At 34.1% G+C, this 60,948-nt stretch overlaps 5 protein-coding genes and 2 pseudogenes across 6 annotated transcripts; 2 read left to right on the top strand and 5 right to left on the bottom strand.

Annotated features, from left to right (window-relative positions):
• Window positions 1–367: 367 nt before the first annotated feature.
• Window positions 368–3,600, bottom strand: LOC120150293 (UDP-D-apiose/UDP-D-xylose synthase 2). Of its 2 annotated transcripts, XM_039162985.1 has the most exons (10): window positions 3,237–3,600; window positions 2,831–2,923; window positions 2,505–2,612; window positions 1,552–1,666; window positions 1,337–1,470; window positions 1,121–1,222; window positions 939–1,031; window positions 709–844; window positions 506–631; window positions 368–468 (listed from the first exon to the last, which is right to left on the bottom strand). In XM_039162985.1, exons 1-9 carry the CDS (start codon window positions 3,504–3,506, stop codon window positions 519–521), a joined length of 1,164 nt encoding a protein of 387 aa, XP_039018916.1. In that variant the 5' UTR covers window positions 3,507–3,600; the 3' UTR covers window positions 368–468; window positions 506–518. The 2 variants fall into 2 exon arrangements, with proteins under 2 accessions (XP_039018916.1, XP_039018915.1); XM_039162984.1 differs by having other exon boundaries at window positions 387–631.
• Window positions 3,601–10,163: 6,563 nt separating this feature from the next.
• LOC120150231 (GDSL esterase/lipase At5g22810-like) lies at window positions 10,164–11,944 on the top strand. Its single transcript, XM_039162919.1, has 5 exons — window positions 10,164–10,452; window positions 10,550–10,680; window positions 10,755–10,988; window positions 11,229–11,484; window positions 11,582–11,944. The coding sequence occupies exons 1-5, from the start codon at window positions 10,167–10,169 to the stop codon at window positions 11,773–11,775; spliced, it is 1,101 nt and encodes a 366-aa protein (XP_039018850.1). The 5' UTR covers window positions 10,164–10,166; the 3' UTR covers window positions 11,776–11,944.
• Window positions 11,945–12,001: 57 nt separating this feature from the next.
• On the bottom strand, window positions 12,002–19,817 carry LOC120150573 (annotated as a pseudogene).
• Window positions 19,818–22,112: 2,295 nt separating this feature from the next.
• On the bottom strand, window positions 22,113–27,290 carry LOC120150493 (annotated as a pseudogene).
• A 13,603-nt stretch (window positions 27,291–40,893) lies between these two features.
• Window positions 40,894–44,265, top strand: LOC120150474 (cyclin-dependent kinases regulatory subunit 1-like). Its single transcript, XM_039163165.1, has 3 exons — window positions 40,894–41,005; window positions 41,149–41,209; window positions 43,942–44,265. Exons 1-3 carry the CDS (start codon window positions 40,953–40,955, stop codon window positions 44,080–44,082), a joined length of 255 nt encoding a protein of 84 aa, XP_039019096.1. The 5' UTR covers window positions 40,894–40,952; the 3' UTR covers window positions 44,083–44,265.
• A 637-nt stretch (window positions 44,266–44,902) lies between these two features.
• Window positions 44,903–45,781, bottom strand: LOC120150473 (probable transcription factor At1g61730). The gene has a single exon (XM_039163164.1). The coding sequence runs from the start codon at window positions 45,621–45,623 to the stop codon at window positions 45,015–45,017; it is 609 nt and encodes a 202-aa protein (XP_039019095.1). The 5' UTR covers window positions 45,624–45,781; the 3' UTR covers window positions 44,903–45,014.
• Window positions 45,782–46,767: 986 nt separating this feature from the next.
• Window positions 46,768–53,255, bottom strand: LOC120150472. The gene is made up of 18 exons (XM_039163163.1): window positions 52,114–53,255; window positions 51,931–52,020; window positions 51,631–51,832; window positions 51,413–51,539; window positions 50,882–50,974; window positions 50,659–50,740; window positions 50,534–50,593; window positions 50,412–50,464; window positions 50,102–50,268; window positions 49,187–49,400; window positions 48,722–48,779; window positions 48,588–48,644; window positions 48,253–48,498; window positions 47,923–47,990; window positions 47,540–47,596; window positions 47,337–47,430; window positions 47,091–47,231; window positions 46,768–46,986 (listed from the first exon to the last, which is right to left on the bottom strand). The coding sequence occupies exons 1-18, from the start codon at window positions 53,047–53,049 to the stop codon at window positions 46,879–46,881; spliced, it is 2,853 nt and encodes a 950-aa protein (XP_039019094.1). The 5' UTR covers window positions 53,050–53,255; the 3' UTR covers window positions 46,768–46,878.
• Window positions 53,256–60,948: the final 7,693 nt, after the last annotated feature.

The raw sequence follows: 60,948 nt of genomic DNA, 5'->3' as shown, positions 1-60,948 counted from the left end.
TTTTTTCTTTTTTATGTTATCGATTTAGTATCTGTTTGGTTGTTGAGAAATTCATTAAAAACCAAAAAAAACATGAAGATTAATAGTTATTTAGGTTGAACTGAATCGAGTGAGTCTACTCAATTCTGTTGTGCTGCATCTAAAGCACGGCTAAAAAATGATATGATCGGTTTTATCAGGTATCGGTCCTATCGGATACCATTATCAATCTAAAATGTTATATACATATGTCATAAAAAAATATCAACAAAATAAATAATGTCGTAAGAACAATTTGAAATTTCAATGACCAAATTAAAAAATGTAACCTTAAGTGATCCATTATAAGAGTGAGAATAAAGTTCAGTGACGAATCTTGTAATTTACCAAAAAAGACAAATATTTGACATATAACAAAAATAGACAATTAAGATATATTTAAAGACTTCCTAAAAGAAAAAGAAACCGAAACATTGGGGAACAAAGAACATTTTATGTGAGTCCTTCGCTTATACATGGGCTTTAAACATCTTGTCTCCTCAGGATGCAGTAGGTTTTACCATGGCTTTCTTAATAGCCTCAGCGTAAGTCCTGTGTTGGTAGGTCAGTGTAGATTCCAGCAAGTCCCAAAGTGATGTCTTGGGGTTCCAACCTAATGCAACGTTAAAATTAGATGGCTCGGAATTCTTCTATTGAGAAACTAAAGATCGTAATCAAGCAAGAAAATACCAAGCTGTTTGTTTATTATGGTCATGTCAGGAATTCTCTTGTCGCTATCATCGTACCCCTCGCCATAAAATTCCTTGGAGCTGACATCAATTGTCGGTGATTCCAGAGCAGGTTCTCCACTAACCTTGGTATAGACCTGAACAGTCCGATGACGTATACAGTTATAAATTATACACAATCAATATATCACCACAAACATCGAAAATGTTAACACCAATTATGTGCTTCACCTTAGTCATCATTTCAGCGAGTTGCCTAACTGTGACTTCATTGTTTGGGTTGCCAACATTGAAAATGTGCCCATTGGCCCTGTCTGGGTTTTCCTGTACAGAAGACAACACTTTGTTTAGCTACTTTCTTTGGTAGAGCTGATGCAGGGACGAGGAAAAGGGAGAGAAGAATTAATACGGACAATCATCAAGACAACAGCTTCAATAGCATCCTTTATGTAAACAAAAGTTCTCTGAGACTGGCCACCATCAACGAGCTTAAGCGGCTCACGTCGAAGGAGATTCTGGCCAGAAAAAAAGGGAGATAGTCATTAGAATTAAGACAAATGATGCCAAAAACAGAAACTGCAGATGCCTTCTAGGATGATTTCTAGAACTGTAAAACAAGTTCAACATACATTACTAAAGCATGCTAAAACTCTAGGAACTCCCTCACTTGGACCGTCAATGCCAGGAATGAAGTCCATCCTAGGTCCAATCCAGTTAAAAGGCCTCACAATGGTGAACTCAAGGCCATTCTCTGCTCCCTCAGCTGGAACAGACAAGGAAACAAGTCGGTAAATCATGTTTGAAGCATCTCAACAGGTTCCCGATTATTACAAATGACACTAACCATAAATGAGCCTCTCAATCAATTGCTTAGCACATGCATATGACCACCTCTGCTTCTCAATAGAACCAAAAATGCAGGGTGAGGTATCTTCCTTAAGAACATAATAGGCAGGATCCTGTAACACGAATCACAAAATGCATCATGGATTCTAAACTTCACAAACAAAAAACATATTAGCTTCAACTCGAAATACGAGAGGGAAAACGGAACAATACACAGAAGGAAAATTCAAAAGCTTAAAGGAGAAGAACAAGTGTAATATATTATTAAACCAATTTCAGCTTCTCCGAAATTAGATTCATTGAATCTGTGCAGCAAGAAAAACAGCTTGCTTAAGAACAAAATTAAATTAAAGAAAAGGACCTACTTTTAACCTTTCTCTCATGAAGTAAATGGATAAAGAAAAGGGTTTATACACGGGCTTGTAAATTTGTCACACCTACAACTACAACTAAACCAACACAAGATGGTAAACACCACAAAAAAAGGGAAAAACAAATGATAATTAAAAAAATTGGAACTAAAACAAGCAAATCAACAATTAGTACAGGAATAAACAATTTGCAAAGTTTGAGGGTTGAGGGTTGAGGCTTTTCTAGCCTATTATTTTTCATTCAACAGGTTCACAGGCAGGGCATTATAGGAAAAACAAAACATCCAAACATCTTAAACAAATGAAATCTAATTTACAAAAATGGCATAACTTGTCATGAACCACTCATTTTAATTCTACAATAATTTGTTATTACATTGAACAAAAACTACGTACCCTCCCTCTTCCAACCCCAAGCCTTTCAATGTTTTCTGACCTAGAAAATTGTAAAAGTTCAAATATGACTATAACACCAGCAGATCCTTACTATACCATACATGTTACCCAGTTAAAAGCAAATTATAGATGTAGCTTCTTTCTTTTAAAGCATACAAGTGATGAAGAGACAGCGAAAGGTTACCTGACGGAGAGGAGAATCTTTGGGAAGAAAGCTTTGAATAGTTTTACCATACACTTCACAAGTAGAGAAATGAATAAGACGCTTGTTGTTCTCCGAGCAGTATTTCACCTACCAAAAGACCACAACATTGTAACTTCGATCTTGAAAATATTAGTAACAATCAAATCAATCCTCACTCACATCAATATCAATTAACTAAAATAGGAAAAGAAAATAATAACTGTTATAAAAAAAATGCTTATCAAATCTATCCTTACACGCATCAATATCGATCAACTAAATTAGAAACAAAAAAAAATGAAACCGTTACAAAAAGAGATGCTTACCACAGGAAGTGCATCAATAAAATTGCTGTAGATCGTGTCAAGCGGGCGTGTATTATAATCTGCCGGAGTACAGATCGCCGCAAGATTTATCGTCTATATTGTAGGAAAAACAGCAACAACTAAATTAATCAACATAAATATAGCAAAAGCTTTTTTGAAATCAACAAAACATAAAATAAATCAGAAAAACCAACTTTTAAACACCAATGAGATAAAATAGCTAACGAAAAAAAATTAAATAACACAGAATTGAACCAGATCTACGAACTTAAATCCAAAGAAAGACTAAGAAGCAGAAAACGAAAACAATTTAGAGAGAAATAAAGATTGAACATTCAAAATATCCTTGAAATCCGGCAATTTTTATCAGCAAATAACAAAAACAGCAAGATATGGGAGAAATTACAAGATCTGCTATCTTGATGAGGCCTTCGAGCCTAGAATCGTGCTTGATGTTAAGTCGGTGAAACTGGATACGGCCAGCCCAGGGAAGAGAATCAGGCTCGAGGAGGTGCTTAATCTTGTCATTGTAAACATCCAGGGCAAGCACCTTGTGCGGCGTTTCCGACATCAATTTCTCGCAGAGGTGAGAGCCAATGAAGCCTCCCGCTCCAATCATGCATATTGTAATTGGCTTTATTGGCCTCCCGTCCAGATCCATTCTCGTCGTCGCCATTTCAAAAGTTTCCGGAGTCTGATCTTCTAATGCCGGCGGTGAGGAAATTATTAGAAGCGAGAGGTAAAATAGAGAGAGATTTGAGGGTGGAGAGAAATAAGGTATCTTTCTGCTGAGTGTTTATTTAGGGAAATTCACTTCGCCAATTATTGACGAAAATGATATTCTTCTGCTGAGTGAGCGTACGTAGAATAAAGACAAAATTAAAGTATTTATTTTTAAAGAAAATACAATTGAAAATATAATGTTCCAGATTTAGTAGTTTGTTATTCAATTAATTTGGTTTGTATGGAAAGACTAAAATGGTTTTTTGTTGTCTTTCCTTTTTCTTTTATTTTCTACTCCAATATATATATATATATATAATTATCGGTATTACTATAAGATGAGTCTGTCATGATCGACAAGTATCGTTGAGTATCATTAACGAGGAGAATCATCAATTCAATTTATAAAAATTTAAAATTCTAAAAGACTCAACGTATAATTATAAATTAGTTAAAAATCTAAGAAAAATTATTTAAAATAAAAATATCAATTACATTATTTTTATTAATTTTTTGGGGTAAAATTATACCACTGACCACCTAACTATTGTCCATTTTCATTTTGACCATAATTTTTAATATTTTGTCAATCAAGACATCCAACTATTTAAATACATTCAATCGAACCACTTGTTTCAATTATATCATTGAATGCATTTAAATAGTTTTGCGGCTCCCCGGCAGTGGGAATAGTGGCTCGTGATAGTGCTGGTTCTGTTGTTGATGGGCGTGCGTTCCCTTGTAAAGGTGGGGCAAACGCTAGTTTTGTTAAAGCACCAGCTATTTGCCATGGGGTTCGGATGGCGGTGGAAATGGAGTTCTTGAATGCGGTGATTGAAAACGATGCTTTCAATGTGGTTAGTCAGCTGTTGAGCCATAATTCTGATCGCTCAGTCCTGAGGTTCTACTTGTCAAAAGCTCGACAGCTCCTTGATGCTCGTCCTCGAATCACACTGTATGTTACACTAGACGGAAGCATAATGGTGCGGCAAATGCATTAGCTCAGTTTGTTTCTATTACTGCCCAACCACTGTACTTTGAACGCAATATTTCATTTTGTCTTACTGCTACTGTAACTGAGGATGGCCTTTTTAGTGAATGAAAGATGGTTTAATTTAAAAAAAAAATAGTCGGATGACCTGATTGATAAAATTTAAAAAATTGATGGTCAAAATGAAAAGGAGCAATACTTAGGTGGTCAGTGGTATAATTTACACAAAAAATTCTGGAAAATAATGTAATTGTTTATTTTAAATAATTTCTCTTTAGATTTTTAACTAATTTATAATTATAAGTTGAGTTCTCTAAAGTTTTAAATTTTTATAAATTAAATTAATTATGTTCATCGTTAGTGATACTCAGCGATACTCATAGAACGTTATAGAATTTTACATTATTGTATGATTATGTTAGAACATTAAGCCTGTTAAAATCAAATTGAACAATATAATTAAAAAAATGCCATTCATTGAATAATATAATTTTTAATCATTTATGTTTTAAAGATTAAATTAAAAATATATAAATATAGAATATTAAATAAGTACTTTACTTGTTATTGTAATTATTTGATCAACAATTAATAATAAAGTTGCATATAAATTAGTCGACGAATCAAAAAATTTAAATGAAAATAATATAAAAAAACTTAATATTATAAAATTAAAATTTTAAATGACAAAATTATAAAAAAATACATGTTTAATCCTTAATTTGTATGCATTTATAAATGTTGATTAAAGATATTAAGTATTGATAGCATTGTTTTTAGAACCGGACCGGTTAGCAAACCAGTCATGCTACTGGTTCACTGGTTCAACCGGTCAAATCGGTCCGATCGGTCTGAAGAACCGGATGACGTCATAATTATTTAAAAAATTAAATAAAAATACCAAAAATATTTAATAAAAAATAATTTTTTATATCACAAGTCATATTCAAAGCAAGTCATAACATATATAAGTTAAAAACCATAAAATCAAGTGAAACAAAATGATTCAAATTAACTACAACATAATATTTAAGGTAAAACATATTAAATAATAAATATAATTATATAACTATAATAAAAAATAAATTTGGAATTAAAAATATCATAACAAAATTATATAACTATAATTATATAACTGTTATTTCACTTCAATCAAGCTCGAATTTTAGGCTTCAATCGAGCTTCTAATTTTTTTAGAGTTCAAGCCTTTTTTAGTTCAAGTTTCAATATTATATTTCGAGTTTGAGTTTAACTTGATAATTTTTAGCTTGTGAGTTTGAGTTGAATTGAACTTACTTTTAAAGTTTTCAAGTTCGAGTCGAGCTCAGCAATACTCGAGTTCGACTTGACTCGTTTAACAAACGACGTTGTTTGGTTTAATTTTTGTTTTAAAAAAAATTAAAAACCCCGGTTTTTTCCAGTTTTCAGCCGGTCCGGTTCGAACGGTTCAGCGATTCTGACCGGTTCACTAATAGCAGTTCAACCGATTTAGATTAAACCGGACTAAACAACGATTCCCGATTGAACCGATTGAACCAACCGATCCGATCGAGTTTTCTAAACAGAGATCGATAGTAAAAAAATTGCCTAATAGATATGTATATGCATATATATATATTATTCGGTGAATAAAATATTATTTTTATTAGAAAAAATTGCTATCGATAATATACCGCAACGTGACGCTATTGGAGTGGGGTAGGCTTAATGAAAAATGAGCTGTCTTTCCCGAGGCTCACATGTCACGTGGGTTAATAATGAAAAATGAAAAATCAATTTGTTTAATAATTTTCTCAAATGAATCTCTATCGTGCCTTCGTTGTCAGTGGGGCAGACTCACCTTGTCTTTTTCTTCTCATATTTTCAACCATTATTCTTTTAATTTTCATTTTGTCAACTACTATTAACATTACAACCTACATTTTCTTTTCCTTATAATATTCATAATAATAATAAAATATTATTAACATCTAAATAAAATAACAATTTTTTAAATAAAATTTTAATTTTTCTTTAAGAATTTTCATTCGTGAATAAAAGTGGTTAGTCAAAATAAGATTATTTTTATCTTAAAATAAAATGACAGAGTCAAAATACTTTTAAAATATCAAGATTTAAGTGATTATTTAATTAAACATTAATAATTTTTTTCCATCTTATAATAAAATATTGATATTAAATTACAAAATAAAAATTAAAATAATTTTTTAATCAAATGTTAGATAATTTTTTAACATTATGCCCTAATAATGCTAATAAACAGCTATCAACAACTTTTGAGGTTTTATACGAAAAAAGTTGTAGGTTGATAAGAAAATTATATTCCATTTCTTTGAATAATTAATTTAATATTACATTAATAAACCATAAAAATGATTAAATTTTTTTAAACACATATTTTTATTATTTTATTAAAAAAACATCTTAAATACAACTAAGAGGGACTAAATATAAACAAATTGAATGTGTGTATGATATGAAGCTTAATTTTGAATTAGAAAAAACAAAGAATGATATATTACTCTATAATTAAATTAAAATTAGAGAATATTAAAAGTTAAAGAAATTTGATAAATTGAATAATGAAATTAAAAAACGAAAGAATAAATATTATGCGATGAATTGGATCAAAAATATAATTTTATTATATAACTATATAAAAAATTAAAATTATAGATATACAATTGTGTCGCATAAGAAAATGATGTATTATATTATATATTAAATTAGATGTTAATATATAAAATTAAGATGTCTCTTATTATATGAAATATAAAAATATTAAATCAATATAATGTTAAATAGATAATTAATTTATTAAACGATATTGATGTTATTTATAATAAGTCACGTCACTTGATAAATAGACTTACTGATAATAAATCATGTCACTTGATGAATAGATTTATTTTTTAATTTATAATTACATCTATTCCTTTTCAACCGTTTTTTCATCAACTGTCAAGACTCTTCATCAAATGGTCTTAACCTTTCAATTTTTTTCCTCTTTAATCTTAACATTTCAATTTATTTCCTCTTTAATCTCCACTATATAAAGACTAGTTGAGATAAAATTTATACTCAATTTTTTTTTAAAAAAAAAGATCTTAGAAAATGAGTCCATGACAAAAAGTACTCTTTAAAGTGAGTGAAAATGTGAGGAAGAGGTAATTAATTATGTAAGCTGGACTGGATAATTAACTTGTAATTATCATTTTGTTAGGAGATAAAGATTAAGAAAAAAATAACTAATTTTAACTTTTGTAACTGTAAATATACAAAAACATATATATATTAAGTCTTAAAGTAAGCAATACAAATATAATGTCTCTTTCTATTTTTATTCAAAATCAATCTTCATGTAATCATTGACAATACATATACAATCTATATCAAATAGGGTATTCAATTTTCATCTAATCTAATAATAAATGGTGTGGTTATATTTTGCATTGATTTTATTTTGATTAGTGTTTAATGTTTCTGAGAATAGTTTCTTTCCCCTCCAACTTCAGGACTAACTCGTTATGGACTTACGGAAAAAATTATACAACTTCTCTCCTCTATGAGAACTGGTTCAATAAATCCTTGTATTGTTAAATGGGTTTTTTTTTTGCTACAACTGAAACAAAACCAGTAGGAACTCGTTAGCAACTGGCAGCCTCCTGAGAAACTAAAGCTGCCACCTCCGCCGGTGGATTGACAAAAAAAAAACATTTATTCGACGTTGTGTCTTCGAGCCATTGCCGAAAGCATATCATCCACCGAATTTACTTCTTTCCTAATTAGATTGATCATGACCTCCTATTCTTGAGCTAGAAGTGTTCCTAGTGAATCAACATGGGTAGTCCTTGTTTCCGCTATCGAAGAGGACATTAGCATGTACATAATCTTAGCATTATTAGTCTCCACTTACACCTTGTGATAACCAAGTCTCCATGCATGTACAAGCACATCATGAACAGCTCATAGTTCTGGAATCAGGACAGAGCAATCCCCGAGACTTTTGAAGAAACCAAATAGTCAATTCCCTTGATCACTACGTAGAACGCCACTCCCAACAACTGTCATATCACTACAGCGAACAACTCCATAAGTGTCCTTGATCCAACCCTCCGGTGGTCACTGCCACTTGGATGCTCTCGAGTCCACTAGTATCTTTTTTTGATCTCTTCATTCGCCGGTTTACCTTGTTTTGTGGATTGGTTTAGTTATTATACCAGTAAAATGAATTAACATGAAGTCAATTTTTTTTTACAGGATAGCATTTACTACTTCTCTAAACAAACATTTACTGATAAAAACATGTCATTGACTGTTTAAAAGAGTAAATATCTTGAAAGATTTTATGATTCTACAAATGAAATCTTTTGTTAGAACTTGAATGATAAATGAAGAAACAATTTAGGTGTCATTTTCTAAACGCTGTTAAGAAATAGTATTATTTGATTATTTTTATTTGTAAAAAGATTTATTTAATAGTAGAGGGAGTAATGTGAATTTGTCCTCATAATAAAGGGACCTAGTAGGTAGTTTCACTCATAAGTAGGGGTGAACAAAACTCGAATTGACTCATAATATCATAAACTTGACTCAACTTGAAAAAATTTCAAATTCTAGTTGAGTTATAAAATAAGACTTGAATAACTCAAATAACTCGAAACTTTTAATAATTAGTGAATTGAATTTTAAATTTGATTCAAGTCTCTCAACTCTGTATGATATATATATATGATTATAAAAAGTTGTTTACATTATAATCAATTAGTACCATAATATTATAAATCTTAACAATTAAATTTAAGGAGAAACTCGAACAACTCGACTCAATTTAACTCAAAAAAATTCAAATGAAATTTGAGCTATAAAATAAAACGTATCAATTTGAATAATTCAATTTTTTTTTCTTGAATCATTTGACCGAATACTCATCACTAATAACAAGGGAAAGATGGGCATTGTGAATGCAGTGGGGGCTGTTCTGCATTTCCTGTAGGCTTAATAAGAGAGTTTGTGTATTTTAAAGTGATTGGGGAACTGCCAGATATGAGTAAATGAGAGGGCACGCACTACAAAACAAGGTAAAAATAAAAGATCGGTGATTGAAGATTTAGGTTTTACACGTTTGTAAATGCAAGGTCCATTATTATTATTATTTATAATCATCGATATTTGATCTATTAATCGACTATCTATAGAGATACAATATGAGGACAACCCACCCAATTCAGTTTGTACCATTCACAAACACCAAGATTCAAGCCATGACACAACATCCATTATTTTAGCTGTGAAATTTGGGCAAAAAAGATGGAAAAGTGTGTAGCAGAAGTTAAGACAGCCTAGAAATGTACCTCCTCAAGACACGCCACATAAATTTAGTTGGAACTAATGCCCATTTCTTTGGTTATTTTGAATGTGAAAACTAACATCTCAGCAAATCCTAGCTCAAATTATTCCAAGACTAGCACATGTTAAACACACCTGCAATAGTAACAAATAAAATAAAATATTTGGGATTAGGATTTAGAGTAACTAAACCTACTTCTTTAATACAAATTCCAATCAAAACATATTGAAGCAACAAAGTGTATATATATTGAACTTCGTCCCGTTTCATAAATGCATAGTTACCATTTCCAAGCCCTCTCAAAACAGACTATGGAAATGAAGGTTTCACGGTCTTTCATGGCTCTATTTATTCTCTTTGCGTTTGTGGTCTCGGTGACTAGTGGACAGCCCCTTGTTCCTGCCATGTTCATATTCGGGGACTCGGTTGTCGACGCCGGAAACAACAACGACCTCAAAACTATAATAAAAGCAGACTTTCCTCCTTATGGGAGGGATTTTGTGAATCACAAACCAACAGGAAGATTCTGCAATGGAAAATTAGCCTCAGATTTTACTGGTTTTTCTATCCCCATAAAACATTTTTGATTTTGTCTCTCATTTTTATTCTCTTTCATTCTCTAAATTGCTTTTGTTTTATTGTTTTTTAAACACAGCTGAGAACATTGGCTTCACCGACTACCCACCAGCTTATCTCAGTGAAGAGGCTAAAGGAAATAACCTGTTGATTGGAGCCAATTTTGCATCAGCTTCTTCTGGTTATTATGAGACTACATCAAAGTTATATGTATGCAAAAATGAAACAAAGATTCATCATAATTTGTTTTGTAGATTTTTTATATTTATCCTTTGTTTTTGCAGCATACACTGTCATTGAGTAAGCAACTAGAGAACTTCAAGGAGTATCAGAATAAACTGGTGGCCATTGCAGGGAAATCTAATGCTTCTTCAATAATATCGGATGGAATCTACCTTATCAGTTCAGGGAGTAGTGATTTTCTTCAGAACTACTACATTAATCCTCTATTATACAAGTTCTATACACCAGACGAATTCTCGGATATTCTCATCGAATCCTACGACAACTTCATACAGGTTTCTCTTACTTTCTCCTCAATCAAAAGCTAAAATCTATTATGTGAAAGTCTTCAAAACATGAAAATCCAAAATAATCTAACCCTGAAGAACACTTCCGTAGTTGCATACATTATACGGATATTGTTTGAAAACACAACCAACACGGAAGATAAGAAAGCTCAAAATTTATGAATCCTCAGGATATGCTTTTATTTGGCAAATATACTACTTGGTTTAATTTCGAAAGTTTTGTGACAGAACCTATATGAGCTAGGAGCAAGTAAAATTGGAGTGTCAACATTGCCACCATTGGGATGCTTGCCAGCAGCCATAACGGTGTTTGGGTCAGATAGCAATGAGTGTGTGGCTAAGTTAAATAGCAATGCAGTTTCGTTCAATAACAAACTCAATGCAACATCTCAAAAGCTACAGAAAAAGCTTTCCAACCTTAAATTGGTTGTCTTTGACATCTACCAACCTCTCTACAACCTTGTCACTAAGCCATCTGACAACGGTGCAACATCATTTCGCTAGTACTTATTTTTTCTGCTTTATTTGAATCTAAAAGTTTTCCAGACAAGGCACTGATGGTCTAAGCAATGATTGAACAGGTTTTGCTGAAGCAAGAAAGGCTTGTTGTGGAACGGGATTACTGGAAACATCAATATTGTGCAATCCCAAATCCATTGGAACCTGTGCAAATGCAACTGAATATGTTTTTTGGGATGGATTTCATCCATCAGAGGCTGCAAACAAGATTTTAGCAGATGACCTGTTGACCAGTGGAATTTCTCTCATTTTTTAATGAGAAAAACAATGTTGCTTATGTAATAAAGGGTTTGGTTCAACTCTAATGTTCCTATGTTGTCATTTGATATGTTTTTATTAGTTTAAGTATGAATGGAAAACGAACAGGCTCTAATTAGAACCTGTGATTTTCCATTTGTCTCGTAAGTTCTAATTAGTATGTAAAAATCCATTTCCTTCACACACAATAAATGAAATCATATTTCTTTTATTTGGCCCAAGTATGACACTCAAATATTAGATTTCCTTCTCAACTATTAATTTTAGAAACATATAGGGTAAATATATTATGAGGTTTAATGGTTATGTACCTCATAAAGCATCAGTTAATTGGTTCGAAAGATAAGAAAGGACAACTCAACTATTCTGTTACAATTCACCTCTTCCTGCACAAGTTGAATGAATGATTCATGGCCTTGTATGTTCAGTTGCCCCAAGAATGATTATTTAGAAATATCGGATCTGCAACATGAAATTATTAAATGCGTGTTCGGTAACATGACATAACAAAGTTTGCGAAAGCAAAAAGAAAGTGCAAGCAGCAATAACAATGTGCCAAATCAGGCGTCAGTGTCTCCTAGGCACAACTACCTGATAATGAAATTGTCTACACTGATAAATGGAATCATATAGGCAGACTTCTACTCAAGCATGGTAACTCAGCATATCGAAATATATGATAAAATCTAGGACCATTATGTGACATATTACTACAAGTAAAAATTGCAGAGAGGATGGGGAGCTTACACTGTTTGTGACAGATACCTAACAATCTACAGATTTTTTCATCAGTCGAGTGTTCCTCAATCATATCCTTCTCGAAAGAATTCCTTAAAGCATTCCACTTGTTTAGGTTATCCTTCTAAGCTGTTGCAAAGGTCAGGGGAACCAAAGATATTGCAAGAATATAAATATAATATATAAGCACAATAACTTGGCAGTTCTCTGATGCTTCTTTCGTGGAATCAACAGCTTTGTTGTTTGAAAGTCAAACCAAAGGATACAGCTAGAGTTCGGGCATCTGATTTGCCGCCAGAGGTGGCCAAGCTCTCAAAATCCTTGTCCTCATCAAATTTGTGATCAAAAAGATCTATCGCATCAGATTTGCTCAATAGAATAAGTACAATTTGGCGTAGACTAGAAGTACTCATTTCATCCTCTCGAACTCGAACTAATAACCTTGCAATAATGCTCCATAGTGCACATCGTGCTTCGGAATCATCAGAAGTAAATGGGAAAATATCAAACAGTCCTTGCAAAAAAGGAAAATCTGGGTAGCCCCAAGGTGTCGATACAAATTTGTTAACAGTCCAGATTAGTGTCATAACTCATAGATAAAGAGAAGCTTCTGTAGATAATAAATATGAACAATATAACCTGTGATATGTTTGAAGCTAGATCAGGTACATCAGACAGAATATTTGCAATTAAAACTCCAGCAGTCACACAAGAGGTGGAGACCTGAAAGACAAATTAAGAGCGAGTATCATCATCCAAGATTTTTTAATGTGTAAAACTCCAGCCAACAAATGATGTTCGTCACATGATACAGAATCTTTCACCACGAAGAAAGACCAAAATTCCTTATACTTGCAAAAGTAAGAATGTTAAATTCAATAATACAAAAAAGCTCACTTGATGCAGGCATTCCATGACAAATTTAAATTCAATAATACAGAAAAGTTCACCTGATGCAGGCTTTCTATTACAGTTTATTTCATGATGCTCAAGCAAAGAGGTCTTTATTGTATTCAGTTGAAACGAACAATAATGAATATAGACTCTACTTTCCAGATGCAATTTAAGAAATTAATCTTCAAGCACCCAGAAAGAGAACAACAAAAACAATAATTTACAAGTCCAAAGTGTAAATCATAAATCAGTTTTTACAGTTCTAGGAGAGCTGCAAATTACCTCAACCTTATCAGGGAATTTAATCAAATCACAGACTAGTTGGAAAAATTCTTTATTTGAGCAGATTTCCAGAGAATATACATCTATAACGCAGAGGGCTTCAAGTGCACGAAGAATAACATCAAGAACAGGGTACCTGATATTGTAAGAAAACCAAACATCAAGGGATTTAGCATTCCATTATCTAAGAAATAGAAAACAGTTTTAGTAGGTAGTCAACTTCTTATCAAATATAACTATCACATCAGAGATTCAGAAGAAAAAAATTTGCTATCCTATTTTAATGCATTTGAAGCCATCAGACTTCTCACCAAAAAAAAAGCCATCAGACAAGAAAGTTTGCCACCAGATAATTCCAGATTCAGTGTTGCCTTACATTCAATAACATTTTCTATGCCATCATAAAGCCACAAGCAAACAAAATGCCAAACGAGGGGAAAAATATTTTCTACAGCTCAATCACATTACTAGAAGAATGACGACTTCAAGCACATAATAAGTTTTTGGCAAATCTCGACCATGTGGTATCTAGGAATTTGTTTATTCTGTTGACTGCTGCACTACTACTAGCCAGAACATTATAGGTATGTCAATTTGACTGTGAGCATGTCATAACTGCTCTTTGATGAGGATTCTGTGACAGTAGAAGTCAAACCAGTGCAAGATCAGCTTGGAGGTGGGGATGGGGGAATATATGCTCATCAAATCAGTCTCCCCAAAAATTTTCAATTGAATGAGTAGTTTTAAAAACTTGAAACATAAAAACACATGGAACATGGGAGAAAAAAGCAGAAATAAGAAACACTCGTAAATAGTCCAAAAACAAGTTTCATTTCAAACTAAATTTCAACCCTTTCGATGCAGATAAGATAGAATTGTACCTGTCAGGTATTCTGTCATTCATCAGTTTGCTCATCTCAAAAGCTAAAAGATTCACCAGTATACTAGCTAAATCAAGTTTCATCAAATGTGAGAGGAGAGTATGCTCAACTTCCTTCTGACTTTCTAACATTGATAATAATAGTCCAACACTCTGTTAGAAAAGCCTTCTTTAGATTCCATCGCCAAAAAAAAACAGAAAAAAGAAGTTACAAAATCCGGAAATGGTATATATATATTTTTTATGATAAAAAATATAAAAAATAAATGGTATATAAATGTGTATCAGTTGATATGCTTAGCAAACTTGACCCTCTTCGTCGTCAACCATAAGGCCATTATTAATGAGTCCATGAGGTGCTAAATTAAGCAGTAACAAAATCCAAAAATGAAATGTTCTTCTTTATGAACATTCAGTATACCCAAATATTCTCTAGCAAGCATGTACTTGAACATCCTCAAGTATCCACCCTTTACTGAATGAAAACTATAAAACGTATAGATTAGTCACTCATGGTCGCTACAGAAAAGAATTCTTCAAATTCTCAAACCAGACATAATATTAACGGTATTGATATGTTCCCTGTACATGTGCAAGTCCCAAAGATTTACTGGAATTCTACATAAGACAAAAATTGTAGATGTTGGTATCACCTTTTCAATAAGCTGTGGATTTAATGTATTTTCCATGATCCATAGTATGCGGCTTAAAATGTGTTCAGGCTGCAATGCCTCTGCCCATTTTATGCATTCAAGACCTTGAAGACCAGAACTTAACAGCCTGCCGCAGAGTATGGTCCATAAGAGAGGCACAGAACCAAAACAGTAATAGCAAAATAACTAGACATGCATGTGATTAAGATGAGCAACTGAAGAACATATTACATGATGTCAATTGGATTCAGGAAGGAGTAATAATTTGACAGGAATGAGGAAACCTATATTACAAAAATTTAAATGAAGAAACATATAAGAAGAAACCATACTATCAAGGCCCCAACTCACAAGAAGGTGAAATTCAGAAGGCATGTAGTTAAATATATTACTTTATCTAAAATCTGAAAGGCATTTTTAGTTCTTGAAGAATCAGTTTCACAAGCATCGTAGTTTCCATTCATTTCAACCATCCATTTTTCGATTGTATACATTCTTAAGTCTCCAAAATCCTTACTCCTGCATGTACTTGCAGGCAGTGTTGTCAAGGCATGCACCTAGGCATTGTGCCTTAGTGCCAACAACAAGAGTGTGCCTTAAGTCCTTGACAATACTGCTTGCAGGCATTGTTGTCAATGCTTTTTCAGCATCTTGCAAGCAATATCCGGGTTCTAGTGCCTAGAGTGTGCCTTAAGTCCTTGACAATACTGCTTGCAGGATGTGGTACTTTCATCTTAGACAAACACTTAAACGTTGTTGTCTCCTTCTCTAGGCATTTAATATGCTAATTACTTTACAGAGAAAAATGACCAGAAAAGGGAAATTTTAATATGTGGAAGAGTAATTTTTTTTTATAGGAATTGAAGGCCTCGTTAAAAACCCCCTTCTTGATTAAAGGAGCTTGAAGAGAAGCTCCTTAATCAGAGGAAGGAGGAAATGAATGCCTTAAGATTTCATTAAACATAAGAAATTACAAAAGATACAATCTTAGAGCCACCCCCAACATAGACAAAACACCAAAAACAACTGAATGCAACCTTCAACCACAACACTAACAGCCTAATCATCTCAGCTACAACAACTTTCAAATGACTAACCAGACTAAAAGCTAAACTTGGCCCGAAATACAACATAACACAATACAACTATAATAAAGGCCAAATATACCAGCTGACACAATCCATAGAAGCCTAATTCAAACTCCGAAGCCATGAGCTTCCACACGATAAGAGTTGAACAAAACAGACTTCGAAAAAACTCTATCCGCCCTTCTGCCACTAATTGCTCGACTTCACATCGAAGACCCTCCGAACCTCCAACTCCATAATCAAAAATCATATTCTAGTCCCCTAAAAACTATTCACTACTTAATGATTCTGTCAATACTTCCACTGCTATAATGTTCCGAAATAAAAAACACTTGTGAGCCTTTAGACTCTAAACCCAAATCATTCCCAATCTGTAAGGAATCTTTCGCTTCCTTCTTTTGAGTCTGCCACCTTGCTCGAAAATCAGAATCATATAGGGATCTACCTTCAAGTTCAGGCCATTCTTCCTCGCGTTGCACCTTGCTCTAGTAAATCTTGCTACGACAGTCTTGGAGAGAGCTGAAATTATTATTTTTCCCCTTCTTAGCTCTCTGGTTCTGCCTGGTCTCACCCTTGGATCTTTTGAATGAACAATAATTTGTAAGGCCCACAATAGTCCCATCCTCCACCACCTTTGACTCTACCCGACCTTCCAACATGAGGAAATCTATTAAATAATCCTTAATTCCCTCATAAGCACGTGCAGTCTCACCACTTTTCCTTATGTCATTTTCTGCCTCTCTCTCCGCGTGGACCAGCACTTCCTCGTGTTCCACCACTTCCTCAAAATTCGTTTGTACCATCCCCTGACTAGCAACCACATTCCTCAGACCCATAATTAATTCTTCCCCTATGTTCCTATCCTCCTCATCCTCACCCGACAAGTTGTTGCCTCTAATTCTGTTCCCCAAACAACATAATAGACTGTCTTCTTCCTCAGAAAACCGCTCGGAATTCTTCTCCACCAATGAGTCCACGCTTCTTCCTGCTTCCTCAGCACACTCCTCCATCGCGGGAGGCTTAACTGGCGAATCACTAACAAGTTCCCCCACCGTGGATAACGGGTAGGCAACTCCCTTATCCTCCAAGGAAGAATCTACCCAGACAGATTCTGGGCTGAAACAAGGTTCAAACTCATAAACATATATTGTATAGATTCGTTCCCCAACTTTCAAATCTAAGTGTTCTTCCACTTGAGCTTGACAGTTTGTAGTAATCTGAAACATAGCCCTATCAAACGAGCCGGGATTTAATGTCCCTTCCTCAATGGAGATAAGAACTCTCTATTTGTCTACAATGTTGTTGAAGGTGGAATGACTCCACACAAACGGTGGGATCCCTTTGCACGAAAGCCATGCCCGACGGCTGCTGCACTGGAAATTTTCCGACCACACTTCCACTTTGTCAAAGCATTTTTCCAACGGCCCAATCTGATTATTAAGAGCATAGTCCCTACTCTCTTCATCTTCGAAAATGATTAAAATTGATAAACCACTTAACCTCATAATTTTCGGGCCTAAAATGCCTTCCTTGTGCATAAGAGCAGCCAACTCTTTCATTTTTGAAAATTTTCTGCACTGACCTACCAAGCTATTTCTGAGAGTGATGAGCTTATCCTCGTCAACAACACCGACAATGGGAGCCTCTAAATGCTTATGAAACTCCACTTTACTCTTGGCCTCAGGTAGTTTTGGGCCAGCAAACTTCTTTCTCCAGAAAGCTTCACGAGGTTGAAATCTGGCCAAGAAAACTCTAACTTCATTACCTTGAATCCTAGATCTTTCGGCACAGATGATAGCCTTCCTTGCATCCTCCAATCCGGTGAAGCGAACAAAGCCAAACCTACTTCCTCCCTTGCTTCTTTTGTTAGGGATGAAAGAATCAACCACCTCGCCATATTTATCGAATATTAGCCAAAGACCTTGATGATGAAGAAGCTCTCGAATATTGAAAATGATCACCGTAAAGCAATTTTCCCAACAGATCTAATCACCTTACTTGCCATCTTAAGACAATAAAGAGAGATCAAAGAAAGAAATTTTTTAAAATCGCCCGTGGAAGAGTAAATTTTAATGTCTTCCAACGTAAATTTTCGTGACTGAGCATATAGTTATATAAAACAAAGAGTGCCATACAACAGTGTTGAATGGCCATGGCCTCCAAAATCTATAAAACATAGGCACAAAGGTCTGGACAGCATATCAAACACAACAAATTTAGAGTAAACAAAAGAAGAGAGATAAATTATATTGTTCGGTATGTAATATATATATATATATATATATATATATATGATTAACAAGATATTTACCGGAAAGCTTCACATAGACATTGGGTGTCATCTAAAAATAACTGATTTACTATCACAGGAATTACTCATCTGTAGAAACTATATGCTTCATGGGAACTTCATGGCAAGCTAAATTTCCCATGATTCCGAGACAAATCTCCTGATACAAAGAAAGAAGGATGTATAACCTCACACATGATGCATCAAAGTCTCTAAGAACCACCTAGTGACCTACTAAATAATCACAATAAGAAATTAAAATAAAAAAAGGAGAGAATCTGTAATCTACAGTCACTCGAACAGACTGGGTAACCATAAGGTTTGCTAAAAGAACGTCAAGTACAAAGTTTTGCACCTGCATAGATATCACTGAGTGAGCCCATAGCATAAAATACAATGAGTAAAACTAAAAACTACTGCATTGCAGTTGAACAACAACATTTTCCCCTATTATTTTTAATAAATCATTTGTTCCTAATCTATGGTTTTCAGCCACCTAATCTTTATACTTCACTTTTATATGACTAATCTCCAGAAATCATCAACAATTAAATAATGTGTACTATTAGTATCACTTATAATGCAATAAAGGCATATCAAACCAAGGGGCAAGTAATAGTACCATGTGCTCGGCATGAGTTTGGTTTGCAGCAAGATCCCACAGAACACAACCACACTCCTCCCAAACATCTTCCCCGGATGATAAATGAGCAGTTCCCCCTTCGCGCAAATCCCCATCGACTTCCCCTCGAAAATCAGATTTAGTACAATCATCAACAACCTCCCTGCTTTTACAACTATCATTTGACGACTTTACAACTTCATCAATACAATTTGATCCCCGAGTTTCAGTATTACCACCGTTTTTCGGTTCAACTGGAAGAAGTTTCCTTATCAATGAAATTACGTAACTCGGATCAACTGTTGTGGAAATATCAAATAACTACCTAAAAGAACAAAAAAATCTTAGCTTCAAAATTACAGGCATATTTTGAAAATTAAATATATATAAGCTAATTCAAAATTACAATAAAACCCTGACTTCTATAATTTAAGGTAGAAGAACACAAAAAAGATGAGCGAAGTGAAATCGTAGCTGTTGATTAGCAGCCTCATCCGGTGGTGCGGAAGGATGATGCGAAGGGATAAAACAGCCTTTTGGAGTTGGTCTTCTTCTTCTTCTTCTCTCGTTGGAACAGAATTTGATGCCGCCATTTTCTTTGGTTCTTTCGAGGAAACAGAGTGTTTGATGGGAAAGTCTCCCCCTTTCGTGTTTGATACTTTGATTTCCCTCTCTTTTGTTCTTTTTATTGGTTACTGAATTCTCCCCCCTTTCGTGAAAAATACATTTTCTTAGGGTAAATTATTTAATTCATCACTCAACTTGATTTGAGCAAAAATAGGAGAGAAAAGAAATTTGAGTGATGGATGAAGTAATTTACCCTTTTTGTTATAAAACAAAGAAATAAAGCAGGTAAAGAAGGATAAACTACACCATTAGTCACCATATCATCTAAATGGTCACTAACGTTTAGAGATGAGTATTCGATCGAGTCAAATTCAGTCAAAAAATTCAAGTTCATCGAGTTAACGAGTCGAATTTTATGGTTCAAACTTTATTTTAAAAAAAACGAGTCAAATCGAATTGTTCGAGTTTCTATACAAATTTAGTTATAACTATTTATAATATTATAGTACATAATGATTTCAACATCTCGACTTTATCTAACCATATAAGAAATACATGTATATCTCTCCACGCTCCTTTTCATATCGTAACGTTATTTAATAAATTAAATACAATCTAAGAATAAAATATATTTATAATATTATTTTTTGAAGAATATTCTTAAGGATAAAGTATTCTTAGAGTACGAAGGAGTGAACGAGTTTGTGGAAAGAAAGAATTTATAAAAAAAATATTACGATCAAAAGACGAAATTAAATAAAATGTAAAATTAAATGATTAAATTAAAAAAAATATTATGGCATTCAACAATGCACGAGGGAAGCTCAGAATGCATGTGATCGATATTATTGACCCATTACATCAAGAAGATAAGTGGTTTACTTTCCTAGAAAAATATGCTTTCTATATTGTATCTTGTACGAAGATAATGCAACATGTAAGATTCAATTAATAGAATGATATAAATATTAAATAAATTCGTTCTAATAATATTTTGGCTAATTTATTTAGGCATGCATTACCAACTGCAACATTCTAATGATTGAGGTGCAAAATTGGATGCAACGATTGTGCACTCTTCTCACTCTACTAAAATTTTATTCCATAAATTTTTTTTCTAGTTAAATAATATTCAAGGAGAGTGTTATAAATCAAATTGTTGACCAAGCTATAAATCGAATTTTGTAATTGTAAAACTACTGAATGTTCTTTACGAGTTGTAATACGTAATTAATTAATACATATAAGCTGTAAAGCTTAAGGGACGTGTGTATATATATGTACATACGCCTACCTTGGAGATGTAATTCAATTTCAATTTGACTTGCTCGTACTTGAATGTCTTTGACATCTATATTTTCTCGAATTTTCTTTTACAAATTTCTAATATCAATATCAAATTATTGGAGATTTGAAATTTTATGATAATTTTTGTTTTATAATTTTAAAAAATATATACTTTTTACAATTTTAAATAATTTTTTATTTTAAAACTGTTTATCATTATAATAAAAGATAAAATAGTATCACACCCGTAGTATGTTTAATGTCACATCACCGTTGTAAAGTTAACTGTCGAAAGGATTTGTTTGAAAAATTTTAAATGATAATGCGGAGATTAGGAAAACTTAGGTAAAATTGAAAACTTAGACACACATTAAGGGTCGATTTTAATATCACGTCAAAAAATACACACTTAGCATATTGGCATATAAAAGAAAAGAAAATGAAAAAACTAAAAAGTTTTTATTTAAAAATTGTCAATCATTTACTGATAAATGTTCATAAATAATATGCTTGAATTTAAGAAATTTTAAGAATATCAATCATTCTTTTAACAATTAAAATTGGATAAATTGTGCCCGCCACTTGTTAGATTAGGGCAAATCATGTAAACATAATTAATAACGTAAATTATTATAAAAAATTCCGAAAGTTATTACAACTTTGTAATAATTTTAGGTGATTATCAATCTTAGTCCATAAATTATTATAAGAGTGACTACTCAACTTTTGTCTTTTTTATTGATATTTCGATTTTGTCAATCAAATCATATAACTATTTAAATGTATTAATTAAGCCACTACACAAAAATTCCGTCACCGTGAGATGTATTTAAAATTAAACTTGAGCTTTTATTTTGATTAGTAATATAATTAATTAACGATTACATGTTTTGTTTCAATCATACACTAAGTTTATGTACAGTACACCATCAAATCACCGCAATTCAAGGTGAAGAGAAAAAAAAGATATACCTGGTGATGGAACGTGCATCCAGGAGCAAATGTCTATAATTGTTAATCCAGATTTCTTTTTCTTATCAAAGGACTGAGTAAGCACGGATGACCTCAACTACTGGTGCACGACACATCGGACACTTCACTCCACCTTGAACCAACTCGTTGGCGCATTTCGAGCATGTGCACATGTGTCCGCATCTATAATTACATGATATAAAAATGTTGAAGGCCTAAAAGATCTATATGCAATTGATGGATGAAATTTGAAGAGAGATCTACCTGTATAGTAATGAATCGATATTGCCTTCATGGCATATACAGCAGATTCCTTTCCGGACATTATCCCAGTTTGATGATGCATCCTTGGGCAAGTCGTCATCCATCATGCCTGCAGGAGAATAAGGCAATGATTAACAAACAGAAACAAACAAGTCCAGAATGAGAAAAAAGCCTCGTTTACGAAACAAAGAAGAATATATTGTTAGAACATCAACAATCAGTGGTTAATTGGAATTTTCTTCCTGTCTAATGTATCGATTCAATAAACAATAAATTGGATTGAGGATTTTGACGGTATCATGGGAAATTGAGCCTCTTGAGCGACATAGAGAAAATGGAGAAATTTACTTTCACTGAATAGCACTGAAGGAACCATTTACCACAAGTGAGAAAATATAAGAGGAAAGAAGAGGCAAACCTTGCGAACCAGATGACCGGTTCAGGGCAGCAGAAACTTCTTGTCTTATCGACCGTTGCAACTCAAGTTGCATATCCATGCAGGCCTCCAGCATCCTCTGCATGTTATTCATTCTTTGCTGCAATCTTGCCATGTCAACCCTTATATCATTGATTATCTCCCACTCCTGCACCAAATTAGCACCGTAAACTCAAGTAAGACCAAAGGATTAGTACTAGAACTGATTAGGCTCGAAGAAGAAGAAGAGTTGGACATACAATGCCAAACTGCTGGTGTACATCATGAGGTTGCCAATTGAAGTGTTGTAAATCCTGGTCCCAGAGTGGCTGCGTAGATTGCATCCTGTACGAAAGAACACTGGCTAGAGGACTCTGACCCTCATTTTGATTCCTGCTTTCCTGTTCTATATCTTGTTCAAGGGATTCAGGAGTAGGAACTGCTTCATTCAGGTCCCAGTCCATAAACCTTGATTTTGCCTTTCCACGTATGATTGTATCAATTGGTCAAGACTCTCACGAAAACCACTACGAAGAAGGGTAGACACACTTCTCCTACAATATTAAAAATAACTCAGAAAAAATACAGAAGCAGAGAAATGCATACATAAACCCAGTCATATAATTCACACCTGCTTAACAGTTCCCTCAGTTCCGTATTGTGTACATTATCATCATCAGGAAAATAAATTGTGTCTGATCTCCCAATACTAGCAGGTTGTAGACTGTAAGAAACTTCAAACCAATTCTGTCTTGTGTCATGTAAGCCAGCATCCTCATGCAGCGTGTCAAGAGCTTCTTGCATATGATCATAACCTCTATTTTCACTCTCACCATCCTCATGATGCAAGTCATAGCCTTCTTCATTACCACCATCCATCAACTCATTATACTCCACAGTTGCTTCCTGCCAGTCTGCATCCTCATTTTCCAGATCCTCTTCCTGCCATTGTTCACCTTGAGAAGCAGGCTCTTGGCCATCAATATACTCAACCGGAATAGTATCCAAATTTTCTACAACATTCGTTAACCCATAGGTCCGACCTCTCTCACCATCTTGGGGAAAATGTTCATAAGATGCTTCACCAGATTCTTGTAGATTACTTTGTTCTCCAGTTTCATTCTGTAAAGTTTCACTGGAAGGGTTAGCCAGATTTTGTTGCCTGTCCCCATCCAAGACTTGTCCAATATCACATCTGCTTTCAATAGGCTCAGCACTGGCCAACCACTGCCGATTACATACCACACTCTCAGAAACTTGTTCCTGCCACTCTTCTACAGCAGCAGAAGTTGCTTGCCAACTTACATCTTCAGGTTCAACCCCTAAATCAGTTGTACTAATCAAAGACCTTTGATTATCAGTTTCCTCATCCTCACACTCAGATCGGTCATTTAATCCATCTATGGCAGAATGTGTATTATTTACTTGGTTTTGTTCATTTCTATTACCATCACTGTCAGCGTTAGAAGATGTGTCTGAATGATTACTGGTTGCAGGACCAGAACCCGAATTATCCAGTCGGGATAAAAAACCTTCCCTGATACATAACCACAGATTGCGAAAATGTTACCACCAAAAGATGAAAATGACAGCATAATAAAATGGAATGATTGTAAAGTTATTATCTAATTCAACCCAGATTATCCTTTGTGAACTTCCAAACAAAAACCTAGCATTGGAAGAACACCCTCATATTAGTAGCAACTGCTGATAATGTTTAGAAGGTCAATACTAAGTCCAACAATCAATAAAATGATTGGCCAAAAGCACCTATATAAAGTGCAATCTACAATTCAACCCTGCCATTTCATAATTTATAAGGGTCCTCCCCCGATAGAGGTAAAATGTGGTGACCTCACTCATCTACTAAGAACAAACTTAAATGGTCAAGCCAAAATAAGTATGTTAATACTTTCTACACCCTGAAGGCAAACAATCAATTACAAAATGAGTGTGTAAAAGGTCCTACAATCAGGTCAGCCAACCAACCAAAATGCCTAAATTTGCAGTTCAGGAAGTGGTCATGCGTTTCAAGGTGTGGTGACTTGAAAGTTGAAACATGATCTCCAGATCATAATCAAGAACATACTATAGCTTCATCTCTTAAGATCCTAAAACTCTTCATCGGGAACCTTAATAACAGCCTGAAATGTAAAGACATGCCCATGTAACCTTTACATTCTCAAACTCTTTCATGGATAGTATTACTAATTTCCACAACTTAAATGTTACCAAAAGGTTCCTTTTCTGCAGGCCAGAATCTTGGTTAGTTATATGAGTTGAATCAATGGAAGGGAGCATTCATTATTTTAAAGCTTCCATTTGAAACATCCAAATTAAATTAAAGATTCCCGTGTTATTAAATTCAAGAATCGACTTCAGCTTTAATTTTTGTGAAGAACGCAATTTACAGAACAGTTCAAGTTCCCCTTTCTTAAACGTTTTCTCAAATTATGTTTTTTCATATAATTAAAGATGCTTACATACGACACAAATAAAAAACAGTAGAATTATCTCAATATAGATGAAATGAACTTTGTAGACTATTTAAAAATATCATTGCTAACATTCAAAAACATGTATATATATCATTGCAATTATATAAAGCAAAGAATGCAGTACCTTAGACCAGATACAGTCTGTTTTTGTCTTAATAAGCCTAATTCACTGGCTGCAACCGAGGTAGATCTGTCACCTTCAATCATTCTGTTATTTCTCAAAAATCTACCTCTTAATAAAGACTGCCAAAATAGGAAGACAATGGAGATAGATTAATGCCAGTAAAATCAGTCCACAAATAGAAATGTAACATCAATATGGTAGGACGCCCTAAAAGTCAAAAATTAAACTAGGAGGCTTTATGCCAGATAAAAAATGCCAAGCTAAGCTAAACTACAGTTGCCTTCAAACAAATGAAACATATAAAGGATTCATGAGCATTTTTATTATTTCTAACAACCTTTTAGCAGCCAATGGCGGCAGTCAATAGTTCTTATCAAAAATAAATAAATGACAACAGTCAATAGTTAGCCTAATTGCCTAATTTCCAGAGCACTACAAGATAAAAAACAGTAACCTCAATATCAATAAGAAGAGGCAAGTAGTTGGGAAAGCGATGCTACCATCTTGTACTTAGACATAAAACCAGAAGTCTATTCTTAGTTCAAGGTAATAGCATTCTTGTTTTTCATTCAACAACTGTCCTGGTTAGTATTATTTATACACTCTTTCTACACGTCATAATAGCACAAATGTTATTTCAAGAATTTTAACAGGAAAGATAATAATCCATAATGACACATCTCATACTGCTTTTATATAGAATGAATCACACTTAAAAGTTGAGTTTTGAGCTACTGGTATAACTGAGTCAACCAACAGACTCATACCAAGAAAAATACATGTAAATTACCAATGAGAAACTATAAAGACACCCACCACTAACAAAAAAATGGCTCAACATTTTATGTATCTATCTACCTGAATTCGGTTGCGATAGGCAAAATTTGATACAGCCCGATGCTCCAACAACCCCTGAAGCTCTGTTTGCCTTTCTCTCTCAGCCTTTTTAAGCATATCAAGAAGGGCCTGTCGACCGCATAATTTTCGAATGCCCCTATGCAAATGCTCAGTTCGGCCTTCAACATGGTTAACCACCAATCCATCAAGAACTCGTTCAATTTGACGACCATCATCAGCAACTTGCTCTTCCCTACTGTCCATACAAGCACCTCTCTGCTGGCTATTCGTTTGCACCCACTCCCTTATTACTCTGACTCTCTCCTGCTCAGTTTCACCAAGCCACTGGGCCCTTGAACTGTTGTGGCTACACGAAACATTAGATGTACATTCGTTGCTACCACTGTTCATCCACTCCTGAAAAATTTGCCTTACCCTTTCCCTTTCAACTTCCCCCAAATCAGATGAATGCTCAAAATTAAAATTACTTGAATCCGCGTTCCCATTCCGTAACCCAAATCGATCTGGTAACCATTGCCCAAACTCATTCTCACTCACAATCACATCCTCTGTAACACCACTATGTTCACTATGTCGGCCATCAGAAATATCAGTCATGGAGAGGTCCTCACTCCTCTGTTGGAGCATTCTTTCATTAGCTCTCTCTTGAGCATGACTCACCACATGATCATCCTCAAGCTCACGCCACATCTGCAGGAGTGAGGATGCCTGGGTGCTACCATTTTCCCGCCTTCTTGATGCCTGAGACTGAGACTCCCTTAGGAAAGAATTTTCAAGCACAGAAACATTGTGTAGACTAGCAATAGCCATATGACTCCAAAATCTAAACTAACAAACCCTTTCAACCCATATGCTTCAAATGCTCAAAAAACTGCATTTTTTCACCCAAAAAAAAAACTATGTAGCAGACAATCCCTCAAAAAAAATTGATCAGCACCTCAAACTAGTAAATCTCTTCATAATCCTCATTTATGAGCATCGGCACAGCTAACACTGACCACCATCATCACGATCAATCTTCAGAGCAAACAAACAGGGGTTGTAATAAAACAAGTATCAAATCTCCAATCCTAAAAAATCCGCAGAAACGACTAAAGAATTTCATTTTTTCCTAATTTGTTTTCATAAATAAATTGTAACACTTGAAATTTAATTTCCTCAAGGTCTTGATTTACATATGACAAGATGAGGAAGAAATTTAGAAGTAAAAACAAATCTGGAAGCAATATAAAACAACTTCCACCAAACATACTTAAAAACAGCTATCCACAAAATTGATTTAACAGAATTATTCCCTTGTTTGGCTGCGAGAAAATATGGAAGAATAAAAGTAGTAATCCAAATCCAAAAAACAAACTTTAATAATTTCTTAAAAATTGAAACTTGATGTTCTTTTCTTCTCCTCACATTTATCAGTAATCAAAAGAGAGAAAGGTCCCCCAACATTACCAAATCCACGTTCAAAAGAAAAGAACATCGAAAGGAATACAAAGCAGAATAAAAATTTAGCGTTTAAAGAGAAACGAATCGAAGGAAAAAATGAAAACGTACCATAGAAGTTTCAACTGTTTGATTTCGAAGTAAAGGAAACAAATCCAGCATTAGAGATAGGGAGAGGGAGAGGGAGAGGAGAAAATGTGAAGAGGAAGAACACAGTAGAGAAATAGAAGACAATGGGAAGAAAAGATTTATGAATAATAAATGCAAAAGAGGTGGGGACACGTCATTTTTATTTTATTTTTATTTATTTAATTAGAGTACACAAAAACCTTCATATAATATGATATTCAATTATTAAACGTTATAGAATAGTTTTATAGTTATAGAATGTTGTTTGTTGAGTCTCGATTATTAAGAGATACAAAAAAAATTAACTCGACTATTCATATAATCCAAACTTTTTTTTTTGTTAAAAATTTGACAGCCGTTTAAGTTAGACGTCGAGCCAATGCTTGAAAAATCTAATCTCATAATCATTTGAGTTATATTTTATGGATCAACTCTCTATTTTAATTATGACTTTAATCCAATACTTGAAACATTATGTCATTGAGTAAATGCTTGAAAACAATTGTTATGCCAGTATACATCATTCAAATATAATTTTATCATATTTCAATCAGTAAGTTAATGTCTAACTCAGACAATCGTTAATATTTTAACAAAAAAATACGAATTTAAAATAATTAAATAGTCAAATAATTATTTTATAATTTTTAATAGTCAAAAAATAAATAAATAAAACTATAATCATAAAATTATTTTATAAATTTTAATAGTTAACAATTTCAATAAAATAAAATCATACAATTAGGTACTATTTGTATGTTTTATCCTATTTGTATGGTTTATCCTATTTATATACTTTACCTATTTATTTCTCTTTATTTGTTTTCAACTTTTTACGGTTGATGTGGGTGCGCTGTCGTAACACTAACGTCTTCAAGTCAGGGCACAACACCCAATAAGAGATGAACTCGTGGATCAGTCGTTTTCTCCCGCGGTTAAATATGAAGTTCCCAAATCTTGGATTTAACGGGAAGCGCACAAACGACTCCACGTGCTTCCTTCCCTTGCCTTTCACTTGTTGGTTTTTGAAAATTCAAAATAAAGAAAGCTGAGGTGCACCCATGGAATTTCGACTACAGTGACCTTGACCTTTAATTCGAAAAACCTACTAATATACCTTTGATTACCGGCTTATTTAATATTATAAGACGTTGCTTTTTTAAAATATTGTTCGATTTTGATTTTGATTTTAAATATTATAAAAATTAAATCAATCAATCTCACAACAGATTTTTATAGTATTTAATTTAAATTAATCAATAGATAATCTAGTATTAATTGTTATAAACTAAAAAAATACTACTATTCATATATATATATACACGCGCGCACACACAATAATATGAGAATTACTTTTTTGTTGATATATTTTTATCAAAATTCATCATAAAATAATTAAAGATACAATTGAAATCTTCATTTACAATTTTCTCTGTCACTTTGTCAAGAACCAATGTAAAGTTTATTTTCCCCTCAAATAAAAATATCATTATGGTATAAAGGTATAAAGGTTATACATAAACGGGCATGAATGACATTTATATGCGAGTCCCTCAAATTTTAGAACCTTGTGACGTGTTAGGTCAAACTTGTCATAAACATACCTAATTATCTAAATTGAGAAGAAAATAAAAACTACAAATACAGATAAGTTGCTCAATATTTCAAATCATGGCATAAATTTTTGCATAAACTTTAGCATGACAAAGCATATAAGAATTTAACCTTAAAAATTTCCCAATAAAAACTAACTTAACCCTAAAGGTTAATATGACGTGCAAAAAAGAAAAGGACATAAAAGTTTTGACCCTTGTTTTATCGACTGCTCAAAGAAAATGGGGTTCATAATGGCACGTGGTAGGTAATAGGGATGGGAGATGAGGTGTTAGCATTAATGAACAATCTTCTTAGCAAGTTGGAGATTTTCCCTCAATTAAAATCAGACCACTAATTCTATTTTCTGAAATATAGTTTTAGTTCTTAATTTTCCCATCTTTCTGGTCTTCAAAATTCTAATATTTTGTTAAATTAAATTTATTGATGGAATAAGTAATAGATTTATTTAGCTGATGTATGTTATTATTTCCTTTTACATAAAACAAAATAATTTCAAAAACATATATTTAAATTGTTGGAAAAAAAATCAAATAACTGAATTCTTTGAATTATATTCCTAACATTCTCTCTTAGAAGTCATGAAAATCACCTTCAAACTTTCTAACTTTGTAAACTTTGATCTTTGCCGTCCACCTTCTGAAGACCTCTATCTCGAAATACATTCTTCGTCTTGTTAACGACAATCTTTTCATCATTTAGATCATCGAGTGGAGCCATCAATCTTTGAGAAGCCCAAAATCCAAAATGAGTTTTCTTTTCCAATTTTCTTTTATGATTAATTTAGTGGCTCATTGTGATTATTATTTTTTAATTGGGTGACCTATTTGTAATCTTACTAATTCCCGGTTTACCCATTTATAATCTAACTAATAATTGGATGGCATATGGTATAAATTATCCAATAAGAAAATCATTGAAAATGTTTCTTAATGTTGTCTTCCAACGTCCATTTCATTTTGATGGCTCGATGACATGTCTGTGATAACCAATTAATTAAGTGATTTGTTTATAACTTTTTGAATTGGGTGACCCATTTGTAATCTTACTAATAATTGAGTGACATGCGTTGCAATTTACAAATCATTAAAAACATTTCATGATGATACCTTCTAACGTTTGTTTTATGTTAATGGTCTTGTTTATTACAATAGATTAATTGATCAATTCATTTGTAAGTTTTTTAAATTAGATGATACATTTGTAACTTTTTGAAACCAGATAATACATTTGTAATCTAACTAATAATTGAGTGACATGTGATTATTTTACTCTTAATTAAACCAATAAAGCTTTTTTTATATAGAAAAGAGGTCACTTTGAAAATCTTGAAGTTTTATGATAAAATCTCATTATATATGGGTTTGCTTTAATAGAAAGTGACCACTTTTAAAATTTTGAAGTTCTATACTTTAAATCTCATTATATGTGGATTTAGTATTTAAGTTGGGAGTTTTTAAGATGTAATTTAGTTATAAATTTGATTCAATATTTTAATAATAAGGACGGAGATAGGATCAAACATTATGAGGGGGAGGAGTCTACTAAATAATTAAATTGAAAAATAAGAGGAACAAAGGACTTATTTAATTAATATTTAAACTATAAAACACTAAAAATGTTATTATACCAAAATTTTTGGGAGTGGAAACGACGCTTCCCATGCAAAGAATGACTTCGTCTCTGTTTAACAATATAAATTTACTTGTTAAGAATACAAAGTTTCGATTCAATCCAACATACTTACTATATCAATTAAGAAACTATTTTTCAATATATATTTAACAATGGGGAATTCTTGTATCAAACAAATAATAAAAAATAAAATTGCATTTGAACATAGATGCAGATATTATAATTTAATATAATATAAAATATTACAGTCATATTAAATAAATATATATCACATAAAATATTAAAAATATTAAAATTAATTAGTTTTACACTATTGTAACTAAATATCTCCCGATTTAGAAGGAAAAAGTAGGTAATACTCACACGAATTAAATAGTTTTGGTGGTCAAAAGATTTATTGTTATCCTTTGAGGTCAATAATAAGAAAAGCAATAAGAAGAGATAGAGAGAAAAACATTATATTATTATCTCAATATAAATTGTGTGTAATATGTTTTCTAAACTTTATATTTATAAACATAAATAATATATATCATATATATAACTTTAATCATAAAAATATTAAAATCATAATAATAAAGTACATCAAAATTATGCAAGCGAGTGATGAGCCTCTATTATGCAAATGCTTTGGGAAGCAATGGCCCTAAAAGTAAGGATCTTTTAGGTAAACCCAACAGCTTGTCTCTTCTTAATGGCACGTTAATGCGACGTACTTTGCAAAGTGCATGCAAGCCGAAGAGTTCATGTTTTCTTGCCCCCTATTCTCTTTCAACCAAAACTCCCCCACCCTACAATCTATGTTCTGTATTTTTTGTTCAATTGTATTTTGATTAAGGACTATCCAAAGTATACAATTTGAATCGATAGCATGTTGGGTAAGACCTAAAAAATTGATACGAGCACGTGATGTTTCTACAATGACAACAAGAATATAGTAAACACAGTGTAACACATTATACGTATATTTAAGATTTTAATACATAAAATAAACTGTATTGTATTTATATTTACACAATGAATAAGAAAAATTGATTGAATTTATTTCGATTGATACTATTATCATGAAGTTATTCTTGTCAACGTTTGCACAAATAATCATTTTGTCTTGTATTCTCTATTTTGGAGCATTTTATTCTCAACGTCTGAATTTTTTGGTTAAAATAGATTATGTTGGATAGAAATCATTGATTGACTGACGTTCAATCTATATTACTAACGTGACATTTTCACACGTATTCATTTGATGTCATAACATGGACCATGTCATCATTTTGAGAACACATGTCATATCATCACTTTAAATAATGTGATATACATAATATCATCATTTTAAATAATGTTATACATACTATATTATTAATTGAACATAGATAAAAATATTAAATTAATCATGTCATCGAATAAGTAGAAAAAATACATATGATATTATTATTTTAAATGACATGACATTTATCACATCATTAAATAATTGATTTAATAAGAGGGGAAAACGAACGAAAGAGTGAAAGGTGTTGGAAAATGTCAAAATTAGTGGGCAATTTTAGTGGATTTTTGGAGGAGCAACTTTCGGTGGCAGCAAAGCTTAAACTTTTGACTATTGGGTAATGGTAAAATCACACATTTAGTCATTATACTTTAGGGTATTTATAAGATTAGTCCTTAAACTTCAACTATAAATACCCTAACACATTTAGCTTCAAAATCATCCCAAATTATTTCTTTCTCCCAATACTAAAGAGTTTTCTTGTGAGTAGTGAGTGTTTTGTAAACACCTAAAATTTTCTCTCTTTAAAAGATCTGCAGCAATCCGGAGACATATGTATAATTGGTTTAACTCCGTTATCAATTTCGGGTATTATCTTTCGCTTTTATTTCACATTTTCACTAATCTGCTTATAAGAAATTATTTGTTCTCGTTTTAAGTCTCAACAACTGGCATCAGAGCTTTTGGTTGTGAATTTTGTCAATTTTTTTGCGATGTTACTATTCATTACTATTTACGTGAATAGTGAATTTTGTGAATAGTAAAATTTTGTCGGTGATACGAATTTGTCAACGGAGGTGTTCTAATACACGGTGGTTTGCAAGAATTGTCAGAAACGATCCAAACGAAGCCAGATTCGAGTGAGAGCGATGGCTATAGACGAATGGAAGGTGAAAATTGAAAAGTTCGATGGTGTGGACTTTGTCTTTTGGAAGATGCATATTGAAGATTTTCTATACCAGAAAATCTATATCAAATCTTTTAGGAAAGCAACCAGATGGCATGAAAAATGAAGACTGAGTTATTCTCGATAGACAAGCCCTCGGAGTTATCCGACTGGCGTTATCCCGCAATGTTGCTTTCAACATAGCAAAGGAAAAGACCACAGCGGGTCTTATGACGGTTATCTCCAGTATGTATGAGAAGCCATCGGCCTCAAACAAAGTTCACTTGATGAAGCGATTATTCAATTTGCGGATGGCGGAAGGGGCATTAGTGGCTCAACACCTAAATGAACTCAACACAATCACAACCCAGTTGAGTTCCGTGGAAATTGAATTCGATGATGAAGTTCGAGCTTTAATTCTCTTATCATCTCTACCAGACAGTTGGAATGCTACTGTTACAGCAGTCAACAGCTCGTCAGGAAATAATAAATTGAAATTCGACAATGTTCGGGATCTGGTATTGAGTGAAGAAATTCGACGGAGAGAATCGGGTGAAGCATCAAACTCCTCAACCTTGCACACGGAGTCTAGAGGGAGAACTTCATAAAGAAATTCAAATCGTGGCAGATCGAAATCTAGAATGGGAAAGAAAGATTTTACCTGTTATAATTGTGGCAATAATGGTCACTTTAAAAGAGATTGTCGAGCACTGAAGAAAGATATCGGCGCACAGGAAACCAACATGACAGAGGAGACAGGTGATGTCGTGATTCTAAGAGTCAACAGTGCGATTGAATCATAGATCTTGGATTCATATGCATCTTTCCACTCCACCTCATGCTAAGAAATCGTGGAGAACAATGTCAGTGGTGATTTTGGGAAGGTTCATCTAGCCGATGATGAAACCTTGAAGATCGTCAAAAAAGGAGACATCCGATTAAAGTTGCCAAACCAGACCACCTGGAAGCTGAAAGAAGTGAAACATATTTCTGGCCTCAAAAGAAATTTTATTTTGTTTAACAACTTGATGGGGAAGGATATAATACAACCTTTTCAGGTTGTGAATGAATATTACCAAAGGAGCAATCGTCATTACTCGTGGTAAGAAGACTGATACTCTCTATGTAACCTCAAATTTAGAGAATATCATTGCAGTAGCAGATGCTGATGAAAAATCAAACCTATGGCACCAAAGGATTGGCCATATGAGCGAGAAAGGGATGAAGACGTTTTTGTCAAAAGGGAAGCTGCCGGATCTAAAGAGTGTAGATATAAGACTATGCAAGGATTGCATCTTTGGCAAACAAAAGAAAGTCAGTTTTGCAAAGATTGGCAAGACACCCAAGGCTGAAAAGTTAGAGTTGGTTCATACTGGTGTATGGAGACCATCTCCAGTTCCATCTCTTGCAGGCTCACTATATTATGTCACCTTCATCGATGATTCTACAAGGAATGCGTGGGTTTATTTTCTGAAGAAGAAATCAGAAGTCTTTGATACCTTCAGAAATTGGAAGGCCATGTGGAAAATGACACTGGTTTGAAAGTCAAGCGGTTGAGGTCTGATAATGGAGGAGAGTACAGAAATAGTAGATTAAGAGATTTCTGCGCAAACAATGGGATAAAGATGGAGACAACAGTTCCCATGACACCGCAGCAGAATGGCGTAGCAGAGTGCATTAACAGAACTCAAAATGAACATGCCAGAAGCATGAGGATACATGTCGGATTGCCCAAATTGCTATGTGTTGAAGCTATCAACACTGCAGCTTACCTGATCAACCGTGAGTTCTCATTTCTTTTTGATGAAAGAATACCAGAGGAAGTTTGGAGTAGAAAAGAAATAAACCTTTCACACTTAAGATTGTTTGGTTGTTTTTCTTATGTACACATAAATTCTACTGAAAGAAGTAAACTTGATGCTAAGTCCAACAAATACATCTTTGTTGGTTATGGTGGTGATGAGTTCAGTTACTGATTTTGAGACTACGAAAATCGAAAGATCATCAAAAACAGAGATGTCATTTTCAATGAGAATGTGATATACAAAGACATGTCAACCATAAAATCAAGTAGCTCCAATACCGAAACTGAAACAAAGGAATTTGCTGAGTTTGAGGAGATTTATGGAAATGATGTTCAGATCAATCCTGAAGCAGTTCAAGAAGAACCAGACACACCAGAACTGAGACGCTCCTCCAAAATTCCTAAACCAACCCAACTTTATTCGCCTTCTTTGCACTACTTGTTGCTGACTGACAATGGTGAACCAGAGTGCTATAATGAAGCAATACAGGTGGAGGATTCAGTCAAGTGGGAGTCTTTCATGAAAGATGAGATGGACTCGCTTATGTCAAATCAGACGTGAGAATTAGTTGAATTACTACCAGGAAAGAAAGCGCTCCATAACAAGTAGATTTACAAGATCAAAGAAGAGCACAATGAGAGCAAACGCTACAAAACAATATTGGTTGTCAAAGGTGTTCAGCAAAAAGAATGTATTGACTACAATGAAAATTTCTCTCCAGTCGTGAAACTGTCTACAATCAGACTAGTGTTGAAAATTGTAGCTGCAGAGAATCTACATCTTGAGCAGTTAGATGAGAAGACAACTTTCCTTCATGGTGATTTGAAGGAATATATCTATATGAGGCAGCCAGAAGGCTTCATAAAGGCAGACAAGAAAAATCTGGTATGCAAGTTGAAAAAGACGTTGTATGGTTTAAAACAAGCTCCTAGACAGTGGTACAAGAAGTTCGATAGTTTCATGAGTAGCAGTGGTTTTACCAGATGCCAAGCAGATCATTGTTGCTACATCAAGAGGTTCGAAAATAACTTCATTATTTTATTATTGTACGTTGATGACATGCTCGTTGCAGGCTCAGACATACAAGAGATTATAAACTTGAAGCAAAAATTATCAAAGCAGTTTGCAATGAAAGATCTAGGCCCTGCAAAGCATATTCTTGGGATGAGGATTAAGAGAAACACAAAGTCGGGGACTTTGATGTTATCACAGGATGAGTACATCAACAAAGTACTCTCCAGGTCCAACATGCAAGATGCTAAACCGGTAAGTACACCTTTAGGTGTTCATTTTAGACTCTCCAAAGAACAGTCACCAAAGACGGAGGAAGAACGTGCACACATGGTGAAGGCACCGTATGCCTCAGTAATTGGAAGTCTGATGTATGTCATGGTTTGTATTAGACCAGATATTGCTCATGCAGTAGGAGCTGTTAGCAGGTACATTAATAATTCGGGCAAGGTACATTGGGAAGCAGTCAAACGGATCATCAGATATCTGCGGGGTACCACAAACAAAACACTTTGTTTTGAAGGTGGAGATACAATACTGACATACTATATAGATGTTGACTTAGCCGGAAATATTGATATTAGAATGAGCACTACATGGTATGTCTATACTCTAGGAGGTACTGCAGTGAGTTGGGTTTCTCAACTACAGAAAATAGTTGCTCTCTCCACAACAGAAGCAGAATATGTCGCTGTTACAGAAGCCAGCAAGGAGATGGTTTGACTCCAAAGTTTCTTGGAATAGTTAGGCAAGAAATAATAAAACAATGTCTTGTATTGAAAAATAGTCAAAGTGTTATCTATCTAGCGAATAATCCGTCTTTTCATTCCAGGACAAAGCACATACAATTGCGATATCATTTTATCCGGTCTCTTCTAGAAGATGGGATTTTGAAACTTTAAAAGATTAGTGGAGCTCAAAATCCGACAGACATGTTGACAAAGATGGTGACCACAGACAAACTGAAGTTGTGTTCAGCTTCAGTTGACATGCTATAATAACAATACTAGAAATGTTGTTGCATTGATCAAGGTGTGAAGACATATTAAACTCAGTCTTCAAGTGAGAGATTGTTGGAAAATGTCAAAATTGATGGGACTTGATATATAAGCTATTATTCATGTCTGTTGCACAAGAAACGAAGAGTTGGGTTATATATGTCTTTCAGTTTTCTCAATGTCCACACACTTCTAGTTTTGCCTAGTGTTCACGTATATTATTGTGTCCTAGTCATGTTTTACAAGTGCATGTGTTAACAATCTATTTATTATATATATAATGGTATTTATGTATTGATATCGTATTTAGTTATATTTTTGGAAATATTCTTCTTTTATTGACAATTTTTTCGATCATTAAGATCTCTTTTGTAGAGATTCTCCCATAAAATAATTTTTTCGTATCGTCATAAACTCTAAACAAGGTTATTAAAGGACATCGAGAGATATATTGATATCAAATCTTTTAGCAATGGGAGGTTATATTTAAATATCATGTCAGTCTACAAATAATAACTACAATTTTAAGTATAAGAGCAACACGTATGAGAGGTCATATTCCTATGTCAGGCAAGCGAGAACATCTTTCTCGTCTCCTTCTTCCTCTTGGCTCCCTCCAGAAACAATAATTTTAAATACTAAATTTTTATTAATGTGAATGATTATAATATAATATTTATTTATAATATTTTTTAATTATTAACAACACATATTATAAATATAATTATTTAAACTTAAGATTTTTAAAAAGAATAATATTTTTTAACTACTAAGATTATTTGATCTAAAACCTTAAATCTTAAATCTTCTAAATTTAAAACATACATAAACCTTAATTTTTAAACGATGAATCTAAAACATAAACCATAAATAAGATCTATAAACTCTAAAATAAATAACAGTGATTAAATTAAAGTTTATTAGATAATTTTAATAAGCATGCGTTTTCTTTTAGTGTACGTTTGATTCACGGAATGTAAGATTACCAGTGGGAATAGGATTACCGGCGGGAATAAGATTATTGAGAATGTTGTATTTTGTGTTTGGTTCGTTTAACAGGAATGTAAGATTACAGTGTTTTGTTAAAGGAATAAAAGATTATTTGAACGTATATTTTACCAAACTGTCATTATTATATATTTATTTTTTTAACAAGTTAAATTCTACTATAATATTACTATAATTAATTTATATATTTTCTTTAAAAATTTTAAATTCATAAAATTTATATAATTTTGTTGAATTATGTTTCGATATAACAAATTTAAAGGCAAAATGTTTTTGGATTTAAATTGAATTTATTCAAAGTTTTAAAAAGGTTTCAAAAATAATTTAAAGTTCATTAAATTCATATTTGAGCAAAAATGCTAAAGGGTGTCAAAGTGCATCCATGCACTCCTGCAGTACATCCATGCACCTGCTACTAGTGCATCGATGCACCATGCGGTGCATCCATGCACTCCATTTCGAATGCACTTAGTGCATCGATGCACCCTGCTGTGCATACATGCACGAAGGCTGCAACATCTAGTTTATTTGAATTTAATGAAGGGGTATCGATGCACCATGATAGTGCACCGATGCACCATGTTATGGGCAACCTTTTTAAGTAGAAAAATTATCCCCAAACGGCTCCGAAACATCCCCAACGGTTATATACGACATCAAACACATTCCAAGCCATAAATACAAGCTAAGGACACTTGAAGAAGTAAGAGAACAACTATCCAAGCAATCAAACACAAGAGAAGAGTTTTTCATTCTTATTTCATCTTTCTCTTGTAAATATTTTGTTATTGTGAGCTCAATTTTGTAAACACCTACCTTAAAGAATTTTTCTTGTTTACTTATTTTATACTTTTGTAAATGGGAAATGTTCTAGCTTATCCCGTGTAAAAGCTAGGGAAATGTTCTAGTTTAGCCCGGAAAAATCGGGGAGTTGTAAGGTTATCTCTTTGTCCTCAAAAGAAAGAACAAATTAGTGAATTTGTTGGAAAATCCTTGGAGAGGAGCTAAGGTAGTGGACATAGACTTTGGTTTAGAAAGTCGAATCACTCTAAATCGTTGTGCAATTTTCTATCTTTCAATCTCCTTACTCCCTAAACTCAAAAACATTCCGACCCCTCTTTACAAACCGTTCCGGTTGTCGAATCGAGCTTCCGAAAATCCCAACAAATATTTTACAAAATTGAAAAGATAAATAGGTTAAATGAAAGGATAAAACTTTTTTTAACTCCTGAACTTCATATAAAATTCTAATTATGGATTTTTTGTTGTAAATCTAAAATAGTTTAAGGATGAATTTGTAATTTAACATTTATATAATTTTTATTATTCAATGACAGAAGAAGGATATTTTTGGAAAAACAATTAAGGGCATTTTAGTCCAAAACGCCAGTAATCCAACAATACCTAAGTGAAGGGGTAATCACATTCTTGGTAATATACCCCCAAAATACCACTGTTGAAAATAAAAGATTACTAAAGAATATGATTACTGACCAACCAAACGGGAGAATGACATTTCATTCCCCTAATAATCTCATATTACGTGAACTAAACACACCCTAATGTTGAGAAGATGCCATGCAGAAATGTTGATATTAGGGGAAGAAAGGGGCAGGCATTAAAGTTGATTAATATCAGAAACTGGCAACTTTAAGGGCACATGTATGATCTTAATAAATTCAAACTTTTTAATGGTAGGACATCTTGCTGTATATATACACATACACCATGGGGCCTCGAGCATAGAACATGGGTTTTGTTTCCCCCCATGTTAAACCTTTGGATATCTCTCTCTCTTACGGCCGAACTCCCACCAAGAACTGAAGAAACTTTGGTCAAAAGAGGGGGCACATCTTGACGACAGTCTAAAATATAAATTGTTTATCAACGTTAAAAAGTTGTAATAGAAAATGTTATCAAAAGCATAGGTTAGATATAATAAAGTTTTAAACTGAATCGATAGAAGGTTACATTTTAAATCAATCAAATGGATTAATAAATGATTAAATTGGTAAATAAATTTCGATAAAATATCATATTAACTAAAAGATGAACGATAATGACATTATTTATATACTTCCAAATAATTTTTGGGTAAACTACACGTTTAATATTTAAATATTTTTTTTCCGTTTCGATACTCAAAACTTTATTTTTTTTCCAAATTTATATATTGTTTAGCTTATATTTCAAATTGGTTATGTGTGGTTAAAAAATTAACAGAACTATTGATTTAACATTTTTTTTATTTTTTTCAATGATGACGTGACATTACCTTATAATACACATTTATATCACCATTAAATTATTAACAACGAGGTACCAAAATGAAACCTAAGCAAAACATTAGATATGATTTAGAAACAAAAAAAATTAGGTATTAAAACAGAAAAAATATTTTATATATTAAACGTGTAGTTTACACATTTATCATTGATAAGTATAAGCTCCCTTGGCGAATGTGAGAAAACTAAATGCACCCTTGTTCACCAACAAAACGTTTTAGAGAAGAAGCGACTTGTCCAAGTTTGAATTTGATTGAACCAAAAGGAAAAGAAAAAGAAAGAAAAAAAGATGAAGCGATTACTTATTATTACTAGTATTGACAACCGAATGATTCGATAAAAAAAGCGGGAAAATTCAAATTTCTCTTTATTCAAATTTCTTCTTCTACTTTCTCTCTTACTTACGTATTTTATATATTTTTTTTCTTTTAATAAGTCACAAATTCCCAATCAAATCACTCTCTTTCAAGGTATGCCGAATTGTTTTTTCTTTTTAGATTTTATTTTTATTATGCAAGATTATATGTATAACCGTCGCATGTTTATCTCTCTTTTTATTTGTTTCCTTTCAATTGTTTCGTTTATGGCAGATCGAGTATTGAAATCGAAGTTTGATCTCTAACAGAGCAAGAACATTAGTTTTTATTTTAGGAAAACCGAAGAAAATGGGTCAAATTCAATATTCTGAGAAATACTTCGATGATACTTATGAATACAGGTAATACTTCATTTCCTTTATTTATTTTTTTACTGCTTCTCAACTCATGTTCTATTTTCAGAACTAGGTTATGGATTTCTTATTCTTTTTGAATTACTTCCGATTTCATTTTTTTCAATTTTCTTGTGTTTTTTATCGTACAGGCATGTTCTTCTTCCTTCCGAAGTGGCCAAACTTCTCCCCAAGAATCGCCTCCTTTCTGAAGTATGTTTGTTTGTTGTTCTTAGGGTTTTACTGAAATGCTCATCTTTTATTCAATTTCGCTTTTGATTAGTTTCAAAAATTGAATGCGGTACTTGTTTAATTTAATAATTCCCATGAATTGTGAAACAAAAATAAATAATTATTAATAATCATAATTATCAGTTCTGATTTGATTGTTCATCAATGATGATAAATGATAATAGCTGGCTCTCTATATAAAAAACAATAATTCATTTTACTACTGTGAGTAATGTTGCGCTGACGGAAAGCATGGTCCTTCCTACACTTGCTCACATGTATTATAAGCTTCAGATTTCTTAGTTTGTGATGCTTGTCGTATGATTTGCAGTATAATTATATCACCTGGCCTAGTTTTGAATTATGGTTTGAATGAGTAAACAATGATGCTATAGTGCATCGATGCACTGCTATAGTAATTTTCGTAAAACGTTCATAAAACTCGTAAAAATTTAACCGTTCATTACTATATATTTACCATGTACATATATACTTAAAAACATTACAAAATTCAATCATATAATTTTACAAAACCGATTAGAGCATATCGGATTCAAATATTTATTTACATGCCAACCACTATCATTATTACAAAATACATACTATTCAATTATTTTATGATCTGATCTTTGGAAAGGAGAACTGACCTTTCTTGCCTAGCTTTTATCATTCTTCCTCTTTTCGGAACCTACATATGAAACAATCACACGCTAAGTCTATGACTTAGTGAGACATATAAACATATAATAAAAACCATAAAACATTTCATATATTAAAATGCATACATGCACATATACCATCATTCTCGAAATCTCTATTTATCATATGATCTTGTATTTATCATTTATGTATATCATATAACACATTTATCATATCGCAAAGAAACACACATAACATCATATAATTATGCAATTACATTTGATAATCTTTTATAAGTCCATGTACATTACTGAGAACTTAAGGTATGTGAGTACATTGAGGTTTTGTACAATTATGTTGTCACCATAACTCGTATAAATGTCCCGAAAGACCAGTCCATAGATTCCGAAGAACCTAAGTAATTAGTCCATATGTCCCGAAGAACATAGGTAAACAATCCATATATCCCGAAGAACATAGGTAAACCCTCGACCCTTGGCATGCCAACTTTACCCCTAGCTCTCATATCACATAACATAGGATTTATCATTTATAACAGTTCATATTACTTAATTATATCCTTTCTCTTATAAGCACATCTTTTCTTTTCAGTCACGTATCACATGTACGTGTAATCATTAATCTTATAATCACATGTTCCTTCTCTTCTGTCACATACCACATGTATGTGTAAACATATATCTAATATCATATAACACGCATCACAAATGCATGTATTCACATAAATCATTTCATATGGCTTTTATTATTTCTCATTTGTTCATGTAACCTTGCATGTCATATCAAGTAACATATATCATATGTTGTATTTTCACGTAAGCATGTAAATCGTGTAACATATAATAACATATATCTATTTCTATGTACTAATGCACACATAGTAATCACATAACATTTTATAAATTACTTCTTACCATAGTAACTCCATCATTGGCTCATCGCAAGCCAATGCTTGATCAATCACATAAGTACAATTTAAATTGCACTCACCTTAGCCTTGCTTTGATTCGATCCTAATTCTTTGATTGTTCCTGAACTTGTTTAGGCTCAATATCTACAAAACATAAATTTCGAGACGATTTTCAGAAGCCTAAACATTATAACTTGGTATTAATAACTTGGGCTAATTTGATAAACCAAAAATTTACTTTTCCTTTAGGAGTGTACTGATGCACTATGTATGCATCGGTACCCAAAATAACTTTGAAATTTCCATGCATCGATGCACATTCAAAAATTGTCTTAGTGTATCGGTACACACTTATAGTGCAACGATGCACCTGCCCATAATAGACTATTTCATCCGAAAATCATTAACACTTCACCTAAATTTTCATGTATAAAATCTTTATTATACTACTAAATTCATCTATAACAATTTTAACCAATTCCTATCATTCCAACATCTTATAATCTTCCATAATTCATCTAAATTCTTAAGGCTAAGAATCATACCAAATTTTTCATGTTATCCAAACTTAATTCTAACACTTATAACTTTTTATTCTCATAGATGACAAGTCAAATTCATCTTTCAAATTCATTTAAACCTTCTTAATCAAAATTTACTTAAAAATCCATTTTCTTTAATCTGTCATAACTCCTTTATCTTTTGATTTTAAGATAACTTAAACTTTTCTTAAGCTTAGTTATCATCTAATGATCAAAACACAACCCTTAAATCAACAAATAATCAACAAATTAGAAAATTTACCTTTGCAAGCTTGGCTCTCTCTTTCTCTCGTATATGAAGAAGAAGAAGATGAAGTGGAGAAAATATCTCCTCGTCCTTATCTCCGCCTACATATATATCATTTTTTTAAAGTCAAATGACACTTTTTCCCTTTCATTCTTTTAATAATTACTAACAATTTCCAGGAAATATCTTCACATAAATCATTGAACTATTCAACTATCCTATCTTTATCACCAAATTCTAAAATTTTACAATTTAGTTACTAACCCGGTATTGAGGATGTTACACCTTGAAGCAAGTTGTATTGATGCTGTTATCTCCAATAGATTTTGGCTATCCCTTTATATTTTTTTTATAGAATGAGTGGCGTGCAATCGGAGTACAGCAGAGTCGTGGATGGGTTCATTATGCTATTCATCGTCCCGAACCACACATCATGCTTTTCAGGAGGCCTCTTAATTATCAGCAGCAGCAAGAGAATCTGACTCTTGCCAAGTAATTACATCAGCTTTTCAGTATTAAAGAAGTTGGTTGAAAATTTCTCCTCTGCTTAAACAGTACGGGTGTTATGGAAATCAAGGATTGTATTTCTATTGTAGTTCACTATTGGGGAGAATTCCGTGTTTAGGCTTTGCTTCTTTCTTTCCTGATGACCTAATCTCATTGGCACTCTACATTAGATATAAAATTAAGATGCTTCAGATGGCATGGATGAAACATTTCCTAGAATTTTGGTTGATTTCTTCAATTCCATCTCTATTGTGGAAATTCCGAGTAGCTTATTAGTTTTTAATAATTTTTTAAGATGTTTGGTATAATCGTGGATTATTACTTTTTTATTTGTAAATTGTTGTTCAGAAATTTAGACTTCAAAATCTCGTAACATATTATTTTGATATATATATTTTTAAATTTATTAATTTATGTATATATATTATGTTATAGGTAAAATTTCTAGTAACCTTAAAGCAAATTATTTTAAGACGCTCGATTCAAGTGAAATTTTATCGAGTATTGAGCTGAGTCAAACACGAGCTAAATAGTTTTTGAGTCAAATCAAACACTGCTTAGCTCGTGATAGACTTGCTTAATAAACACCTCTACTTGTATGTATTATATTGTTTAAAATTCAAAACCAAGGAAGAAATCACAAGCTACAGTACATAAAATTCTCACTTCTGAAAGTTCCTGTGGTTTGCCCTTGGAACAGGCAAAACCTGAATAAGAATTAAAGTATATAATTTTACAAAATTAGGTTAACACAAGTTGAAAGTTTGAAACTTTGGATTGAAAATTGTAAACTTGGACTTATGGGCTACTGCATAATTAATCATTGTAAACATTGCTTGATATTCTATATCTGTTCCTCGTTTTGCAGTTCAAACATCCATGGCCATAAAAAACAATGGATAAAAGAGAGTAAGAAGCTAACTATACCCCATTTGCAGACCCAGTTTCCCCCATTACCTCCATAATCTGCTGCTGTATTAACTCAGCTTTCCTAGCCACCAATTTAGCTTCTTCAACCTTGAGAAAAACCCATTCTTGATCCATCTTCCTCAACTTATCCTCTCCCATTCCCATCATCTTCTCTTTCCAAACCTCATTCCCAGGCAAAACCCTCGAAAACTCAGCCACCAGGTAACGGAAATTCGCCAAATTCTTAACCCCGTCTTCCTTTTCACTTCCCATTTCATTCTTCTTCTTTCTGGGTATTGTCTTCTTGCCCCAGATTCTTTTAGAAAGCTTGAATATCCTTCGGTCGTGGTGGGTTCTTACCAGAGACTTGTTTCTTGCATGCTTGTGGTACTTGTCTCGCAGTCTACGGAGCTTGTCGTTGATTTGGGAAGGGGAGAACTTGTCGTTGAGACGCTTGATGATGCGATTGATTGTTGGGGTGCCCACGGTTGTGATTGGCGGAGAAATGGATTTGGTGGCTCTGACTAAACATTTGAGGATCTGGATTTCGTCGGATTCGCTGAAAACTCGAGAGGATCGGCCGTTTGGAGTGGTGGTGGTGGGAGGAGGGGGAGTTGACATTGATGAGTAACGAGTTCCTTTTCGTTTGTTAAAATCGAAAATAAAAATGGATTAGATGGATGAGAAACTAATTTGTTAAAATGAAAGATTAAAGAGAAAAATCCCTAGAAATTGCAAATCCCTAAATGTTAGACTAAAATCCTTTTCTGATGTTAAGATTGAAAATTGAATTGTAGTTGATCGAAAATTTACTTCTTAAACCGTTGGGTTGCTAGGCCTAGATGGACATTAAGTGTGCGCAAGCACTACATCCATTGGATCAATTACTTAGGAACTTGGGTAGACATGATTCCTTGGTGTATATATATATTGAATAATCTGAATGATTATAATACATTATTTATTTAAAATCTTTTTTAATTATTAATAACACATTATAAATACAATTGTTAGAATAATATATATATATATATATATATTTTAAAACCACTTGATGAATTTTTCTACTGATAATTAATTTATCTATGGATGATTTTAGAAATCATCTTTGAGTAATTGATACTTATAGGTGAACTGTGATTCCAATTGGACTCCGTGAGCGTAACCGGAAATCCGAGACTATTAGTATGCTATTACTAATTTTTCCAAATAACAAGTATTAATTTCATGTTTAATAATTTAGATCAATATCTGACTAGAGCTTTCATTTTGATTTACACACCTTGCAGACACAACTACTTAAAATTAAAATTCCAAATTTCTAACATTTATTACTGAAACCATTTGATGGGTTATGCTAAATTTAATATATTAAATAATAAGATTTGTGTGCATTAATATGTAACGAAAAATATAAAACTAATTAGTATTTCTATTTGATATGGAAAATACTTGGATTTTGAGAAGTTTATTTCGGGTGAATTGAAGGAATAATAATGTGGTTTTGAACACCAAAATATACAATTTAGCCACAACTTTATTTCTCTGTATATATCGATTTCGTGAGTGTAAGTAAATCATAAGTAAAACATAAAATCTATTTAACTCACATTTAAATGAATAAACAAATAAATTGTCAACATAGAAATGGCTGGAATTAGATACTTGACTTGCGCCCCTAATTTTCCTATATCTTGGGCAACTGACTTTCCCTCCCTCATTTCAGTGCTACAAACCCAGAAAAAGAGAGAATGTTTTCTTTTCATCTTTTTCATGTACCAAAGAAACCCTTTACTGTACATTCTTAGGAGGAAACACTTGCTGCTGACTCCCCAGTTTCAGCAACACTCAAATGTAATAACAACACTTAATAGTGTTATTCATCTTGTGATTTACCGATCAATCGTATAGCTGGCACTGGCTTCTGAAGAACTGATGTACCCTGGAAGATCATCATTTGGTAGTCCCTTTTATACTTGTTTAGCTGTTGCAACATTACATAAAACGTTATGTTACGATACATCCGTATAACAGATCTCATTCATTTAGTCTAGCATTCAAGAGACATGGTTAGGAAATGGATATTACCTCTTCCTGGGTTATCTTTCCGAATCTGAATTTCTTTGTCCAAATGGATTCTGCCTCATCAGCTGCCGGAAGCACAAGCATTTTCACTCTTAGGAACCCAAGCAGCTTCTCGATGCAATTGAAAAGGCATTGGAAATAACCCTGCAATGTTCATATCTTTTAGTTGGACTGCATCGTGTCTCCTAATCGAAATGAAGAACGATGAGAGGAAATGTTTTTTTTTTCTTTCAGAAAGTAGCATGTCACCTGTCCTTGACTGTCGGTACTTGTTGCAACCAAGGGAATTTCAGCCAATTCTTGCCCGAAAATCCGGAAGATACCAGCTGACACAACCACTTGACTGCAAGACACGAATAAAGAATCATGTCAATCAGATACACCCAAATTATAGAAGATTACAATGGAAATTGAACTCAACCAGAAAACTAGAAGAAAAAAACAAGTCTCACTTGACAGTTAATATTGCACAGTACATGCCGCCAAAATCTTGTCCCTTGAAAGTTCTCCTGCAAAACCAATTATGCCTCGTTCGGTTACATAAATATTAATGTAAGTTTAATTATAACAGAAGCATAAACAGTTTTTCATAACATAGAGAATAGTTGGTACAATTTAAACTTGAAATTAGAAGGATAAGTATAAACTCAAGAAAAAAATAAAACCTCTTCAAAATAAGCAAAATATTTTCTCATTCTTCGTTCAAATCAAGTCATTAGTGGCTAAAGTGTACTTAACTTATTCAATAACTTATCCAAAGCATTAATGAATATTATTCACACTGCATAATCAGCATGCTAAACAAAGATACGCATAAATGATGAGTATTGCTTACCCATAAACCATTGATGGGATGAGATCCCCTTTACTTGATCCAGAGTCACTTATAGGATCAAAGCGCTCCTAATAAACCACAAAAGTAACATCATAAATCGATTATTATGCTATTCCTACAGCTTTAGGTTCACATCAAAGACCCAAATCAACATGAACTACAAAGAAGAAGCCTTGTGCGTTAAATGCACTGAGGCAACTACAAAACTTAAAGTTTACATGACGGCTAAACAGGCTTTAACAAGCTGGTCATTCATCTAGTTAGATAACGTTACATACTATGAAAGATCAGCAATGAATTTGTTAGAGGTCTAAGCAGGAAACAATATACATGGAATATCGTGACAGCCTTTGAAAGTGTTACTCTAGTGTCATCAGAAGGCATTTTCCCACTGAGAACCCTCCATCTTATATCGAGTTTGGCCTTGCTCTCCAAACTACTTTCTCCATGCTTCTTCCTCACAACATGCAGAGATGAATCAGGAAGCTTCTCTTCTCCACGAACTATCAATTTCTGTAAAGCAGTATGAATTCTATTGCAGTCCACACAACAAAACCAATTTCCTTTCGGCAACTCCTGATAAGATCGTGGTGTCACTACTAATTCATAAACAGAGGGAAATAGAAAAACTATGCGTTATTTATAACAGAAGAAAAAATAGGCACCTTAAGATCATCCATGTTATGCTCCCTCAGACAACCCACATGATACTCTCTCTCACACTGAAAGAAAATGAACACAGATCATTCAGTGTCAATTACAGCAGACAACCTAAGCACAAACAGAACCCAAAAGATACCTGATCACAAAGTATAACAGTGCGAGGACCAAACCCTGACTTGCTAAAAGCATGACCTCTGCAAATATCAACAGTATGTTAACACGAGAAAATAAAGTTCAAAGTAGTGAGAGAGAGAGAGAGTGGCAACAATAATCAAGCCTCAACATGAGTGCAGCACACAGAATGATGGGATCGGACATTTGTCAATTTACAAATAAAGAACAAGTTTTTGGATCATATAGGTAAGAGTTTCTCGCTGCTACAAATTCTGAATAAATCAAATCAGAGATTTCTGTTGTCTAGAATATTTTAAATCTAGATCATAATGTTAGATTTAAAAATGTTCAACACTTTTACCCGGGTAATTGGATATATTTTCAGACATAAATGTTATAATAAGACTTAGCACTATTTAAGGCAAGTGGAAGAGGAGGGAGTTTAGAGGATGAAGATTAATTCAAACCAACATAGAAGTATCCCAACCTGCATAGCACACAGACACTAGGAACTTCTGCCTCTGGAGTTTGAATAATACGAATACATCTCTTGGTTATCTGTTCTATTGGATCAATTCCAGCAACTCTTCCTGCAGCAACAGCATTGGCATTATGCTGCACAAACTTTTCCCTTTCGAAGGTATTCTGGCAATACCTACAGTGCCAAGTACCAGTTGGAATGCGCGGTAGGTATATACACTCTGCAGTCAGCCAGTAAAAAGAGCATGAGCCCAACAGGAATTTGTACTGATAACAAACAAGTGACAGATATTTCCAATCTGTTTGTGTATGGAGAAAACATGAAAACTGCACTTCCAAAATTCCATTGGTTTAAAATATGAAATGTGTAAAGAAATTATGAACAATGCTGTAAAATTCACAAACCACAGTCTGAATGACCCAAGCATAAGGAAAGTATAAACATGTAAAAGTTCCAAAATGGGTACAAGATGGTAACTAACTCTCAACTCTCCTAATTAAGTTCAGTTGCAAGTAAAGGTGATCGGTAAGGGGAAAAAAGTTCTGAAATAAGCAAGTTTTGTTCACACATATATAACTCCCCAGAATTATTGCATCCAAAAATATTCAATTTCACTTTGCAATATCATAAACCACATAGGTGCTTAAACAATTGGGAGATGACATTAGAAAAAACGTTTGCCTTCACTTATGAAATGCATTGCGGCCAACCAAGAGCAAAAGTCGAAGTTCTCAACTTGAGTCAAAAGATTATATATAAGACTAGTTATAATTTCCTGTCGTTTGGAAGTTCATAAGATGAGAGTTACTTTCTTTACTGACATTGCTAAAATGCATCCAGCGTATCAATTTTCATACAAACAAGTGAATCCTGAAAAGTTGCCAATGAAGAGAATACCCAAGAATAAAGTTGAAAACTAACCTATGTGAAAAGCCCTCGGACATGTATCACAACACAATAGACCCCCTCCATCCAAACATATGCTACATAGATCATCATTCTCGTATGTAGAGAACTTCCGATTTTTTGATAGGGATATCGACAATTCATGGAGAGATACCCCATTTGATGTGTAAATGTTTTGAAAACTGTAAACAGATGAAATGTCAAAAGAACACTATGTTTATAGATACATACACCAAGTGCACCAAGTCATTATTATACCAATTACAAGATAAAATATGACCAAAAATAACGAGGCTTTGACAACCAAGTCCAAGCAGAAACTTACGGCTTGCGACGACTTGCAAAACCAGCATGAGCTTCAAACTGTGAGGGGCTTATCTGCTCATTAAAAAAAATCAGAGAATTTAAGAAGCAACACATTCATAGCGGAAAGAGAAAAAAAGGTACCTCTGAATTGCAGCAAGTGCATAATATTCCAAATCCCCTTTTATAACCAACAAGCAATTTCTGCAACACATCAAATAACCACTAAGTAGGCATAGTTGAAATAGATATTTTTACGTTCAACTAACCTTCCCACGAACAAAATACCCTAGTTCAGTTCCATCTGGCAACCCATCTTCCTCAAATACCAATTTATGCATCCTCAGATCCCTTCAAAAGCAGTATCAAAGAGATTAATTTGTTATACAGTATCAACAGAAAGACCATGCCAAAAGTGACTACCTTAAGTATAATAAACACAGTGAATATCAAATGGGTAAACAGAATACATAAACACAAAACTACACCTACTTTCTAGTTACTCTTCCCTGACTCTTAGCTTGTGACGAACTACATTTTGAAGTACTCATAGGAGACTTTGGAACCACAGTTGGCTTGGGTGATCTGAAATAAAGCAAATAGAAACAAAAATAAAATCAATGGGCGAATTAGTAAAACTTTAACAGAAACATCTTAATTCAATCCTGCAGATCAGAGAAGAGTAATAGCAAGCGAGTAAATGCAATGCGGAGACTATCTCTGTGCTTTTACTCTAAAAGTTAGCATACAAATTCGATAAGAAGAAAATATAAGTACTAGTAAACATTCAGACAAAATTGCTACACACACACAACTCTCGCAAATTTGATGAAAATTGAGACCAAATTTTTCATCTGCTGATAGAACTGTCTATGGCTCAGCCAAGGGTTAAAAAGATATTGTCATATGCCACAAAAACTGTACAAGACAAATCCCCAATGGATGATGAAATTGGAAGGTTTATTTTTGTCTCCACTTCCAAACTCAAAGATGAACCAAAAATACACTAGTGTCCAACCGTACCTATCACTAGCATCAGCCACCTTGGTCGCATCAGCCACTACAGTTGAGCTATCTTGAGACTCTTTCATATCCAGACATGAATTACAGAGAACCATAGCTTTACCAGAATCAGCTCTAATAATAGACTCTGAAAAAATAGAAGAAAAAATTTAAATGTCCGGACAAATTCCAGTAAGAAATGAGGAAAAAAAGTACAGATAAAAGGAAAAAAAACCAACCTCTGCAGTTCAAACAAAAGCGGGGTTTCTTCATGGAAGAACCTATCACCATTCTCAGGGTGTTCTCCAACATGCTCAATGAACTCTCCCTGCATGCGTTCATTACATCACGGAGGGTTTTCCCATTCTCCAGGTAAATATACTCTTCTGCAGGCTTGTTCAAGCTACCCGCATGGATCTCATATAAGATAGGGGTAATAACCTAAATCAACAAAAAAGCACACATATAGGTATTTGCAAATTTGCAAAATAGGTTATCATAAAAAGACACAAAACTTTAGTAAAATAATAAGCACTTACTTTAGCCCCCTTGCATGCATTGCAAAAACACAATATCCCAGAGCCTTTGATTATTCCTCGAAGCCCATTACTCCCTGAAGCTCTTGTAATCTGAAAGAATAAAAACATTCAGAAATCAAAATTTTGAATTGGAAGAGCAGGGCATTAAAAAATATCAACTACATTTTTTTTCCGCAGACATACCTTCGAGCTTCGAGCATACCTCACTTTTAGTCCCTTGAGCAAACCTGAATCCAAAAGATCTTTTATCTCTGTCGGGAAATCTCTTACAAGCTTAGTTGAGACAATTGTTTCCTGCGTCATTGGAGAATCCACACCCCCAACTTTGATATCACCATCACCACTTCTGGCATCACTCACATTGACAACAACAGCATCTGTTGCAGCAGTTTCCTTCACTGTCTCCTCCGACGCTTTCAGCAAGGAACGAGTAAACCTCCTTGCAGGCTTCTCGTCCTTCACCACTTCCTCTATCTTACTATCACCCTTGCAATTAACCAAATCCGGCACCCCTAAATTCCCTTTGCATGGTTCACTTTCTATCACCATAACCTCCTTTAACTTTTCTTCTTCAACATTATTGATTGCATTTTCCAGTTCACTTTCTTTCTCTCCAATGTCAGCATCCATCTCTTCCTCCTGTTTCTCTTCTAACAAGTCCATTACAGCCATTTGGGGTTCACTTTTATCTTTAACTTCCTTGAAACCCTCATCTTCGGACATTGGTTCAATAACCCGATCTTTAACTTCCTCATCCTTTTCCAAACCGACCCTCTTCAACTCCTCGTCTTCACAACCAACCACGTCTCTCTTTGGATCTTCCACATCGCTTTTCGCCTCTTCCTCACTCATCAAATCAACAGATTCCTCCAAAACTCTCAAAGGTTTCTCCAAATCAGTCTTCTCTTTTTCATCCTTGACTTCTTTCTTCAATTTCTTGTTGCTCCTGGTACCCGGACTCCACACCTGTCCTCCATTCTGGGCCTTCCCAGAACGAGTACGACCCAAAGACCCACAGATCTCAGCTTGAACCTTCAAAGCAAACTCGAATTCACGCTTCAGACCCGCCCTTACCCGAGATAGAACCAAGAAATCCCCAGTCTCCGTACCGTTTGCCATTCAATTTAAACCAAAAAAAGAACAAAATCCCGGATCAAAACAAGGACCCTAGAGAGACTATGTTCCTGGAAACAAATCAAACCCGATTTTAAAATACATTCATGATCATTTAATGGCTTTCTGGAATACGCAAAGATAAAGTAAAAAGAAGAAGGAAATTAGGGCTTCCGTTTGACCGAATTAAGGAAGAAAGATTCGGTTTTGTTTGACGAGAGGGAAAACAAAACAAAAATAGGAAAATAATGAGCGAAGGGAAAGGAAGAATAAATACACACAACCTTTGTATTACACGAATGACGAAACTAGCCCTCTCTCGTCGACGTCGTTTTATATATTTGTCCAAGTGGTTCGTAACTAATTCTTGTTAATTTCATATGGTCCCCATACTTTTTGGTTTTGCTTTGAAAAACCCTTCTATTTGGACTTTTTCAAAGCCCTTCTATTTGGACTTCTTAAATTTCATCTAAATCAAGTAATCAACCCTAGTATCTTATTTTTTAAAGAGAAAATCGCCTCAGTGACCAAAAATGCCTTATAATATACGATTTTAACCAACTTTTTTTGGATTTGCCAAAATGACCAACAAAATCGCAACGCGAAATAAAAATCGCAACGCGATCCCCAGAATCGCAAATCAGTTTCCAAAATCGCAACGCGATTCTTGACAATCGCAATGCGATAGTACAAATTCGCATTGCGATTTTCCAGAATCGCAACGCGAATATGAAAATCGCAACGCGAACACATAAATCGCAACGCGTATCCGTAAATCGCAACGTGTATCCGTAAATCGCAACGCGTATCCGTAAATCGCAATGCGTATCCGTATATCGCAACGCGTATCCGTAAATCGCAACGACAATACGTAAAATCGCAACGCGTATCCGTAAATCGCAACACGATTTTTAAAGCGCCATTATAATCGCTACGCGTATTTTATTTTCAAATTACAAAAACGAATATTAAGACAAAATCCCGTAATCGCAACTCATAACCTAAAACCTAAAATCACAACTCAGTCCCATCTCCATCTCTCACTCTCTACGGCGAAATCCGTCCCCATCTTCGAAGATTTCCGTCCCCATCTCCGGCGAAATCCCTCACAACCATTCACGGTCAGAAATCCCTCACAATATTCAGAAATGGAAAATCAACCTCCGAGGGTTAGTTTTTTTAATTATTTTTATTTTGAAAATTTTGCATTATTGTAGGTTTTTCATATTGAAACTGATGATAAGTTTACTGGTCATTTCAATAATAGATTAACCATTTCACTTAGATTTCATTTCGCGTTACGATTCTCTCGTTGCGATTTTCATTTCGCGTTGCTATTCTCTCGTTGCGATTTTCAAGTTAGTATTTGTCTTTGTCTTTGTTCTGTCTTTTGGTTGAAGTAATGCAATCCATTCAAGTTTCAATTTACAGAAGAGTCGCAACGAGATAAATGAAAATCGCAACGTGAAAATGACTATCTGCAACGAGAAAAATGAAAATCGCAACGCGAAATGAAAATCGCAACGCGAAACCAAAATCGCATTGCGATTTTCATTTCGCGTTGCGATTCTCTCGTTGCGATTTTCATTTCGCGTTGCGATTCTCTCGTTGCGATTTTCATTTCTCTCGTTGCGACAGTCATTCTCTCGTTGCGATTTTCATTTCAACCAAAAGACAAAACAGTGTTACAAATTTTAGTTTCAAGAATAAACTACTACTTTTTATGTTTATTGTTTTTGGTATATCTTCACAGTGTAGTTTTTGGTATATCTAACTTGGTATGTTTATTGTTTTTGTAGAAATTTTTTTCGGCTTCATTGACATTAAGGAATAAAGTTAGCCTAGCCACTACAATTGCTTCGAAGCTTTCACCTGCATAAAGACAATTGTTTGAGGAAACCTGCTTCGGGCCATGGCTGAGAGTACAGCATCCGGGTGGAGATGCTAATTTGACCCATTTGTGGCTTCAGACCATGATATCAAATCTACCCGACAGTATACAACGTGGTGAGGAAGAGATATGGTTTCATTTTCCACCAGCGTATACTTGTTTTGGGCGGAAGGAGTTCTGCTTAATCACTGGTCTACGATTCGGACATGATGATGTAGGCCGGTACACTCGTCATATCGCCCGCCCATCATGGTTATCCCGGGTTTTTCTGGATGAGTCAATGGAGAAGCCGAACCTACACGTCGACGACCTGAAGAAATTGTTTAATAAGAAAGCTGGTTTCACTCGGATGGATGACGTCGATGTTGTCCGAGTATGCCTTCTACTACTTGTGTATGCCGGCTTTTTAGGCAGAGAGGCCAGACAACCTATTCCTCGGGAGCTAATAATATTGGTAGAGGACCTGAATGCATGGAATTTGTTTCCGTGGGGTTCGTATATATGGAAAGCTACCTGGACTAAGTTGTCTACTGCCTTTGATGACCGCAAAAGTTTGCGTGGCGATGGGTCGAAATACACTTTGTCAGGCTTTGTTTGGGCCTTTAAGGTAAGAATTTCTATATAATGTTTCTAAAATTATAATTAATTATTTAACAATTACTAATTTTGTTATTATATTGTTTGTAGATTTGGATATTCGAGGCTTTCCCCAGCATGCGTACATATGCAATAAAAACGTCAAATGATATTCCCAGGGCTATTTCCTGGAAGAGGAAAAATCTGTTGGATTGGGAAGACTTAATACCATATGCGACAATAAATAATGTAAGTTAACACAAATACTTTTATAATATATAAACAAGTTATTAATAGTAGACGTTTAACTTTGTTTGAGTTTTTATATTGTTAGGAGGCCAACATTCCATTACAAAGACTGACACCCACGGAGGAAAAGCTTGCCACTGATTGGTGGCAAGCTAGTCAGAGTTTTTTTGATGGCACGGATGATGAGCAGCATCCACTTCCTCCAATTCGAGAGCCATCACCTCACCCAGAGCCATCACCCGATCGACCCGACTATACACCTCTAGAACGAGAGCCATCACCTATCCCGTCACATCATCGAGCCTCTTCTCCACCATCACCTCATGATAGGCGACCGGTAAAGAGGCCACGACATTTATCTCCTTGTTCTCCACCTCCACGGGATGAGTTACGTGATGAGGTCAATGCCTTGCGTGAGGAGATCGGTACTCTACGCGATAACGATGGTGCATGGCGTGTGGAGGTGTCAACTTTACGTGGTGAGGTTGCCGCTCTACGTGAGATGATAGTATCGTTGCAGAATGAGGTTCATACTCTACGCAACGAGGTAAGTTTAAGATTTTCCATATTTAACTTAATGATAAATTTACTCGTAATTTCACTTAGATTAGCCATTTATCTTAGATTGCTTAGTAAATTTATTCGGTTGCTGCCAATTCTGCTAAACTGTGTATTCTTTAACACTGTGAAATAGTATTTGTCTTTGTTTTGTCTTTTGGTTGAAAGTAAATTTGTTTGGTTGCTGCCAATTCTGCTAAACTGTGTATTCTTTAACACTGTGAAATAGTATTTGTCTTTGTTTTGTCTTTTGGTTGAAAGTAAATTTGTTCGGTTGCTGCCAATTCTGCTAAATTGTGTATTCTTTAACACTGTGAAATAGTATTTGTCTTTGTTTTGTCTTTTGGTTGAAAGTAAATTTGTTCGGTTGCTGCCAATTCTGCTAAATTGTGTATTCTTTAACACTGTGAAATAGTATTTGTCTTTGTTTTGTCTTTTGGTTGAAAGTAAATTTGTTCGGTTGCTGCCAATTCTGCTAAACTAATACCCTGAAGTCAGAATTTGTCTTTGTTTTGTCTATTGGTTGAAGTAATGCAATCCATTCAAGTTTCAATTTGCAGAAGAAGAAATAGTTTACTTTCGTAACACGAAACTTAAAATCGCAACGAGAGAATCGCAACGCGAAATGAAAATCGCAACGACAGAATCGCAACGCGAAACCAAAATCGCATTGCAATTTTCATTTCGCGTTGTGATTCTCTCGTTGCGATTTTCATTTCGCATTGCGATTCTGTCGTTGCGATTTTGGTTTCGCGTTGCGATTTTGGTTTCTCGTTGCGATTCTCATTTCGCGTTGCGATTTTAAGTTTCGTGTTGCGAAAGTAAACTATTTCTTCTTCTGCAAATTGAAACTTGAATGGATTGCATTACTTCAACCAATAGACAAAACAAAGACAAATACTAACTTCAGGGTATTAGTTTGAAACATATTTTTCTTTGTTATCTGATGCATTTTGTGAACTATGATAGAATAATGACTTGGGTGAATACAATGCAAGTTTGAAACATATTTGTCTTTGTTTTCACTGTTTAAATATCATGTCTGTTTATTTACTGATTTTTGTATTTAATTATTTAGCGGCCCGATAGAGTGGATGCTTTACGTCGGGTTATGCTTGCACGACGGAGTTCACGCATCAGACAGCGTGCACGTGCTATTAAGTCTCCGTACACCCCAATAGTGCGAAGACACCGCAAGAAGAAGCCCGACTCGCCTGTCATCCCTCAAGAGTCCACTCCTATCGTTGAAGAGGCCCCCCTATCATTCCTCGAGAGTCCCCTCCCACCGTTCAAGAGGCCACTGTCATCATTGAAGAGGTCCCTCCCACCATTCAAGAGCCCGATTCACATGGCGTCATATGTAGGCTTCTTGAGAAACCCTCTGACGTGCCGGACATGATGGATTCAAGTTGGCTCTCGTATGAGTTACCGGCCAGTACCATACCGGTATCTGAAGAGGAGAGGAAACAACTACCGGACACAATTCTGGATAACACCCTTTGGGCTAAGACCGCAGTTGATTTTTATCTACATGAGCGGAGCCAGGGGTGTTTCACTGACATATGCAAGCTCACCGATGATATCTATTTGTTGCTTGATCGGTCTTGGTGGGGCGTATTATTAGGGGTCGAAGACAATGGCTATTTCGATGGGGGGGGTAAGTCTTATATTTTCTTATATTTCAATTTGATTAATTTTTTTTAAATTTATGTAAGTCACTAATATATGTCTTTTTTGTAAAACAGCATATCGATGCGTGGGTGACACGTCTTCTAATAATAAGAAAACTTAAGAAAAATAAAAATATACGATATACAATTATGCCGACGTCTTTTAACGCCGTTCACTTGAAAAATGCACGAGATGAATCATTTGATTTGGGCAATGGACAAGCTAAACTTTATCCTGCATGGTGGGAGGTCGATAAGGTTAGTATTTATTTTAGATTGAGTTTAAAGGTTTTATGAAATAAGTGCGCAAATGAATGAATTATTACTTATGATTGCAGGTGTTTATCCCTGTTTTGGAACGTAAACATTGGATTCTCGTCGAGCTTCAGCTCCCATCCCTTAAGACAATAGTGTATGACAGCATGATAAATTACATATCATTGGCTGATTTAAGAGATATTATTAAGGGATGGAGCTCTCATTTGGCTAAATTCTTGGATGCGATCAATTATTGGACTCGTTCTGGAAACAAGAAGCCAAAGAAGCTCAATATTACAGTTATTAGAGACGAGACCGCGCCACAACAAACGGGAGGAGCCAGAGGAGATTGTGGTCCTCTCGTATGCTTGGCGTTGGAGCGTTTGACGATGGGAAGCACCAAGTATCTACCTCCCACCGATAGAGATAGAGCTGCAGTAGGCTTGTGGTTTCGGCATTATATGACTAAATCGATATATACGAGACGCTGCCTACCTGCATCCGCGTTATAAAAATGTCCATAAACAATTGGTAAGTTTATAGACTTTTGGTTTGAAAATGTTTGGTTTAGTACCTAGAATACAATAATTTGCTGTTTGTAGGTTTTAGATTTGTAGAAAGTGTTGTTTGAGCAAATGTTTGGTTTCTGCAGGTTAATCTCAGAAGTGAACTGCGTGAAAATGATGTATGGCTGCAAAAGTTGATTCAATAGTTTAATTGATTGTTTTTTGATTGTTTAATTGATTTGTAAAAGTTGATTTAATAGTAGATGATTGGAAATAAGAATTATTGCTTATTTTTTGATTGTTTAATTGATTTGTAAAAGATGATTTGTAAAAGATGATTTGTAAAAGTTGATTTGTGTAATTGATGCGAACATAATTCTTATTTTTGCTTGTTTAATTGATTGAAATGTAATGGTTGATTTTGTTGATTTCAATCTGCATTATGTTGAAATGAAAATCGCAATGCGAAATGAAAATCGCAACGAGAGAATCGCAATGCGAAATGAAAATCGCAATGCGGAAATGAAAATCGCAACGAGAGAATCGCAATGCGATTTTCATTTCGCATTGCGATTTTCATTTCGCATTGCGATTCTCTCGTTGCGATTTTCATTTCGCATTGCGATTTTCATTTCGCATTGCGATTCTCTCGTTGCGATTTTCATTTCGCATTGAGATTTTCATTTCCGCATTGCGATTCTCTCGTTGCGATTTTCATTTCGCATTGCGATTTTCATTTCGCATTGCGATTTTCATTTCCGCATTGCGATTTTCTTGTTGGGATTTTCATTTCGCATTGCGATTCTCTCGTTGCGATTGTAATTTCCGTGTTGCGATAGTCAAATGCATGCCTAATAAGTGATAACAACTGAATAACAAGAGTTGGTTAAGTCAAAATGGTTGGCTTGAGTCATTAATTCAACTGAAAATGTTAAAAGTTCACACATAAAATCCACATAATACAACGTTTGCATTTAAAAATCACCTAAGTTAACAGTCCCAAAAGGTGAAGCCAATTGTGATTGGGATTTTAAAGATGATTGCCTTTTGCTTGACACCATATGAGCTTTGGATTTTGATGAGGATCCATATTTTGGTAGAGGAAAAGATGATTTTGATGGCACTGGTGATCCACATGTCAACTTTGTATGACCACTTTCCTTGCACCGACTACATGTCGATCTCTTCTTCTCTTCACCCTTAGACGCTATACGATCGTGACTTTTTGGTCGGCCAGGTAGCCTTCTGTCCATGGCTGGTGGCAAAACTGTTTGTAAGTCATCTGGTATGTCCCACTCAGAAGGATGTGGAATAGGGTAGACAATCTCGGCATAAGTCTGTCGATAAACTTCTATAGTGTAGCAATCCATAGCGTATGCGCTTGAATCATCTTGGTTTAAATGAAGAGCAACTTTTATAACATGGCCACACGTATAACCAGATGTTTGCCATTTCATACAACTACACGTCTTTGCATTTAGATCGACTAGCCCATTTAAGTTATTATCCAGTACTTGAAACAAAGTGTTTGAACATGGTTCAACTCTCCATGACGTTGACTTCACAACACGTTTCGTTATCTTTTTTTCAGTCCATGGTGTAACACAATGTTCCAATGTTCCTGTAAATTTAAATAAACAATACTTAGTAAAATATATAAATATGATAAGTTACGAATTCAAAGAAATAATACCTGTATGGTTTCTTTTCTTGTAGTACCACTGTTGAATAGAGGCTCGAAAAAACTCCATTAACATAGTAATGGGTAATTTCCGGGAATGACGACTTAGAGCGTTGATTGATTCTGCACTATTAGACGTCATGAAACCATATCTTGCTCCAAGTTGATGTACTCTTGACCATCTTTCAAACCCGACATCTTCTAGTGTTTGAGCACACTGAGGCAAAACACGTCTTAAACAATTTATATGCTTATTGAAATCCACTTCCCGATAAGCTTTTACAGCCTTCCAGTATGTCCATTTGTGCTTTTTTATACCAGCAGACCTTGATTTTAGATTTCTATACAAATGAACACCACAAAGTCCATGAAAAGCATCTGGGAAACACCTTCTAACAGCGTTGTCAATTGAGTTTTCCCTATCAGATATGATTGTCATATTGCTAATAGGACCTATGCAATCCCTAAGATACCCCATAAACCATGTCCATGAATCAGAGGTTTCAGATTTGCCAA

Source organism: Hibiscus syriacus, unplaced genomic scaffold (assembly GCF_006381635.1).
Source record: "Hibiscus syriacus cultivar Baekdansim isolate YM2019G1 unplaced genomic scaffold, ASM638163v2 tig00111022_pilon, whole genome shotgun sequence".
Taxonomy (NCBI): Eukaryota; Viridiplantae; Streptophyta; class Magnoliopsida; order Malvales; family Malvaceae; genus Hibiscus; species Hibiscus syriacus.
Note: the sequence above shows the minus strand (reverse complement) of the source record. Positions and strands in the feature narration are given on the sequence as shown.

Coding starts and splice junctions, on each gene's coding strand:
- LOC120150474 (XM_039163165.1), top strand. CDS start 40,953: ATGGGTCAAATTCAATATTCTGAGAAATACTTCGATGATACTTATGAA. Junction 41,006..41,148: donor GATGATACTTATGAATACAG/GTAATACTTCAT, acceptor TTTATCGTACAG/GCATGTTCTTCTTCCTTCCG. Junction 41,210..43,941: donor AGAATCGCCTCCTTTCTGAA/GTATGTTTGTTT, acceptor TTTTTTTTATAG/AATGAGTGGCGTGCAATCGG.
- LOC120150293 (XM_039162985.1), bottom strand. CDS start 3,506: ATGGCGACGACGAGAATGGATCTGGACGGGAGGCCAATAAAGCCAATT. Junction 1,032..1,120: donor AAGCTGTTGTCTTGATGATT/GTCCGTATTAAT, acceptor TCTTCTGTACAG/GAAAACCCAGACAGGGCCAA. Junction 632..708: donor CATAATAAACAAACAGCTTG/GTATTTTCTTGC, acceptor ACGTTGCATTAG/GTTGGAACCCCAAGACATCA.
- LOC120150472 (XM_039163163.1), bottom strand. CDS start 53,049: ATGGCAAACGGTACGGAGACTGGGGATTTCTTGGTTCTATCTCGGGTA. Junction 51,833..51,930: donor ATGCATGCAAGGGGGCTAAA/GTAAGTGCTTAT, acceptor TTGTTGATTTAG/GTTATTACCCCTATCTTATA. Junction 49,401..50,101: donor TCCGAGGGCTTTTCACATAG/GTTAGTTTTCAA, acceptor GGCTGACTGCAG/AGTGTATATACCTACCGCGC.
- LOC120150231 (XM_039162919.1), top strand. CDS start 10,167: ATGCATAGTTACCATTTCCAAGCCCTCTCAAAACAGACTATGGAAATG. Junction 10,989..11,228: donor CCTACGACAACTTCATACAG/GTTTCTCTTACT, acceptor GTTTTGTGACAG/AACCTATATGAGCTAGGAGC. Junction 11,485..11,581: donor CACTAAGCCATCTGACAACG/GTGCAACATCAT, acceptor ATGATTGAACAG/GTTTTGCTGAAGCAAGAAAG.
- LOC120150473 (XM_039163164.1), bottom strand. CDS start 45,623: ATGTCAACTCCCCCTCCTCCCACCACCACCACTCCAAACGGCCGATCC.